Source organism: Scyliorhinus canicula, chromosome 2, assembly GCF_902713615.1.
Source record: "Scyliorhinus canicula chromosome 2, sScyCan1.1, whole genome shotgun sequence".
NCBI classification, from domain to species: domain Eukaryota; kingdom Metazoa; phylum Chordata; class Chondrichthyes; order Carcharhiniformes; family Scyliorhinidae; genus Scyliorhinus; species Scyliorhinus canicula.
The window spans coordinates 147,852,105-147,924,193 of NC_052147.1; the positions used below are offsets into that span (position 1 = coordinate 147,852,105).

Consider the following 72,089-nt stretch of genomic DNA (forward strand, 5'->3'; position numbering starts at 1 on the left):
GGAGTGGGGGCCGGTTAGGGCTGAGGTGAGGAGGAATGTATTTACTCAAAGGGTGGCGAATTTCTGGAATTCTGTACCCGAGGGCTGTGGAGACTCATTGAGTCTGTTTCAGACTGAGAGGCAAAGGTTTTTTTGTGTGACATATGCAAGAGAGAACAAGGGATAGGGTAAAATGGTGTTGATCTGATCGAATGGCGGGACAGCCTCGATGGGCTGAATGGCCTACTCCTATTTCTTATCGTTTGTTTGCCCTCCCACTCTCCACCTGACCGGCTCTTCTGGGAAGTTGCACTCCACGCAGGGAGCCAGAATGAAAGTGTAGGGACACACAGGGAGAGGCCGTCGTTCACACGGTTTCTCTCAGTCACCCCCCCCCCCCCACCCACAAACCTTCAAAGTTTCCCCTTCCCCCTCCCCCCTCCACTGCCAGATTCAAGGTGGACAATCCAGGAGTTTCCTCACAATAGTTAGCGTTGCACCTTGCTAACTGAATCGCCGTGGCTCCTCACAACTCAGTCAAAACACTTTCTAATCGTCTATTGTTTTTGTTTTAAACAAACCTGTCTGTCTTCAAACAGCAGGGACTGTTTATTTCTGTCAGTCCCGGCTAAATGTGGGCATCGCGTCCCCGCCAGAGTTGTAGTAATGTAGCCCGCGTGGAACGAGGGCTACCGGAGTCTATCCCAACAACTGGGAGACATGCATGTGGCGGCATTAAAGCCCCGATATCAAAATATAGGGGGAAATGAAACCTTTTGTTGGGGCAGGCTAGTCAGTATCGAAAATGCAACGTTCACTGTCCAGCACGGAGGGGAAAATATGAAGATTTAAACGAGTTGATGATTTCATAGATCTGTGGACAGGTTACCTGTGTGTGTGTGTGTGGGGGGGGGGGGGGGGGGTCGCCTTGTTATCTTGCAGAGGAACCCGGTTCCCACCCGTCTGGGAGTGTAACACACCCAATGTGGGAGGACCCTCTCATTTAAGGGAAATTTTGGGGCTGGTGATATAACATGTAGTAGGTATCTGGTCCTTTTTTTTGGGGGGGGGGGGGATCGATGATTTAATAAACCCCCTTTTACACTCTCTGTAAGGTGGGGCCAGGCGTCCTTGTTAATTTTGGGTTCTCTCATTCATTCTGGAACCTGTCCCACACTCAAAGCCACACGGAGAGTGGTCGGATGTCTGCCTTGTGACCTCTGCCCTCCAGATATCCCACTGGCACCGCGTGTGAATTAATTCGAAGTTCGAAGCGGTGCAAAGCGCAAACTCCCAAGTTGGGCATTACCTTTTTAAAAGCTGTGGTATCATCAGGCGGAGACATTTTAAATGCAGTGTTATTCAATTAGATATGACGGATTGAAACACATAGACTCGATATATTACTATGAAATGAGTCATGGGTCATTTAAAAAGTGAATGTAATCGCACAGTCATTAGACAAATAGTATACCAGACACTTTAGAAATTGTAAATCATTATCCCAAACGCATCAATATAGGAACTGGAGTCTTAATGATTTATGATAACATTAGAAAATGTTCAAGGAGAATATGCTTTTTTTCTCATCAAAAAATCTCTCCCAAAATATTTGCAATTTGCTGCATTCTTTGCAATGTCAGGCGTTCATAGTAATGCTAATGCATTTTAAATTGACAAAGTGTTTTGCCTCTTACTTGGCGTGTTAAACATTATTAGAAAGACGAGATGGCGACGATAAAATAGAATTACTTTTTTGATATACAAAACTGCCAGCCGTTTGGTGTCATTACGCTGCCGACCCCCTTGTCAATTAGAGACATTCTCATTTCTCCCCAGTTTAATTTGCCTGGCTCGTTTTGGAGTCCTTTTGTTAAAAATGGGCTCATTTCATCAGCTGGAGCGGGGGGTGAGGGGTGCAAACTTTGTGGAGAGGGGTCGTGGTGATTTCCCTGACCTCGGAGGCAGCAGTGGATGTGACTTAAATATCGAGTGACCATGTAGCTGTAGGAGGCGACGATCAGGGACATTGCCGCAAATTTTCAAAGCAGGATTAATTGTTTTTTAAACATCCCCTCTCAGACCCGACCTTGGCCTGAGGGACGTGCCCTTTGGCCCCTGTGTACCTTGTACCTGGGGGAGTCCGGTTTGTCACACCTGTATTTACCCAGACGCTCAGAATGGATAGAGACTGGCGATTGGAATTCTACCCCTGTAGCTTGTCTCCCACTGGCACGTTTTCTTTCACTGCAATCGGGACTCCTGGCCGTTAATATCTGAACTCCCACAGGGGTAACCTCACATTCCTGATCCGTGGCTGTGAGAGAAGGAGGAGGTAAAACCTTTCAGTGCCACTGCCCAGTCAAAACTTGGAGCTAATCTTTTCCTCTATGTCCATCACTTTAAAGTGGTATAAGCACATTTTATATATCGTGCACACATGCATTACATATCCAAATACCTATATTTTATATATCTATATAGCACATGCTATGTTGTCTTGTCAATTGGTGCTTTAAAGAGTGAAATTTGTTTTAATTAAGAGTTTCGATTAGGTTAAGTGCCATAGGTTTAAATGCAGAGCCTGATAACTTCAATGGGCCATTGAAATATGACAGGAATGAAGAAAATCTTTTTGTGTGTATGTGTAAAGGTTGTGAAAATTCTTTTAATCGCACTAAAGTGCATTATCTGTTTACACTCTTCTGCCTGCGCCTGTTTAAAAGGATCACCTGGAAGCAACTCGACATCCTGTAACTTCATCGCCCTCTGCAGGACTGGCAGTGCATGGCAAGGACGCCACGATAGGCAGCAACGTAGGCTAGTAGTCAGTGAGTGCCTTCATCTCAGTGAGCCCCGAGTTTGAAATCGGGCTTGCTCACTAACTTGAACCCTTGAATAAGATTGAATGCATTTAATACGACCGAATATTTCATAGCGAGTTATGGAAATGCTCAATCATTCATATATTAATAGAACCGTCATCAACTTCAAGTGGTGAAAAATAAAACAAGTATTTCCACTTGTCTGGAGGCAGGAGCACAGGGCTCTCACAGTCAATGTTGTGATCAATCAGCGGACACCTCACTTCAATTGCCCAGGCTTTACTTGTAAATCACTTCAGTCATACCGGTGGGAAAAAAACGACACGGATGGAAATCAGCAGAAAACGGTCAACAAAATGTCTTGTGGACCGCACTCAGAACCCCTATGGGCCGCATGTAATAATAATAATAATCTCTTATTGTCACAAGTAGTCACTGTGAAAAGCCCCTAGTCGCCACATTCTGGCACCTGCTCGGGGAGGCCGGTACAGGACTTGAACCCACGTTGCATGGCATTTTTCTGCATTACAAGCCAGCCATTTAGCCCACTGTGCCATAGATTATCGATATAGCTTGATCACTGGTGGACCCCGAATAGCTCATTGCAATATGACAACATTGTAATCAGACAGATTCTCCTTTTGGTTAGACAGAACAATGAAATATTAAACAGAAATTTGTTTAAATGTACAAGGAGACAAAATATATATTTTCCCCTTTATATTTACTAAGACAACACATGGTTAAAAATCTTACTGTGTTTGTGATCATGCAAAATGAAGTTCTACACTTATAATGTAAATCGGAAATTCATTTTAATACTGATGTTTTGACAGCTCTGAACCACATGCTACATACATGCACAGATATTGCTTACAGTACTCATACACCCAAACATGTAATTTGTCACGTTACATTCATGTTTGTTGAAGTGACAAATACTGAGATGAACATATTTCCCTCTTTCCACTTGAGTGACCACATCAAACCCTCCCATGCCAGCTACAGCGGGAGGGTTGAACACAACCTCCCTCTTAAATCAACTCAAATACACTGTAGCACTTTAACCTCAGCTGCAGGGAAAACATCCACTGTGATTTCTCCTTGACTGAATGGCCATCCTGCTACTGTCAATCCAGAGACCCAGGGGACAAAATGGGGTTCAAATCACACCACGGCAGATGGTGAAATTTGAATTCAATATCGGGATATAAATAAATTGCAATAAAAATCTGGAATTAAAGTTCTAATGATGGCTGTGAAACCATTGCTAATTCTTGTCGTAAGAACCAGATGGGCCTGTAGGGAAGGAAATCTACCAATTCTTACCTGGTCTGGCTTACATGTGACTCAGCGATGTGGTAGACTCTTAAATGCCGTCTGAAGTTGAGGCCAATTAAGGATGGGCAATAAATGCTGGCTCAGCCAGGGACACCTACATCTCGTGAATGAATTTTAAAAAGCCAAACTGTCCCGTAAGCCTGTCCTTGATGGCTACTCTGTATCTTAACTCCATTTACCTATCTTCCCTTGCTTTAATTTTTGTTCTGAATAGTTTCTCTCTATTAACAATATAAACTCCCTTAATCATCTTAAACATCTCAATTAGATCACCTCATAATCTAATATACAAGGGAAATACGAGGCTATTTATACAACTTGACTTCCTATTTTAACCCTTTTAGTCCCAATTTCAATGTTGGAGACTCCAGGTGGTCCTTTATATGTGTTGCGTTTGGTATGTTTTGCGCTGATGAGACGACGGGAGAAAGATTAATATACCAGGCTCTCTGGTTCCAGGAGTAGGTATCCCTGCAAACGTTTTGGAATTGGCAGCCTGGGGATGACGGTGTGGCACTGGGCTGCAAACAGCTTCCTGGCAGCGAAACGGCACAGGTGTTGCAGGGAGCGAGGACTGCAGGCCAAAGCAAAGAGGGATTCGTAGAATGGGCTGTGCAGCTAAGGACAGAGAAAAGAAACACCAGCAAAGTTAATATTTACTCTCAATTAATCAAAGGGCTTCTGGGGTGTTTTGGTCTGTTTCATTTTCTGGGACACGCTTTAAAAACCTCCTCCATTCCACCCCGAGTGATATTCAGGATATGGTGTGCACCAACAATAGATTTCACAATGGCAAAATCAGATTGCGTGGGAAGTGGAAACTTAGCACAATTGGTTATCACGCTGTCTTTTGATTTGCTGGACTTGAACTGGCTTCCAGTCCAGACTTGTGATTAAAAACTGCCCCTCCCTGTTGACTCTTAAGACCCTATGTGGGAATGTGGGATGAATGTAGGCAGTATTAACACAGTGTTTCAGTGGGTACCCCAAAACAACCCAGACCTCACATTGAGCAACCTACTCCTCTGGCCCGGCTGCCTGCCCCTCTTCCATGGCGACATTCACACCCAGTAGAGGGAGTGTGCAGTACCACTGGTACGCCTGAGGCCTTCCCTGGCCAGTGGGCAGTGCAGGGGCTGGAGTTCTTCATCAGCCCAGAAACATCATTTTAATTTAATTCTATAAATTTTCTTTACATTCTTGTCTTTCATTACATTGCCCCTTTAAGGGCTGTCCTTTTGTTTGATTAGTACATTTGTTAATTAGTCCACGTCACTTTATTGGTACTCCCAGGAGAGGAGAGAACAGCCTCCAATTCTGTTTCTAGCATCCATGCTCTTCAAGGTGGCTGCTTGGAGATTTTAAAATCCTGAAAGGGTTCGACGGGAGAAAAGGGAAAATAAATGCTTTCTGGTGTATCAGCCAAATCAAAATGGCTATGATTCCTCACAAAGGGAATTTAGGATGCTGCATGAGGAAGCAGTGGGGGAGGGAGAGAGAGGAGATTAGAGAGAGCAAGATCATAGAATCATAGACTCCCTACGGTGCAGAAGGAGGGTACTCAGCCCATCGAGTCTGCACTGACCCTCTGAAAGAGCACCCTACCTAGGCCCACTGCCCCTACCCTACCCTCATAATCCCTCCTAACTGTTGGCACTAAGGGGCAATTTAGCATTGCCAATCCACCTAACCTGCATTTCTTTCAACTGTGGGAGAAAACGGCAGGCACCCAGAGGAAACCAACGCAGACATCGGGGGAAAGTGCAAACTCCACGCAGATAGTCATCCAAGGTCGGATTTGAACCTGGACCCCTAGCGCTGTGAGGCAGCAGTGCTTACCACTGTGTGACCCAAGTGTAAGATGACCCAGTATTCTCTGCTGTTGACAGCAATGCAGGAGCAGATTGACATTGGCTTCCTTCTATGGGGGTACAGTACATGGAAGGAATGAAAGAGGGAAACCTCAATTAATTACATAATTCATTAAATGTCTATTGGAGCTAGAGCAATAAGGAGTCATGCCAGAGAGTTGGAGGGTTGCCAGTGTAACACCTCTGCTGAAAGAGGAAAAGAGAAGACTATTATAGATCACTCCATCTAACAGCACTGGCAGGTACTTTCCTGCAACCCACAATCTAGAATAAGATTAAAACTCTGCCAATAAAGCAACTTTCTTGAGAAGACCGAGAGATGAACTGATGGAGGTCTTTCAAATGAACATGGTAGATGTAATGAAGTAGTACATGGAAGATGTAGTATAAGGATCCACTTGTAGGAGAGTCTGAAACTAGAAACTGTAAATATCAGGACAATCACCAAAAAAACCAATAGGGAAGACAGGGGAAACCTCTTTACTCTGAGCATGGAGAGAATGTGGATCTCAAGGAGCAGTTAAGTTGAATAGCTTGCAAGGGGAAACTGGATAAATGCATTGAGGAGAAAGGAATAGAAGGAGATGCTGATGGGGTGCACAAAAGTAGGCCGGCAGGATGCTCATTAACATAACCACAGCCATTAGGTGAGGCCAAAGGGTCTGTTTCCGTGCTGTAAATTGTAACATGTTGTACATGTAACTAGCATAAAAGGTAAATTGGGCAGTTCCTTGAGAGAATCGGCACAGGAAAAATGGGCAGAATGGCCTCCTTCTGTGCTGTAAGATTCCGGGACTTTCTTTTCACCAGTCTAATAGGAGAGCTCTGCATGAGTTGTTACCTGTAATAACTCCTCTGGGACTGCCTCCATCCATTCCTCAGTCACGGGAATCTGTTGATATGAATTGAACAAGACTTCGATGGTCTTGGGCGAGCTGGCACAACTTCTCAGGACCTAGGAAGGAAACGACCTTTTGAAAGTGCTTTGCAATATTTAAAAGCTATTCTTGCCCAAATTCAGACATTATTCACACCCCACTACCCTGTGGAATGTAGGACACTGTGTACAGGAAGCAGAGATAATTTGCACTCCCTCCTTTTCTAAAGATACTTTATCACACCGGGTTCCATTGGTACCAACCACAGTTCACTTCCTTGCCCATTCAGTTAGTCTTTGTGTGTGAACTGAGCCAGTGAACCTTGGCTGATGATTTCAGTGTGACAGAAAATATCACAGTCTGATCTTTTTTTTAAATTTGGAGTACCCAATTCATTTTTTTTTTCCAATTAAGGGGCAATTTAGCGTGTTCAATCCACCTAACCTGCACATCTTTGGGTTGTGGGGGCGAAACCCACGCAAACACTGGGAGAATGTGCAAACTCCACACAGACAGTGCCCCAGAGCCGGGATCGAACCTGGGACCTCGGCGCCGTGAGGCAGCAGGGCTAACCCACTGCGCCACCGTGGTGCCTTGTCACAGTCTGATCTTGCCCAAAGGAGCCCTGGCTGAATGGGTTAACCCTCTTGCCTCTGAGTCGGAACGTTGGTGCTTCAAACCCCTTTCTAAATTTGCATAATCCAGGTTGACACTCCCAGTGCAGCACTGAGCGAGTGCTGTGCTGTTGGAGTTGCTATGGGGGTATTTCTGGGCCTGACGACACTGGGGGTCGGAGTGTGACGTGCTTCAGCATTTTCAGGGAGGTAATTATTCAGCCACCTCCGCTCGATTCATCCAATTGCATACGATGGCACAATCTGGAGGCGGCAGCTGGTAGCAGTGGGTTCCTTTTAAAGGGCATTTGAGCTGGAGAGTGTCAGCCCTGAGAGAGCAGGCTTTCATTACAATAACGGTAGTCTACTAAGCCAAACACCACAACCTCTTCAAATGGAGGCCTTCCTGTATAGACTGCTGATAACTGGGCCAAGGTATCTAGCTAGTTGGTGAAAAGTAAAGTTTGAGGTACGGAGAAGACATCAATGAGTGAAACATGTTTTGATTAATCTAAAATGCAAATAATAGAGACAAATACATTGAAAATAATCGTACTGGTGTCTGCACTTAACTCTCACCAAGTTCCAGTGATCCATCACCCCTGTGTATGCTGAACTACATTGACTTCTTGGCCTAGTTACATCTCAATTTTAAAATTCTCTTCCTTGTTTTCAAACACCTCAAGGCTTTGCCCTTCCCTGTCTGAGTAATCTTTTCCAAACCTGTAATCCTCCAAGGTTCCTGCGTTCCTCTAATTCTGGCCTTTTAAGCATCCCCCATTGTAATTGCTCCACCATTGGTGGCCATGCCTTCAAATGCCTGGGCCCTTAGGTATGGAATTCCACCCTTAACCTCTCTGTCTTTCCAACTAGCTTTCATCCCTTAAGACGTTCCTTAAGATCTACCTCTTTGTCCATGCGCTTGGTCACCTGACCTAATATCTCCTCATGCAGTTTGGTGACAAATTCTGTTCACTGTCTTATCTGCAAAGCACTTTGGGACATTTTACCACAGTAAAGGCGCTTTATAAATTTAAATTGTTGCAGTGAAGATGCCATGATGGGACAGTTATGTGACAGGCATTTGATAGACCAAATTAGCCATTGTGCTCCACCTAATTTAGATTTCTATATCATGGCCGCCCATCTCTGTGTAGGCTCCATTGTGTAGGCCTCAGGTGGACATGGCACCGACTGTTACCTTGGAAAAGGCAGCTGGCCACACTCTGCGGGACCCATAGTTGAGTAAGGTTTGGACGGTGCATTGAGGGTTAAGTTCTTCTTTGAAAGGCGCAGTCTGGATCACATTGGCGAGAGGCGAGCACCCGTTGTAGTCAATGGCGTTGACGTCTGCGTTGTGCCTCAGCAGCAGTTGGACCAGCTGGAGGCTTGCATTCCTGGAAGCTTTGTGCAGTGGACTCCGCTTCTCGTCGTCTACAGAGTTCACCTTGGCGCCGTGCGTGATAAGGACCTTGCACACTTGGAGATAGCCTTCCTGGTCCTCCAGCCGCCATGCACTCGCACAGGCACAGCCCAGCGGTGATTCCTGGTGGACGTTCAAGATGTTCACAGAGGCTCCGTATCTGAGATAGAGATGGATGTGATTGTGAAGACCCCGTCTGGCAACCACATGCAAGGGGCTCTCTTGAGTCTCCTCAGTCAACTGGTTGACATCTGCGCGATATTTCAGCAGTAGTTTCGCACACCTAGATGGAGGGTAGGAAACTGAGAATGGATTACTCCCATATTTCATTATTACCAAGCTTTGAAATTTTCGACCTAAAGTCCACCCCCACCCTTCCTTACTTCAAGATGCTTCTTAAAACTTACCTTGTTGACCAATCATTTGGTCACCTATCCTAATATTTTCTTTATTCTTTCATGAGATATAGACGCCACTGGCGAGGCCAGCATTTGTTGCCCATCCCTAATTGCCCTTGAACTGCCAGACCCTGCAGAGAGTAGTTAAAACTCACATGTAAGCCAACAAGTTTCCATTGAGGACATGAGCGAACCAGATGGGTTTTTACAATAGGAACCTCTCGGTCACCATTACTGAACTGAGTGTTATACCAGATTTTATTTGTTGAATGTCAGTCGCCATGGTGGGATTTAAATTTTTTAAAAAATGTAGAATACCCAATTCATTTTTTCTCATATAGGGCAATTTAGCATGGCCAATCTACCTACCTTGCTCATCTTTTTTGGGTTGTGGGGGCGAAATCCACGCAAACACGGGGAGAATGAGCAAACTCCACACGGATAGTGACCCAGAGCTGGGATCGAACCTGGGACCTTGGTGCTATGAGGCAGCAATGCTAACCACTGTGCCACCATGCTGCCGTGCCCTGGTGGGATTTGAACCCATGTCCCTGCAGTATTAGCCTGAGCTTTTAGATTGCGAGCACAGTGATATTATCACTATAACACCATCTCCCTTATGCAACTCAATATCACATTTATTCGTTAACAATCCAGTGAAGTATCTCAGGATATTAATGCTACAGAGATGTAAGTTGTTACCATTAATATGGTATAAAAACTCCAAATGCATCATATACTTCCATACTGAAGCAGGACCAATTTCAAAATTTGAAATAAATTTGGCCAGGCTCATTGGTTGTCAGAATGTGAGCAGTGGTATCCCACAAGGATCGGTGTTAAGGCCTCATCTATTCCCCGTATTTATATATGACTAGGTGACAGGACAGAGAGACACAGTGACATTATGAATGGTACTGATGGAAGCATGATATTGCAAAGATATACTGACAGGTGAGGTGAATGGGCAGAGCCGTGGCAAATTAGACTTCAGTCTACTGGACATTCTCCCCGTGTCTGCGTGGGTCTCAACCCCCATAACCCAAAGATGTGCAGGTTAGGTGGATTGGCCACGCTGAATTGCCCCTTAATTGGAAAAGAATAATCATTGGGTACTCTAAATTTATTTTTAAAAATGCTACTGGAACTTTCCTATATTTCAGGGAATTTGGAAGGGATGCTCCATGTCCCCCCTTCTGTTCGCATTGGTGGTTGAGTCTTTGGCCATTGCACTGAGGGGTTTGGACTTATGGAAGGGAATAGTGAGTGGAGGGGGGACATAGGGTGTCTCACTATGTGGAAAATCTGCTGCTGTACATCTCAGACCCGGGCTCCTTGGTGAGGGATATAATGGGGGTTGCTAAGGAAATTTGGGGCGTTTTCAGGGTATAAGTTAAATTTGGGGAAGAGTGAATATTTTGTGGTGTCTTCGCCAGGTGCAGGGGCATGGGTGGGAGGGTTGCCATTCCGGGTAATGACAACTCATTTGAGGTATTAGGGGGTGCAGGTGGCGTGGGACTGGGCACAACTGTGTAAGTTTAATTCCACAGGCCTGGCGGGGAGGGTGAAGGAGGACTTGGTGAGAGGGGACAGTCTCCCCTTGTCGCTGGCAGGTTGGATGCAGGCAATACAAATCAACATTCTGTCACGGTTCCTGATTCTGTTCCAGTGCCTGCTGGATTTTTGGCAAAATCATTCATTAGGGGGGGTGGAGAGGCTGGTCTCATCATTTGTGGGGGCAGGGAAGGTGGCCAGGATAAGGAAAGCTACCGAACGGTGGTGGGGCCGTTGCCAGACCCACAAGCCCGACCCTTTATAAGAACCCACCTCCATCCACACCAAAGGGGCTAGGAGTCGGGGTGGGGTTGGCCCTTCTGAATCTGTTACACTATTCCTGGAGGGAGAATGCGGAGAAGGTTTAGAGCTGGAGTAGAGAGACGGAGGCTTTGTGGGTGTGGATGGAGGTGGCTTCTTATAAAGGGTCGGGCTTGTGGCTCTGGCAACGGCCCCACCACCGTTCGCCCCAGGGAAGGACTTGGGTAGTATGTGGCGGTAGCCTCACGGAAAATTTGGAGGTAGTTTCAACAGCACTTGAGGGCAGGCTCCAGGGTGATGCTGATAAGAAAGAACCATGGGTTTGAGCCAGGGATGATGGATGCGAGGTTCCGGGGATGGGAGGAGAGAGGGGGGAGGAGATGAATGATTTGTTTTTGGAGGGGCGGTTTGCAAGCTTGGAGGAGTTGGGGGTGATGTTTTGGCTCCAGTGTGAGGAAGGCTTCAGATACAAGCAGGTGCAAAACTTCGCGAGCAAGGTCTTCCTGAATATTCCAGTGGCATCGTCCTCTTCGTTGTTGAAGGAGGTGCTGTCAGTGATGGGGCTGGAGGGTCGTTTCGGCGATTTACTGTAGGATGATGGAGGAGGATAAGGTGCCCATGGAAAAGATTAAGGCCAAATGGGAGGAGGCGCTGGGGATGGCGTTCGAGGAGGGATTATGGTGGAAAGTGCTGCGGAGGGTTAATGCCTCACCCTCGTGTGCGAAACTGGGATTGATTCAATTAAAAGTGGTGTATAGGGCGCACTGACTGAAGGTAAGGACAAGCTGGCTGTTTGAGGGGGTGGAGGATAGCCGCAAACAGTGCAAGAGGGGCCCTGCTTATCATGTTTATATGGTCTGCTCTTGCCCGAAGCCGGAGAAATGTTGGGAGTAATTTTCTTAGCAACATATCTGAGGTTCTACATGAGGATTTGGAGCCTGGCCCCCTGGAGACCATATTCGGAATGTCAGACTGGCCGGAGTTGCAGACAGGTGCGGGGACAGATGTCTTAGCCTTCACCTCGCTGATCGCTCACAGGGGTGTGTTTGGGTGGAGGTCAGCTCCCCCCCCTCAGAGGACTATGATGTCATGCTCCAGTTGCACAAAGTCCTAGTTGGGCCACAACCCCACACCACTTTCACCCCAGCACCACCCTCACCCCTACATCACCTCAACACTACCCCCACACCATCCTCACCCCCACCCTCACCTCCACACCACCCTCATCTCCACCTTCAACCCCATATAACCCCAACACCACCCCCACACCACCTTCACTCCCACAGTTTCCTCACCCCAACACCCACCCTCACCCTCTACCACCCCTGCCCTCGCCAACCCCATCCCCACCCACACGCTCATTCCCACTATCCCCACACACTCCCGGCCTACGGTCTAATCACGCGTCTTCTCTTGTATCTTATAGGACCTGCTGGTGATGAGGCGGGTCCATCTGGGGGCCCCACCCCCAGCCTGTGGCAATTCTGGCCCCTCCTCCCCCGCTGGTGGGCCGAGCAGCGACGAGCACAGCTCGGACACCAGCCCTCTGCCCGAGACTCAGGAGACCCCGAAGCTTGAGGTGGAGGATGACAGTGATTTCTCATCACAGCCGTCTCCAACACCCTCCACTATCCCAGAGACAGTCACCTCTCTTGGGCACTTTAGTGAAGAGGGTCCTGGAACACTCTCTGGTGCCCACCACACAGCGTGGAGCTTCAGGGGATAGCTCCGCTTGCATCCCCCATTCATTGGAGTAGCCCAGGGGTCATTGGGCACCCCGTAGGAGGAGGAGGTGATGGCGCCCATGCCAGTGACTCCCGCAGGGGAGGTGGCGGAACACCGTTGCACCTTCGACTTCCCTCCTCCTGTCCCTGAGCATCAGCGGCGGGACAGGGCAGCACCACACCACCTGAGACACCCGAGCAGCAGCTGGGCCCATCCACGCCCGGTCGCCCCAGATGACGCCCGCCAATGGGGACCCAGGTCGCAGGGTAGGAATTACAGCAGGCCGCCTCCACTCCTGCTGTACCGTCTGGGGAACCACCTAGATGTAGCATTAAGGCCTGTAAGGCCAGAATGTTAGACACCAGTTATGTTGGCAGGGGTGCAGGGCACAGTTTAGTTATACAGGCTAGGGCACAGATCTGTAAATATATGTTCACATTAAATACCTATTACCACTGTTAGAACCTGTTTAGGTGCTCCGTCAGATGGTAGTTGATGTGTTGGGTAAGCTGGGTCTGCGAGAACTGTGTTTACTGCAGTAATGAGAGAGACAGGCTTCCAACACTTGGAGAAATGCAACTCTATTTTATTGAACTCTTAACTATTAAACATACTTTAACTGTGGGTTGACACTATGCTGAGTTGACTGGAGACCTAAGGCTAACCTGACCAGACAATCTTACTACCACATGGTTGATGTTCGAGTTGTTGCTCACGGGCTCTGGCTGTCTCAGAGGCTGCATCCCAAGAGAGCGGGAAAACTAGTGCCCTCTGGCTTTATAGTGGCCGTGTCCTGTCTGGTGATTGGCTTCTGTGTTCTGTGTGTTCATTGGTCATCCTGTGTGTCAATCAATGTCTGTCTGTGCACCATCATATACTTGTGTGTATATTATGACAGTAGTGAGGTCTGGCTGGCCAGAAAAGGGGTGTGGAATGGGCGTCGTCGTGGGTGACCTGGACTCCCCACGTGCCCCGCCCCCCCCGACCGCCCCCACTACCATCCCCTCAGGGATTTGACGGGACCGTGTGATGAAACGGCCAGTTCGCATGCAGGGATCAGCCAGGTGGATGGTGAAAAGTGCTACAGTGGACAGGAGGCAGATGTTGTCAAACGATGCGGAGCACCAGAGCTCATCACAAAGCGGGTTGTCATCATCCTCCGTCCCATGAACCATAATTGGCCCACACCCTGCACCTCTTGATCACGTCCCTGGTTGCCGCATGGGCTTCGTTGTAGCGGGTCTTCCCATCAGTCTGTGGCCTCTCAATAGGTGTCATCAGCCACGACTGAAGTGGATCCCTGTCACCCAGGAGCCAACCTTCCAACCAGTGGGGCATCTCGAACATGTCAGCAATCGTCGAGTGTGCCAGGATAAAGGCATTGTGCACACTGCCCGGGTATCAGGCACAGACATGAATGATGCAAAGCTGATGGTCACAGACTAGCTGGATATTCATTGAGTGGAACTCCTTTTAGTTTGTGTAGAGGGATCTGTTATCCGGCAGTGCCGTAGGGTGAAATGCATCCCGTCGATCACCCCCTGGACGGGCCATCCCATCGATGACAGCGATCCCCACTGCCCAGGCAGCCTGGTGCGCTCAGTCCACATTGAAGTAGATGTATTGAGCTGCCTGAGCATATGGGGCCTCTGATGGCACGGATGCACCTGTACACCAAGGTCCGTGAGATCCCAGACAGGTCCCTACTCAGCGCCTGGAGGGACCCCGTTGAGTAAAAGTTCAGGGTGGCTTTGTCTAACACCTTGTCTAATGGGATGTTCGCGTGCCGGCTGCAGACTCAGACCTTGAATTGAACCGAGTGGCAGGTTGTTGAACCAATGTATTTGATTCACAGCTCCCCCTGTTAGTTTAGACAGGTGGCCTTTTGGAGACAGGTGCAATTAAAGCATCATAAACGTTTGGGCTAATGGACTTTTATTTATATTGAGAAGTTTCCCTCAGGAGTAGATATTTAGAAATATTGTGTTCAGCTTAGTAAGATGATGAAGGTGTTTTTTTAAGTTTTAGAATGCCCAATTCTTTTTTTCCAATTAAGGGGCAATTTGGCATGGCCAATCCACCTAGCTGCATATTTTTGGATTGTAAGATGATGGAGTTAATGGGAGGAGCTAGGGGCTGAAGCAGTCAGGTATTGGTGTTTTCAGTGTTAGTTTTTGGCTGGAAGGTGAGCTAAGAACGTTTTTCTGAAGAATACAGCCAGAGATTCTGCGATTTTCTGATGGTGTTGGGTCTCTCTCTTTTAAGCAGTCTCAAATGACCTCTTTTTCTCAAAGTGGCGTGTCCAAGCCACCTCTTTACAGCAAGTATTCCTGAGTCTGCTAACTGTATTGAAAAGTGGATTCGTGGGTTGGGACCTGAGATGGTTTTATTGTATGAGTGGGAATAAAGATAGCAGTTAAGGGTTATTGTGTCACTATATTGATTATCTTTGTTTAAGGGGTAATTGTAAGCTATTGTCCTGTGTGATGTTGAAGATATTTTAATACTGTGTTAGTAATAATGTTTGTTTTTATATCCATATCCCTATTTTGCGTGAAATCACTCCTGGAGCAGGGGCAGCATGGAGGCACAGGGGTTAGCCCTGCTGCCTACAGTGTGGGGACCTGGGTGCAATCTCGGCCCTGGGTCACTGTCCGTGTGGGGTTTGCATATTCTCCCCGTGTCTGCGTGGGTTTCACCCCCACAACCCAAAGATGTGCAGGCTAGGTGGATTGGCCATGCTAAATTACCCCTTAATTGGAAATAAATAATTGGATACTCTAAATTAAAAAATTTTTTAATCACTCCTGGAGCGAGCTATCCTTTCCTCACAGTCTTCCAAAATTAAAATAAAATATTGGGATTTATGTTCAGTATCCTAACCACTGTTGGGGTCTGGTCCGGGATCATTTAAATGTAAGAATTTTTTTCCTTTTAACCCTCTATGTGTCACCATGTTGCACTGCAGTGATTCAACATGCTCCAACCAACATCACTTACCGGAAAGACTGTGTGGTGTCGCAGAGGTGCAGCGGGGTCAGTCCCTCCTCGGTCAGCAATCTAGGGTTGGCCCCATACTCGAGTAGTAGTTCTGTGCAGTCCGCATGCGCTTTCACGCAGGCTACGTGGAGTGCGCTCTTGGTCCCCACAATCATATTGGGCCTGGCTCCCCGTTGGAGCAGGTACTGCAGGCATTCGGTGTAACCGTGGCTCACAGCGATGCACAATGGGCTGGTCAGCTCTTGCTTATACTCCAGGGACCAGATACCTGCAGCATAACAAGAGAGTGAGAGAGTTAATCCTTGTGAGAATGAGTAGCCCCCACCCCTACACCACCTCTGCCTTCACTTCTAGGATTGCTCACATCAAAAGATGTTAAAAGTTTATCCTTTCAGGGGATGGCACTGGCAACGTTGGCATTTATTGCCCATCCCTAATTGCCCTTGAACTGAGTGGCTTGCTCAGCCATTTCGGAGTCAACCACATTGCTGTGGGTCTGGAATTGCGCGTAGGCCAGACCGGGTAAGGGTGGCAGATTTCCTTCCCTGAAGAACCAGATGCTTTTTTTTAGAACAATCATGAGCACCGTCACTGAGACTAGCTTTTATATTCCAGATTTTATTAATGTAATTGAAGTTTCACCTGCTGCCATCATGGGATTTAAATTCATGGGGCGGGATTCTGCCTGGGCAGGATCCCCCACTTCGCCGGCAGCGCATCACGCCCGCGGATTTCCCGACGGCGTGGGAGTGACCACAATGGGAAACCCCATTGCCCAGCTGCCGGGATGGGTGTGGCGGGACAGAGAATCCCACCCCTGGTCTCTGGATTACTAGACCAGCGACATTACCACGCCACCGACACCCCATAATTGACTAACCCAAGTGCTTCCATGTGTGAGTTTGCGTGATGATTGATGTGTGATCGCCATTGTGACTGGTTCACTCATGCCTTGATTTTCAAAATCTGACCTTTGTGTTCAAATCTCTTCATGACTTCACCTGCTCCATTATCTCTGCCAATCTCCAAAATTCTCCAAGATCAGCACGGTAGCACTGTGGATAGCACAATTGCTTCACAGCTCTAGGGTCCCAGGTTCGATTCCGGCTTGGGTCACTGTCTGTGCGGAGTCTACACATCCTCCCCGTGTGTGCGTGGGTTTCCTCCGGGTGCTCCGGTTTCCTCCCACAGTCCTAAAATGTGCAGGTTAGGTGGATTGGCATGATTCATTTCCCTTGGAGTCCAAAATTGCCCTTAGTGTTGGGTGGGGTTTACTGGGTTATGGGGATGGGGGGAGGTGTTGACCTTGGGTAGGGTGCTCTTTCCAAGAGCTGGTGCAGACTCGATGGGCCGAATGGCCTCCTTCTGCACTGTAAATTCTATGATCTCTGCACTCTACCAAATGAGAGCAAAATTCATTTGAGTGTGAGCAGTCCAGCCCTAGTTGAATCAGTACACACTGGGAATCAATCCTGGAAGAGTGCATTGCAGTGGCCACTGGTAACACATCCAATCAGTACATAGGAACAGGAGTGGGCCAGCATGCGCCTCGAGCCTATTTCAGGGCAGCACGGTGGCTCAGTGATTAGCACGGCTGACTCACAGCGCCAGGGCCCGGGTTCAATTACCATCTCGGGTGATTGTGTAAAGTTTGTACATTCTCCCCGTGTGTGCATGGGTTTCCTCCGGGTGCTCCGGTTTCCTCCCACAGTCCAAAGATGAGCAGGTTAGGTGGATTAGCCTTCCTAAATTGCCCCATTGGGCGCAATCGACCAGCCACGCTGTGCTGGAAAAGCAGCTCGCTGCGGCACAGTGCGGCCGATTAAAGCCGGCAGAGCCTGCTCCCGATCTACCCGGCTCACAACGCCTCACGAGATTCAATGCAATCTCCTGGGGTGTTGCGCTTTGAATCCTGCCCACAATGGGCTGGATCACTTTTTAGCAAATCCGCATATTAGAGTGAGGCAGTAAGCCTTACTCTAATATGCAGATTTCAGAGGTAGCTGAGGCTTTGGGATTCACTTCCTTCGCCTCAGACACCTCGGGCCAGTGCCATTCAGCACCCATCTCCACAAACGGGGACCAGACGGATCGGTACTCTTGGGGGTCTACCAGAGGATCAGAGGCCCCAGCTGCCTGCCCTTTGGGCAAGGTGGTGCCTGGCATTGCCAAGGTGCCACCTGGAATGGGCACTGACTAGGTAACAGGTTGGCGCTGCCAAGGTGCCAAGCTGACATTTTATTTGTGTGATTGGGCTGGGGCTGCCCGGCTTGGGTGTTGGGGGGTTGGGCTATGGGGGGGAGTTTGGGGATTGTTTCAGGGACCTTGGAGATGGGGGTGCCATTTATAAATGGTGTCCCGATCTCTCGCTACAATGGGGAGTTCTGGTGAGCGGATCTCCCCAATGAACAATATGGGGCTATGTGCGGCCTCGGCTGCAAGTTCCCTATTCAGGCCCCTTTTCTAATGCAAGTCACGTTGAATAGCCATGTGTTTCTCGGAACTGCAAGTGCTGAGAAACGTGGCTAAACGCGCTCGCTTGGGGACTTTGTTCCCTTTTGGGAGAATCGAGCCATTAGTGCCCAGGTATGTGCAGGTTAGGTTACAGGTGTAGGGATGGGGAGTGCGCTCTTTCAGAGGGTAGGCGCAGACTCGATGAGCCGAATGGCCTCCTTCTGCACTGTAGGAATTCTATGGATTCACCATTCAGTAATGTTGTGGCACTTTGTGTATTTACTTCATTTACCTGCCTTAGTGCCGTAAACATTAATGCCCCTAACCCAACTAAAATCTGTAAGTCTGAGCTTTAAAATTTTCACTGAACCTAACATGCACCACACCCACCCCCTCCCGCTACAAACACCCCAACCTCAACAGCTTTTAGGGTAATGGTGGATAACCTGCGGCCCACCTGGGTTCTGAGTGCGACCCACGAGGGATTTTGTTGACCGTTGACCGCGCGCAGGGTCGCCACATTCCGCTGGTCTCCGACCATGTAGCTATTTTCCTACCAGTTTGACTGAAGTGATCAGACATAAAACCAGGATGAGTGAAGTGAGGTGCGTGCTGATCGCTCACAACATTGACTGTGAGAGCCGTGCGCTCCCTCTGCGCATTGTGCAAATATTTATTTTGTTTTTACCATTTTAAGTTGGCAATAGTCCCATTAATGATTCAGCATTTTCTATAACTCATTATGAAATATTCAGCATGTGTTAAATGTATTGAATCTTATTCATGGGGTCATGGGGAGTGAACAAGCCCAATTTCAATCATATGGCCCACTGAGATGAAGGAGGGTCACTCATGCGGCCCACTCACTAGCCTAGGTTGCCATCACTATTTTAGGGGGAAGAGAGTCCCCAGTTTCCTCTACCTTTTGCATGTACAACCAATAGCTGCTAATCTCACAGTTGCACAAGCTTTATGTTACCTTGACGTTCCCTCATAAAGTTTATTCATTTACAGTCAGCAGCCCCTATCGGATGCTGCACTTGGCTCAGTTAGTTTTGTGAATGGGAAGATTGGCTGTTTTTCACATAAAAACTGGGATAGTGAGCATTCATGGTAATTAAACACACCGGGATTAGTGTAAGCGTCTGCCTCAAATAATCCTCCAGCTCATTAGCATGAACACTGCTTAATTATTATAATACAGAGCCCTGGGGCACTCGCCAATTTTAAGTAAATTAATTACGTTGCAATTTAACACTACAACAGGCTCCGTGCTAGCAGCAAAGAGTGTTGTGGTGTGAGATGTAGGACAGATGTATTTTTACAATGGGAGATGTAAACAATCTCTATAATCAGCATTTACCTGGCATATCACAGAGTGACAATGATATGGCCACAGTGCAATGGTTTTCTTACTTTGACAATTCCTTCTCTCTTAAATCCCTTTTCCCCTCCAATTGGTCCTCCAATTCTCGCCTCTTGTGTGTCCCCAGCCTCGTTCACCCCACCATAGATGGCCCCACTTTCAACTGCCTGGACCTCAAGCTCTGGAAATTCTTCCTTCAGACTCTCTGCCTCTCTCTCCTCCTTAAACTCGACCTCTTTGACCAAAATTTTGGACACCTACCCTACCATTGCCTGTGTGTGGCTCATTGTCCAATGTCGTTTGACATTTATTCCTGTGAAGTGAATTGGGATGAACATTGTTTCATTGCCAGTTGTTCCTCCTGTTGTAAACACGAGAATCTTGCAATTTCGCTGAAAAATGTGAACTAAAATTCTGTTGGAATTCAGATTTAGCTTTGGAATCGTGTCTGAATAATGATTTCTGTTTAACAGGCATGGTACGGGAATTTTTAGCACTTGCCTGCACACTGTTTTTACACAGGAATGTGGCAGGGGTAGATAGGAGCTTCTAGCCTATTATGTTTTCGAGTGTGATTCCATCTGGATTGGGATTCTTCTCAGAGTGGGATCTTGTCTGCATCAGGAGTAGGCCACAGGTTTCGACCTGCCTCAGCTGTTGATCTAAGGGGCCAGGGCTGAGTGGAAATGGTTGGGCCAGGTCCCTTTGCCTGCTAACTTGGGTTTCAGTGGGGTTGCCAACTGTGATTAAATTTATTCCTGGAGGTTGACAGGACCCCACGCTGCAGCCACTAGTCAGCCATCCTTGTGATGCACAGTTTTACTACTGCCAATCGGAAAGCAACAAGACAGCACGGTAGCACAGTGGGCATCACGGTAGCACAGTGGGCAGCACAGTTGCACCACAACTCCAGGGTCCCAGATTCGATTCACGGCTTGGGTCACTGTCTGTGCGGAGTCTGCACGTTCTCCCTGTGTCTGCGTGGATTTTATCCTGGTGCTCTGGTTTCCTCCCATAGTCCAAAGATGTGCGGGTTAGGTGGATTGGCTGTGCTAAATGATTGGCCCTTAGTGTCCAAAAAGGTTCGGTGGGGTTGCTGGGTTATGGGGATAGGTCGAAAGTGTGGGCTTAAGTGGGGTGCTCTTTCCAAGAGCCGGTGCAGACTCGATGGGCCAAATGGCCTCCTTCTGCACTGTAAATTCGATGAAATAAGACTCGTTGTCCAATTGGATGATGCTTGACTGTCAGGCAAACAGCCTTTATTCCCCTATTTTCAACATTTTTCTTACCTGGTAAAGAGAAACGTTCAAAGAAAATGACAAACAAAGCCAATCTTTTTTAATGTCCTGATGATTTTTCTCAAGAGTTGCACAAAGGGAGATTGATCTTCAAATCCTGGAGATTCCAGGAGGGCTGTCAACCCTAAGGGCAGCACAGTAGCATAGTGGTTAGCACTCTGGCTTCACAACTCCAGAGTCCCAGGTTCGATTCCCTGCTGGGCCACTGTCTGTGCGGAGTCTGCACGTTCTCCCTGTGTCCGTGTGGGTTTCCTCCGGGTGCTCCGGTTTCCTCCCACAGTCCAAAGACGTGCAGGTTAGGTGGATTGGCCAGGATAAATTGCCCTTAGTGTCCAAAAAGGTTAGGAGGGGTTATTGGGTTACGGGGATAGGGTGGAAGTGAGGGTTTAAGTGGTTCGGTGCAGACCTGATGGGCCAAATGGCCTCCTTCTGCACTGTATGTTCTACGTCTAAAAGTCAGTGAAGCGTATGAATGAAGAAAGGAGTGAACTTACATTTCTATAGCAACTTATATGACCTCAGGATGTCCCAAAGCACTTTGCAGACAAAGAAGAACTTTCAAAGTTGTAATGTAGGGAATGTGGCAGCCAATTTGTGTAAATTAATAGTCCTGATAAAATGGGTTAAATAAATAATGGAAATGAATGAGAGGCAAGGCTCAGCGATGTGTGTACTGTAGCACACTACTGGACTCAGTTGAGAATAAAGGTAGATTTGTTAAATTAAGGACCTAGGAACAGGGTGAGGCCATTCAGCCCCTCAAGCCTGTCCCGCCATTCAATGAGACAATGGCTGATCTGTCATCCAATTCCATACACCTGCTTTTGGCCCATATCCCTTAATATCTATGCTGAATAAATTCCCATCTACCTCAGATTTAAAATGAACAACTGTTCCAGCATCAACTGCTGTTTGCGGGAGAGAGTTCCAAACCTCTACCACCCTTTGAGTGAAGACATTCTTCCCAACATCTCTCCTGAATGGTCTAGCCTACTTTTTAAACTATACCCCCTAGTTTTAGAATCTCCAACCAGTGGAAGTAGTTTATCTTTGCCTGTTAATATCTTGAATATTTCGGGGCAGCACGGTGGCGCAGTGGTAGCACTGCAGTCTCACGGCGCCGAAGTCCCAGGTTCAATCCCGGCTCTGGGTCACTGTCCGTGTGGCGTTTGCACATTCTCCTGTGTTTGCGTGGGTCTCACCCCCACAACCCAAAGATGTGCAAGGTAGGTGGGTTGAACATGCTAAATTGCCCCTTAATTGGAAAAAATGAATTGGGTACTCTAAATTTATAAAAACAAACAAACAAAAAAAAAATCTTGAATATTTTGATCAGATCACTCCTTAACCTAAATTCTAGCGAAAACAGACCTAATTTGTGTAATCTCTTCTCGTAACTCAACCCCTGTCGTCCAGATATCAATTTTGTAAACCTGCGTTGCGCTATCTCCAAGGACAAAATATCCTTCCTGAAGTGCGGTGCACAGATCTGCTCACAGTACTTCAAGTGGGGTCTAACCAGCGTTTTGTATAGCTGCAGCATAACTTCTGTGTCTACCCATTTATATCCTATTCAGCACTGATCTGCATTTCGACTCTTCCTAATGCTTGTGCTTCGAATGCCAACTTCATTCCTGTTTCATGCCTCCCTCTACAGTATTTCGGTGGAACTTCGATGGCTTTGATAAGGCCTCATGTTTGGGATCAGCATCAACACTTTGCTGGTTCCCCTCCTCATGGTGTTCCCGAACTCCCAGGATAGACAGCCAGATAATCGACATTCTATTTAGCATTTGAGGTGTATGGTGAGCATAATCCTGACAAAGGTACAGGGGGAAGACCTGCAAACACTGGAAACCTGAAATAAAAGAGAAAATTTAGCAGGTTTGAAAAGCGAGCAAATATACGGGGAGGTGGTGGCATTGTGGCATTGTCAGTGGACTGGAAATCAGAGACCCAGGGTTCAAATCCCACCATGGCAGATGGTGAAATTTGAATTCAATCAAAATCTGGAATGAAAAATCTAATGATGACCATGAAACCATTTCCGATTGTCGTAAAAAAAACCCATCTGGTTCACTAATGTCCTTTAGGGAAGGAGATCTGTTGTCCTTACCTGGCCTGGCCTACATGTGACTCCAGCCCTGCAGCAATGTGGCTGACTCTTAAATGGCCTTGAAAGCCACTCAATGCAAGGACAATTAGGGATGGGCGAAAAATGCTGGCCTAACCTGTGATGCCCACATCTCGTGAATACATTTAAAAACTTGCATGAAAGTACCTGAACTTTAATCAGTTTTTTAATTCCTGTAATCCAAATGCTCAGCTGGTTTGAGTGATGTGCTGTTCTGAACATAGGGTGGAATCTTCCTAGAATTTGGGTCAGGCTCAGACAGAAAGCTGGAATGTAACTCTCCAGTTGCACAGACCAGTTTTCTCACGGAATGGTGAGCCTCTTTGCCATAAAGAAATGAGTGGACGTGGTTAATGCCATCACTCTGGCGGGGCAGTGTCTCATAGAGCTGGCAACCGGCTTCACACTGATGGGGGCGCCATCTTTAGAGGATGCATTGACCTGTGCTGCAGCGGAATGGCCCCCAGCCCACACCATGGAGGACTTGGGGGCTCTACCCCTCCCCCCCCCCTCTGACATTCATCATCGGAAACGACCCTCCTCGTCATTCACCACTGGCAACCCTCCCACTCGCTCTCTGCTTTCCCCCTGGCCACCACACATCAACATAACCCCCATGGGGCTCCCACTTGGGATTTCTCCCAGCATTGCCCCCCCGGCACAGGTTGGCACAGACAGATTGGCACTGTCACACTGTTCCGAGACAGTGCCAGGGCACTGCTTGAGCATGTCCGTCTACGTGCTATGAGGACTGTACTTACCTCTGCTCTCCCACAGGGCTCCCCTCGACTGCCTCATGCCTGACCAAACCTGTTGTAAACCTCGATTTGGGTGGGTGGAGGGTGGGGGGTGGGGGGTGGGGGGGGGGGGGGGGGGGGGGGAGGTATCTTGCCATCTTCCCACCTCCACCCCGATTAAGTCTGATTAAGTCCGTGGATCAGTGGCACAGTGGTTAGCATTACTTCCTCACAGCACCAGGGACCTGGGTTCAATTCCAGCCTTGGGTCACTGTGTGGAGTTTGCATGTTCTACCCGTGTCTGCATAGGTTTTCTCCGGGTGCTCCAGTTCCTCCATCCTGTGCATCGATTAGCCATGCTAAAATTGCCCCTTAGTGTCCAAAGATGTGCAGGTTATGTGGGGTTACAGGGATAGGGTGGGGGGTGTGGGCCTAGGTAGGGTGCTCTTTTGGAGAGTTAGTGCTCAATGGGCCGAATGGCCTCCTTCAGCACTGTAGGGATTCTATGGATGCTATGGCAGGAAGGGCCAAGGATGAACGATGTAAGATATGTACTTCACCAAAACATTTTTATTTTTTTAAATAAATTTAGAGTACCCAATTATTTTTTTCCAATTAAAGTGCAATTTAGTGTGGCCAATCCACCTAACCTGCACATCTTTGGGTTGGGGGGTGAAACGCACGCAGACATAGGGAGAATATGCAAACTCCACACGGACAGTGACCAAAACATTTTAATGCTCTGATTTTCAGCTTTGATACTTATCCTGTTCAGTCCATATGCCCATAGGATGTATTATTGCGATGCCCCCCCCCCCCCGTCAGCCAAGCAGTGGCGAGAAGAGCAGCTCGGACGGCAGCCCGAGACACATAACACCCCGGAGCTCGAATCCGATGTTGACACTGACTCCCCATCACAGCTATCACCAACATCCTCCACCTTCCCAGAGACACTCACCTTGGTTGGGCACTTTAGTGAAGAGACTCCTGGGACACTCTCTGGTGTGCACCACACAGCTGATCAGTACAGCAGGTGGAGATAGGAACATCTGAGGGGGCGGACGGTTGGAGGGCAGGCCAACCCCGGGGACTAGCTGCCGTCCAGACGGAATGGACAGTCCCATCCATAGTGGAGATGCAGTTGCAGAGCCAAGGATTACATGAGGGGTTGTCGGCAAGTATCCTTTGCCTGCAGGTGCTGTTGGAGGAGTCCAATCGCATGTAGGAGCAGGAAGTGGTGCGCATCATGTGTGCCACCCAGGCCAACACCACACAGGTGGCATCCGCAGTGGAGGCCTTGGGGGCAAGGGGTGTGGCTATGGATCAGCATATCTAAAGTCTGGAGCATTCTGTGCAAGCGCTGGTCGAGGCCCAGGGCAGGGTTGCCGTCTCACAGGCAGCCATGTGCGAGAGTCACCTGAAAATCACAGCAGCGCTTCTGACCATGGCCCAATCATAGCGGCTCATCGCTGGGAATGTCGGCAGCATTGCCCAGGCGCTGGTAGATGTGGCGCAGATACAGAGGGAGGTGGCCCAGTCCCATAGGGAGATGGCGCAGTCACATGTGGTGATATGCACATATGAATATCTGTATATAATTGTACATAGTTGCACCAATGTATATATCTGTCCATAACAATACCTTGTGACCTCTTGCCAATAGGTGGCACATGCCACACATGGTGCCATATATCTATACCGGGGGATGGACGGGATGGAGCCACTTGGTAGCAGGGCGGACAAGACGGTTGTATCTCACCATAGCTCCACAGTAACTTAGAGATAATTGTCTGTACATAGAATTAATGGTTACTTACCCAACTGTTAAGAATAAGTACTTGTTACAACCACACACCCATGTTCTATGCATGTCTTCATGATCAGGGGAGCCATAGAACACAACAGCACAGACCCAGAAGGTGGTGGCACAGTCAATGGGCGCAGCCCCAGTCAGTGATGGTCCACTCCCTGTGCTCCATGGCCGCGAACGTGCAGACCCTGATCGAGACCAGAGCAGGCCTCCAGGCCTGGCAGCGCCAGTTGATGGGTGATCTTCAGGATCTAGCATTGCACGCACCCTCGTCCCATGTAGTAACCGGGGGCCAACGGGCACCCCGAGGGTGGAAGAGGTGATGGGGCTCATGCCGTTGAATCCTGCAGGGGAGGTGCCTGAACATCGCAGCATCTTGGGCTCCTCCCCTCCTGACCCGGGTGCATTTGGTGGGCAGCGGGCAGAACAGGGTAGCACCACGCCACCAGGCCCAGTCGCCCCAGAAGACGCCCGCCAACGGGGACCCAGGTCGCAGGTGGGAATCACAACAGGCCGCCTCTACTGCTGATGAACCATCTGGGGATCTACCTGGACATAGTGTTAGGGCCAGTAAGCAGAAAAGTAGACACCAGTTAAGTTGGCACGGGCTCAGGGCACAGTTTAGTGATTGGCGGTGGGGCACAAATCTGTATATTATGTTGTCGCATTACACACCAGTCACATTGTTGCAACCTGCCTTGGTGCCCTGTCAGATGGGTGCGGGATGTGGGCAGGTCTGGTCTGGCCAGAGAGGGGGTGCGGTGGGCTGGGGAGTGGGGGTGGAAATGAGCGGACCTTGTGGGTGGCTTGCCTCTGTCCCCCGACCGTCCCCACCACTGTTAGCCCAGGGATTTGACGGGACCGTGTGATAGAGTGGCCAGCTTGCATGCAGGGATCACCCAGGTAGAAAGTGCTACTGTGGGCAGGAGTCAGACATTGTCATACGATGCGGAGCACCAGAGCTCATCGCAGAGCAGGCTGTCATCATCCTCCGTCCCATGGATCAGACCCGCTGTTACTTACAACCCAGTCCCTGCACTTGTAGTGTGGCAGGGGGTTGCAGGCGGTAAGGGGGGTGGCCGGAAGGGGAAGGGGGGTGGTGCTCCTGGTCAGCGCATGGCCGTCGTTATAGCGGGTCTCCGCATCGGTTTATGGCCTTTGGATAGGTGTCATCAGCCACGGCCGCAGTGGACCCCTGCCTCCCAGGAGTTAACCCCCCCCCCAGTCTCGAACATGTCAGGAATTGGCAGGTGTGCCAGGATGAAGGCGTCGTGCACACTGCCCTGGTATCGGGTGCAGACGTGTATAATGTGCATCTGATGACTCATCGAGTGGAACCCCTTTCAATTGGTGTAGAGCAGCCTGTTATCTGCATCTCATCGATCATCCCCTGTACCCAGGGCATCCCGTTGTTGGCGGCGGACACTGCTTCCCAGGCATTCTGGTGGGCTCGGTCCACACTGAAATGGATGTATTGATCCGCCTAGGCATATAGGGCCTCCGTGATGGCACAGATGCACCGAGGTCTGTGAGATTCCGGACAAGCCTCCACTCTCGCATGGAAGGACCCTGTTGTGGAAAGGTTTAGGGTGACCGTCACCTTGACGGCTGCCGAGAGCGGGTGTCCTCCTCCATACGCCCGCTGTGCCAGTTGTGCCATGATCTGGTAGATATGTCTCCCTGCTCAGCCGAAGGGTGGTATTCTCAGCTCCCGATAAAAATCGGGATGGCCGTCGTGAAATCGGCCGAGGTACACGACGGCCTCGGGGCCCGCTCCCTGCATCTAATTCACCCCCACCCGGGGGGGCTAGGAGCGGGCACCTGTCGTTCCCGGCCGCGACCTTGTCGCTCCGGAAATGACGCGCAAAACGGCGCATTTGTGAGGTCATCCGCGCATGCACGGGTTGCCGGTTCCAATCCGCGCATGCGTGGGTGACTTCATCGCACAGACGGCACGAACCGCGCATGCGCGGTGGCTGTCTTTCTCCTCAGCCGCCCGGCAAGACGTGGCGGCTTGATCTTGCCGGGCGGCGGAGTGGAAAGAGTGCGTCCGTTTTGGACGCTGGCCCGACGATCGGTGGGCGCCGACCGCGGTCCTGTCCCCTACCGAGCACAGTTGCGGTGCTCCCGTGCCAATTGGGCCCCTAGATGCCCCAACCAGGCATCTGGCGCCCATTTCACGAATGCAGCGACCAGGTGTGGTTACTGCCGTGGTGAAACGGGCGTGAAGGGCCGGCCGCTCGGCCCATCGGGCTCAGAGAATCGCTGTTCGCTGTGAAAAACGGCGAGCGCCGATTTTTCCAAGCTGGGGGGGGGGGGGGGGGGGGGGGGGTGGGTGGGGTGGGGGGGAGAATCGCTGGGGGTGCCAGGGGGGCGCGAAAAATGTCAGGAGGCCCTCCCACGAATCTCCCATGCCACGTGGGGAGCGGAGAATTCCGCCCAAAGTCTTCGACGGCATGCCCGGTCCAGCAGGTCCTCAAATGACAGGCACTGCCAGTACACATGAGGCCTCATGCAGCGCATCCTACACAGTGGTTAGCACCGTTGCTTCACAGCACTGGGGTCCCATTTCCGATTCTCGCTTGGGTCACTGTCAGTGCGGAGTCTGCACGTTCTCCCCGTATCTGCGTGGGTTTCCTCCAGATGCTCCGGTTTCCTCCCACAAGTTCCGAAAGACGTGCTGTTCGGTAATTTGGAAATTCTGAATTCTCCCTCTGTGTACCCGAACAGGCGCTGGAGTGTGGCAACTAGGGGCTTTTCACAGTAACTTCATTGCAGTGTCAATGTAAGCCTACTTGTGACAATAACAAAAATTATTATTACCTCCTCCACCTCCTCGGCCTGTTGGACGGCCGGCTCTCCATCCTGGGTGGCTGCCGCCTGTTCCTCTGCAGCATCCTCTGCTGCTGCAGCTTTACCTCCTCCTTGAGCAACTCCAGCTCATACAGCGGCAAGGCATCCCCCAGGGCTGCAGCAATGATCAGGGAGGGCACCATTGCTGGTTGAATTCCAATATCCATTGTCGCTGACATGTTAGCATGGTGCATGCTGCTGTGCCCAACCATGTCCACCGGGCTACATGGTGGCCCTGATTGGCACTGTGGCTCTGCGCCCGCACGTTCCCTCCCCATCTCCACACCTCTGGCCACTTTGGTTCGCGGCATCGTGGGGGCCTCTGGCCCTGGCACCTCCCTCTGTTGCCAGGGGTACCATTGGCTGCCATTACCTTGCCAGCGGCACGCTCCAAGGCTCCACCTGGGCCCCCGTAGGCATTACAGTGTGCATTGCCCTTGGGTGGGCTGCCTGATGCCTGGCCGGCGGTCGGCAGCTGGGTGGGGGGGTGGTATGGTGAAGGTTGGGGTGCAGGGGACACCCATACGGCCAATGTCACTTTACAGAACCAGGGTCCAAGGTGGGTGGTCAGTGGGGTGTGCAGGAAGATGGCTGTTTTGATGGTTGCCAGGGCACCGTCCAGTCCTATGGGAGACACCCTGGCTCTACGGCCCGTTCCCCTGTAACCCCCCCCACCGGTCCTGACAGGGCCCCCCCCCCCCCCCCCCCCCCCCTAACCAGCTCAGCCAGTTTCCAGCCCGGCAGCCCATGGTCGCGCCTTTCTATGTCTTACCCCCTCTCTCTCCCTCATCAGCCACAACGCTGGGTTCATGATTTTTTTAAATTTATTTTTTTATATAATTTTTATTGGAATTTTTTACAGAAAATATAAAACATAACGACAAACAATGAAATGCAACAAAATAACCCATAATAACTGTGACACCCCCAGACCGTATCGGCGCATGTATCACATCCCCCCACCCCCCCAACCCTAATGAACAACAACAGAACTTAAAAAAATATTAAAATTAAATAAACAAACATAGTCATTGTCGGCCCCCCCCCCTTTTCCCTCCCCTTTTCCCTCCCCGGGTTGCTGCTGCTACTGTCCCAGTACCCTATCGTTGAGCCAGAAAGTCGAGAAAAGGCTGCCACCGCCTAAAGAACCCTTGTACCGACCCTCTCAGGGCGAATTTGACCTTCTCTAGTTTAATGAAACCCGCCATGTCATTGATCCAGGTCTCCACGCTTGGGGGCCTCGCATCCTTCCATTGTAGCAAGATCCTTCGCCGGGCTACTAGGGACGCAAAGGCCAGCACACCGGCCTCTTTCGCCTCCTGCACTCCCGGCTCCACCCCAACCCCAAAAATCGCAAGTCCCCATCCTGGCTTGACCCTGGATCCCACCACCCTCGACACCGTCCTCGCCACCCCCTTCCAGAACTCCTCCAGTGCCGGGCATGCCCAGAACATATGGGCATGGTTCGCTGGACTCCCCGAGCACCTGACACACCTGTCCTCACCCCCAAAGAACCTACTCATCCTCGTCCCAGTCATGTGGGCCCGGTGCAGCACCTTGAATTGGATGAGGCTAAGCCGCGCACACGAGGAGGAAGAATTAACCCTCTCCAGGGCATCAGCCCATGTCCCGTCTTCGATCTGTTCCCCCAGTTCCCCCTCCCACTTAGCTTTCAGCTCCTCTACTGACGCCTCCTCCGCCTCCTGCATAACCTTGTAGATATCAGATATCTTCCCCTCTCCGACCCAGACCCCCGAAAGCACCCAGTCGCTCACCCCCCTCGCGGGAAGCGAAGGGAATCCCTCCACCTGCCGCCTAGCAAATGCCTTTACCTGCAGATACCTGAACATGTTCCCCGGGGGGAGCCCAAATTTCTCCTCCAACTCCCCCAGGCTCGCAAACCTCCCATCAATAAACTGGTCCCTCAGCTGTCTGATGCCCGCTCTGTGCCAACCCTGAAATCCCCCATCAATGTTCCCCGGGACGAACCTATGGTTCCCCCTTAACGGAGCCTCCATCGAGCCCCCCACTTCTCCCCTATGTCGCCTCCACTGCCCCCAAATCTTGAGGGTAGCCGCCACCACCGGGCTCGTGGTATACCTCGTAGGAGGGAACGGCCACGGCGCCGTTACCAGGGCCCCCAGGCTTGTATCGCCACAGGACGCCCTCTCCATCCGTTTCCATGCTGCCCCCTCCCCCTCCATTACCCACTTGCGCACCATCGACACATTGGCCCCCCAATAATACCCCGAGAGATTGGGTAACGCCAGCCCCCCACCATCTCTACCCCGCTCCAAGAAGACCCTCTTCACCCTCGGGGTCCCATGCGCCCAAAAAAAGCTCATGATGCTGCTAGTCACCCTTCTAAAAAAGGCCCTAGGGATAAAGATGGGCAAACACTGAAAAAGGAACAAGAACCTCGGGAGAACCGTCATTTTGACGGACTGCACTCTACCCGCCAACGATAGCGGCACCATGTCCCACCTTTTAAATTCCTCTTCCATCTGCTCCACCAGCCTGGTAAAATTAAGCTTATGGAGAGTCCCCCAACTCCTGGCCACCTGCACCCCCAGGTATCTGAAACTCTTCACTGCCCTCTTAAATGGGAGTCTCCCAATTCCCTCCTCCTGATCACCCGGGTGTACTACAAATACCTCACTCTTGCCTAAATTTAACTTATAGCCCGAGAAGCCCCCAAATTCCGCTAACAGCTCCATCACCCCCGGCATTCCCCCTTCTGGATCCGCCACATACAACAGCAGGTCGTCCGCATACAGCGATACACGATGTTCCTCCCCACCCCGCACCAGACCCCTCCATCTCCCTGACTCCCTCAACGCCATAGCCAGAGGTTCAATCGCCAGTGCAAAGAGCAAGGGGGACAGGGGGCACCCCTGCCTGGTCCCACGGTAGAGCCTAAAGTACTCCGATCTCCTTCCATTGGTAACTACACTTGCCATCGGAGCCGCGTAGAGCAGCCTCACCCATTTGATGAATCCCTCCCCGAATCCGAACCGCTCCAGCACCTCCCACAGGTACCCCCACTCAACTCTATCAAATGCTTTCTCCGCATCCAGCGCCACCACTATCTCAGCCTCCACCTCCACTGCCGGCATCATAATAACATTTAGTAGTCTCCGCACATTCGTGTTGAGCTGCCGTCCCTTGACAAATCCTGTCTGATCCTCATGTATCACCCCTGGCACACAGTCCTCTATCCTGGTGGCCAGGATCTTTGCCAGCAACTTAGCGTCAACATTGAGGAGCGAGATAGGCCTGTATGATCCACACTGCAAGGGGTCCTTATCCCGCTTCAGGATCAGAGAGATCAGTGCCCGCGACATCGTCGGGGGCAAAGCCCCCCCCTCCCATGCCTCATTGAAGGCTCGCACCAACAGGGGGCCCACCAGATCCGCATACTTTTTATAAAATTCCACCGGGAACCCGTCCGGCCCCGGCGCCTTACCTGACTGCATTTGCCTGATCCCCCTGACTAGCTCCTCCAACTCTATCGGCGCCCCCAGCCCCTCTACCAGCTCCTCTTGAACCCTTGGGAAGCATAGCCTGTTCATGAAGCTCTCCATCCCCCCTCTCCCCATCGGAGGTTCTGACCGGTACAGTTCCTCGTAGAAGTCCCTAAAGACCCCATTTACTTCTGTCCCCTTCTGCATTACATTCCCACCCCTATCCGTCACTCCACCAATTTCCCTAGCCGCATCCCGCCTGCGGAGCTGATGCGCCAACATCCTGCTCGCCTTCTCCCCATACTCATATACCGCGCCCTGCGACCTCCTCCACTGTGTCTCTGCCTTTCTGGTGGTCAACAAGTCAAATTTGGCCTGCAAACTACGCCGTTCCCCCAGCAACCCCTCCTCCGGTGCCTCCGCGTATCTCCTGTCCACATCCAGGAGCTCCCTCACCAGTCTCTCCCTCTCCTTCCTCTCCCTCCTTTCCCCATGGGTCCGTATGGAGATCAGCTCCCCCCGGATCACTGCTTTCAGAGCCTCCCAGACCATCCCCACCCGGACCTCCCCAGTGTCGTTGGTATCAAGATACCCCTCAATACTTCCCCGGACCCTCCTACACACCTCCTCATCAGCCAGCAGCCCCACATCCAGGCGCCAGAGCGGGCGCTGGTCCCGCGCCTCCCCCATCTCCAGATCAACCAAGTGCGGAGCATGGTCTGAAATTGCTATGGCCGAAAACTCTGCATCCTGCACCTTCGGGATCAATCCCCTGCTCAGGATGAAAAAATCTATTCGGGAATAGACCCTATGGACATGGGAGAAAAAGGAATACTCCCGCGCTCTCGGCCTCCCAAACCTCCAGGGATCCACCCCTCCCATCTGGTCCATAAACCCCCTCAGTACTTTGGCCGCCGCCGGTCTCCTACCCGTCCTTGAACTGGACCGGTCCAGTGGGGGATCCAGCACTGTGTTAAAGTCTCCCCCCATGATCAGGCCCCCTGCCTCTAGGTCCGGAATGCGGCCCAACAAGCGCCTCATGAAGCCGGCATCATCCCAATTCGGGGCATATACATTAACCAGCACCACCTTCTCTCCCTGCAGCCTACCCTTCACCATAATATATCTGCCCTCCTTGTCCGACACCACCTCAGCCGCCTCGAACGCCACCCTCTTCCCCACCAGAATCGCCACCCCCGGGTTCTTCGCGTCCAATCCTGAGTGAAAAACCTGCCCCACCCACCCCTTCCTCAGACGAACCTGGTCCGCCACCTTCAAGTGGGTCTCCTGGAGCATAGCCACGTCCGCCTTCAGCCCCTTCAGATGAGAAATTACCCTAGTTCTCTTAACCGGCCCATTCAGCCCCCTCACGTTCCAGGTAATCAGACGGATCAGAGGGCAACCTGCCCCTCTCCCCCGCTGGCTAGCCATAGCTTATCGACTGCTCGCCTCAGGCCAGCTCGCCCCGCCTGATCCGTTCCCCATGGCGATAACGCCTCTCCTCTACCCCCCCGGCCCATGCCAGCTCCTTCCTGGCCATTCCAGCAGCAACCCGGTATCCCCCCCCACCCCCCCAGGCTAGGACCCCTCCTAGCCGCGACGCACCCTCCATGGTACTTCCGTGAGTCAGCTGACTTCTGCTGACCCGGCTGCTCCTGCCAAAACCCATCTCCTCCCGGCATGGGGTCATCCCCCTTTTGCCACACCTCCTTGGCACCGCTTCAGCGCGGGAAAGAAAACCAGTAGAGGCCACGCCCCCACCTCCAGCTCCGCCCCCCCGCCCCGCAGCGCGGACAACCAGAGGAAAGCCCGCGCTTTCACACTGCCACACCCCACCCTTCTGACGCAGCTCCTCAAAATCCAGTTTCACCCCAACCCCCAGCCCCGTACCGAAGAGAACATATAAAGCACATGCCCCCAACGTTCCCCACTTACCCCACACCCATACCCAACAGACAAACCCACCTGGAAACAGAGCAAAAAGAAAACCAGCATAAAAAAAACACGTGTCAAAATTGAAGAACAGCAACAGCAAAAACAGCAACGGCCATAGCGTGTCCCCAGACCCTAGTTCGAGTCCAGTTTCTCCACCTGTACAAAGGCCCACGTCTCCTCCGGGGACTCGAAGTAGTGGTGCCGGTCCTTATATGTCACCCACAGACGCGCAGGCTGCAGCATTCCAAATCTGACCTGCTTGGCATGCAGCACCGCCTTCGTCCGGTTGAACCCGGCCCGCCGCTTTGCCACCTCCGCACTCCAGTCCTGGTAGATTCGCACTATCGAATTCTCCCACTTGCTGCTCCTCTCTTTCTTGGCCCAGCGCAGCACACACTCCCGGTCACTAAACCGATGGAACCGCACCAGCACCGCCCGCGGGGGTTCATTTGCCTTAGGCCTCCTGGCCAGCACTCTGTGAGCTCCCTCCAGCTCCAGGGGCAAATGGAAGGACCCCGCTCCCATCAACGAGCTCAACATCGTGGTCACGTACGACGGGAGAGCCGACCCTTCCAGCCCCTCCGCCAGGCCCAGGATCCTCAAATTCTTTCGCCTCGTGCGAACGTCCAGCTCCTCCAAGCGGTCCTGCCACTTTTTGTGAAGTGCCTCGTGCATCTCCACTTTCCCCGCGAGGACCACGGCCTCCTCCTCCCTCTCAGCGGCCTGCTGCTGCAATTCCCGAATAGACACCTCCTGGGCCGCCTGGGTCCCAAGCAGCTTGTTGGTAGTCGCATTCAGGGAGTCCAGCAACTCAGCCTTCAGCTCCGCAAAACAGCGCAGAAGAGAGGCCTGCTGCTCCTGCGCCCACTTCCACCAGTCCTTGGGTGTTCCACCGGCCGCCATTTTGTCCTGCTTCCTCCGCTTTTCTTGGGGAGCTGCTGCAGCTTTTTCCTTTGCCCCACTCCGGGTGAGCACCATAAATTATGGGGAATGCGCCTCTAGACACCTTCCTCCACCGGGATTCGTTGAGACAGCACTGTTTGAGGCCCTCAAATCGGCCCAAAAGGCCTTAAGTAGCGGGAGCTGTGGTGCCGCACCTACAAAGCCGATTTTCTGACCGCTCCACTCCTAGTCCAGGCCATCCACCGGTGGAGAATCTGAGAAGGAGTGTTCCCCCACGGGGAAAAGCCCAAACAGCACCACTGCGAGCCCGTAAAAGAGCCCCAAAGTCCGAAAATAGTGGGAGCCACTGAACGTGCGGCTTAGCTCCGCATCACCGCTACCGGAAGTCCGTCTCCGCTTCTTTAATGGCCTTGGTGAGATCTTTTCACAGTTCTTCCCTCTGCTGCTGGAATTCAGCTTTCATAAAGGCCCTCAGGTCAGCTTGAGACCTATAAACTGGCCCTTCCCCCGCTAGCATGCTTGCTTTTGTTTGTTGCTGTTCAGACAAATCTTGCACTGTTTCTAAGGGTCTGATAACCAAGAAACATCCTATTCCTGGGGGAAAATACTCCTTGAACCTTCCCCCACGCCTTTTCATCGAAATTCCAACCCGTGCTGCCCAAAAAAGAGCTCTTTTCTCCAATCTTAGGCAGGAGCTGCCTCTGTGTGCACACTCACTCCATAATGCACCTGGGTTCATGATTTTTAAAAGCACAGGTGAACCTCGCTGCCGGGAACCCGGCCCCTCGGAGATGGAGAATCATGGAGACACCGAAGAATACCGGGTCGGGCCCGCTAATGATATGCAAACGATGGTTACTCTATGTGAATTCTGGACCACATTGACTCCGCTGTCGAGGTGACGGAGAATTCAGATCTGGTGTTAAATTGCCGTCCGCTGTGATTTCCGTATCGGATCCAATTCTCCACCCAATCGCGTTTCCCAATTTCAGCATCAGCCAACAGAAAATCCCACCCATAATGTTCAAGCTAATGAACAAACGCTGATGAAAGACATCGCAGTTAAAGCCTATTGGGGGTGGGGAGGTGGGGGTGGGGGCAATATTGTTATCATTTTGAACCATTTGATGCTAACTTGGAACTGCTACTGATTGAATAGCTTTTTGTTTTTTTGTGCAATGTGAATGCAGTAATGGAAGATTCAGAAAAATTGCAAGTCATAGTGCGTTGCCAAGCCCATTTCATATTTTGCAAGCACCTAATGAGCCACAAAACTAGAAGAAAAGATGGGAATGTGGTTGATATGTAATGAACACACAGTACTACAGTCACTTGGTGGAATCATAGCCAATCTTGTTGAGCTCCGCCATTGGATTATTACTAGGTGAGCATATGATAATAATAATCTTTAATATTGCCACAAGTGGGCTTACATTAACACTGCAATGAAGTTACTGTGAAAAGCCCCTAGTCGCCTCCGGCGCCTGTTCTGGTACACAGAGGGAGAATTCAGAATGTACAATTCACCTAACAAGCACACCTTTCGGGACTCGTGGAAGGAAACCGGAGCACCCGGAGGAAACCCACGCAGACACGGGGAGAACGTGCAGACTCCGCACAGACAGTGACCCAAGCGGGAATCGAACCTGGGACCCTGGCTCTGTACACTGTGCTGCTGTGCTGCCGGTCAGTGATGCCAGTCAATGATGCCCAGACCTTAATGTGGTTTCCAATGTCTTATGGGTCTAGTAGCCTCTGCTTCTCCTGGTCACTGCTGAAGTTGATGCACCTGTGTACATGATAAAATAGGCCTTTAGCTTTTACGTTAATGCAGCAGTGAATGACATGGGGCGGGATTCTCCGACCCCACGCAGGGTCGGAGAATTGGCGGGAAGCGGCGTGATTTCCGCTCCCGCAGGTCTCCTAATTCTCCCGCCGGTAAAAAACCGGCGTTGTGCAAATCCCGCCGGCAGCCTGTGAAAACAGCTGGCGCCGGCGGGATTTCATTTTTTTTAAACTCACCTTTAAATCTCCGGCCCGGATGGGCCGAAGTCCCGCCGCTGGGAGGCCTTCTCCCGCCGCCGAGGTGTACACCACCTCAGAAACGGCGGACTCAGCGGCGCGAGCGGGCCCCCGGGGTCCTGGGGGGGGGCGGGGGGCGATCGGACCCAGGGGGGTGCCCCCACGGAAGCCTGGCCCGCGATCAGGGCCCCCCGCTCACTCCGCGGGGCAGTGCCGTGGGGGCACTCTTTCTCCTTCCGCGCCGCCACGGCCTCCGCCATGGCGGACGCGGAGGAGAACCCCGCATCGCGCATGCGCCGGCAGTGAGGTCAGCGGCCAGCTGCCGCTGACGTCACTGCCGGCGCATGCGCCGACCGCCGAAAGCCTTTCGGCCAGCCCCGCTACCGACTGCGCCGGGTGTTTGCGCCAGTCTACCGGTGCAAACTGCTCCGGCGCGGGGCTGGCCCCCAAAGGTGGGGAGAATTCCCCACCTTTGGAGGAGGCGCGACCCCTGAGTGGTTGGCGCCACTCCCCTACGCCGGCACCCTCCGTCACGCCGGGTAGGGGAGAATCCCGCCCATGGTAACTGGTTGTAGTTATTACAGACTTTGGGAGGGATTTGGGAGGGATCCCACTTCCTGCCAGTGGGACCTTCCGGTTCTGCCAATGGCAACTCCCCCTCCACACCGTGGCAGAGGGTGTGAACGGGAAACCCCATTGACAGTGGTGGGCTTGGAGGATTGAATGGCGGGCTGCTTCCACCACCGCAAAACACGGTATGGGGGGGGATTGAAATGCCTGCCCTATGGTTATTTCCACGTTAGCCATCCATAGACTTGAGATACCCGTCCCTTAACTCGCAGTAAATTAGCACTGTTAGGGCAGCACGGTAGCATAGTGGTTAGCACTGTGGCTTCACAGCTCCAGCGTCCCAGGTTCGATTCCCTGCTGGGTCACTGTCTTTGTGGAGTCTGCACGTTCTCCCCGTGTCTGTGTGAGTTTCCTCTGGGTGCTCCGGTTTCCTCCCACAATCCAAAGACGTGTAGGTTAGGTGGATTGGCCATGATAAATTGCCCTTAATGTCCAAAAAGGTTAGGAGAGTTTATTGGGTTAGGGGATAGGGTTGAAGTGAGGGCTTAAGTGGGTCGGTGCAGACTCGATGGGCCGAATGGCCTCTTTCTGCACTGTATGTTCTATGTTCTATGTAAATCTGGAATCTCTGTGCTCCTTCAGTTCTGTTTGTTGTTTACATGTTCCTGATTTTCATCCCTCTACTATTGATGGAAGAACCTTCAGTCACCTAGACCTTAAGCTCTGGAATTCCAGCCTTAAACATCTCCACCTCACTATCTCTCTCTCATTTTTAAAAATGCTCCATAAAACCTGCCTCATCTGTCTTACTATCTGTATAAATGCAGGTTGATGTCAAAGTTACTTTGAAAGGCGCTCCTGTGAAGCACCTTGGGCTGTTTTACTGGGCCAAAGCTGAAAAATAAACACAAATTGTTATTTGGCGTCATTACTGATTTAGTAATAGGGCAGCACGGTAGCACAGTGGTTAGCACTGCTGCCTCATGAGGCGAAGGTCCCAGGTTCGATCCTGGCTCTGGGTCACTGTCCGTGTGGAGTTTGCACATTGTCCCTGTGTTTGCGTGGGTTTCACCCCCACAACCCAAAGATATGGAGGGTAAGTGGATTGGCCATGCTAAATTGCCCCTTAATTGGAAAAAATGAATTGGGGACTCTAAATTTATATTTAAAAAAATTACTGATTTAGTAATAACCAATCAGCACAAAACAAAACAATGGAATATCATTGCATAACTCGACATTGTGAATATTTAATGAAGTAATACTGGAGCTACCTCACCTGACAGAATATCTTTTCCAGGGCTCTTCACTTCTTTATTTACCCTGTAACATTTATCCATGATTTGGAGTTTTCGAGACGCAAGTGTAATTCGAAGAGCCTAATAACCTGCTCCTAAATGCTAGCTTGCTTTGCTTTCTGTGTCTTTATCTAAATAGTGAAAACTAGATCGATAGTTTTCAACTGATAGTATTCAATCGAAATTAGATCAATAGTATCATTGATAGTATTATTTTGTTTTAGCAGAGCTGTAGGATTTTGCGTAACATATATAATATAAATTAAAAACAGAAAATGCTGGAAAAACACAGCATTTGTGGAGGAGGAAAGAGAGTTTTAATTTGTTTTCCCAATTAAGGGGCAATTTAGCCTGACAAATTACCTACCCTGCACATCTTTGGGTTGTGGGGGTGAGACCCACACAGACACGGGGAGAATGCGCAAACTCCACACGGACAGTGACCTGGGGCCGGGATCGAACCCGGGCCTCGGCTCCCTAAGGTAGCAGTGCTAACCACTGCGCCACCATGCTGCACGAGAGAAACAGAGTGAACGCTTTAAGTTCTTCGGAGCTAAAGAGAGGGAGAAATGTGATGGATTTTATACTGTTTAAGACAGGGTGGAGCAGATGGAGCAAAATAGAAGGTCAGGAATAGGTGGGAGTTGGGAGAGATTTGACAAAGGTGCAATGGGAACAAAACAAAGGGAGTGTTAATGATAGTGTTAAAGACTAAAGAAGATGTCGATAGTGGTTGATAGTGCCGGTGGGGTTGGTTTAGCTCAGTGGGCTAGCTAGCTGGTTGTGATGCAGAACAAGGCCAGCAGCGCGGGCTCAATCCCGTACCAGCTGAGAATTCTGAATTCTCCCTCTGTGTACCCGAACAGACGCCGGAATTTGGTGACTAGGGGCTTTTCACAGTAACCTCATTGCGGTGTTAATGTAAGCCTACTTGTGACAATAAAGGTTATTTATTTAGTGGCAAAAATAATTTTACGTTTCTTTGTGGTCCGGACTGGAAGATTGTGAGTTTGATTTTTTTTTTCCTTTTAAAAAACTTTTTAGATTACCTAATTATTTTTTCCAATGAAGGGGCAATTTAGTGTGGCCTATCCACTTACCTGCACAACAATGGATTGTGGGGGTGAGACCCACGCAGACAGGGGAGAATGTGCAAATTCCACACGGACAGTGACCCGGGGCCGGGATCGAACCTGGGACCTCGGCACCGTGAGGCAGCAGTGCTAACCACTGTGCCACTGTGCTCTCCCCATGCCCCTTATCACCTTTAAAGTCGAGAAATCTATTTCCTGCTTAAATATGTTCAGTGATTTGACATCCACAGCCTTCTTTGGTCGAGAATTTCACAGGTTTGCCCCAGCCCTCTGAGTGAAGACATTTCTCCTAATCTCAATCCTAAAAGGCCTACCCAGTATCCTGAGACTGTGATACTTGTTCTACATTCCCCCCCCCCCCACCCCACCAGAGAAAACATCATCCCTGCATCCAGTCTGTTCAGCCCTGTCAGAACGTTCTACATTTCAACCAGATCCCCCATCATTCTTCTAAATTCCAGTGAATGCAGGCCCAGTCGACCAAATCTCTCCTCATATGACAATCCTGCTAGGAATCGGCCTGGTGAACCTTTGCTATGGAAAGTATATGTTCCTTAGATAAAGAAACCAAAACTCCACACACTACTCCAGGTGTGGTCTCACCAAGGTTCTGTACAGCTGCAGCAAAATATCCTTGCTCCTGTGCTCAAGTCCTCTTTGTAATGACGGCCAACATACCATTTGCCATCCTAACTGCTTGCTGCACCTGCATGCTTGCTCTCAATGACTGGTGTACCAGCAGCCCAAGCCCCATTTGTACATCAATGTTTTCCAGTTCATCAATTTTTAAAAATATAAATTTAGAGTGCCCAATATTTTTTCCAGTTAAGGGGAAATTTAAATGTGGCCAATTCACCTAACCTGCAGATCTTTGGGGTGTGGGGGTGAAACCCACCTAGACACGAGGAGAATGTGAAAACTCCATACAGACAGTGACTCGGGGTCAGGATTGAATCCGGGTCCCCAGCACTGTAAGCAGCAGTGCTGACCATTCCACCACCATCAATTAGTTTATCAATTTTTAAATTATACTCTGCCATTCTGTTTCTGCTTCTGAAGTGGATAACTTCACATTTATCCACTCACACTGCATCTGTCATGTCTTTACCCACTCACTCCTCAACTTGTCTAAATTACCTTGAAGCATCATAACATCCTCCTCACCACTTACATTCCCATCATGTTTTGGGTCATCAGCAAACTTGGAAATATAATCCTTAGTTCCCTCATCCAAATCATTGACGTGTATTGTGAATAGCTGGAGTCCAAACACTGATCCCTGTGGGACCCCACTAATCACCACCTTCTACACTGAAAAAGATCCATTTTCCCCTACTTTCTGTTTCCTGTCTGCTAAACAATTCTCAATCCTCACCAATATATTACCCCGAATCCCATTGGCTTTAATTTTGCACACTAACCTCTAATGGAGGAATTTATCAAAAGCTTTCTGTAAATCCAAAAACACCACATCCACTGGTTCATCCTCATCTATTCTGCTCGTTACATCATCAAAAAACTCCAGTAGGACTTCCGGTGGCGGCAATGAGGAGCTAAGCCGCACATTCGGCAGCTCCCGCTGAGAACGGACTTTGGGGCTCTTTTCAGGGCCCCCAACGGAGCTGTGGCGGCAAATCCCGACGTGGTAAGAGGTCAGGAGCCGACCCCAACGGTCCTATGGTCCGGACCAGGAGTGGGGTAAGGAGAAAACCGGAGAAAGCACCCTGAAAAAGCGGGGGAAGGAAGACAAAATGGCGGCCGGCGGAGGCCTTGAGGAGCTGAGGCAGTGGGCTCAGGAGCAGCAGGCAACTCTGCTGCGCTGCTTCCAGGAGCTTAAGTTGGAGCTGCTGGAGTCGCTGAAGGTAACCAACAGAGAGCTGATGGAGACCCAGACAGACCAGGGGGCTGCGATCCGGGAGCTGCAGGAGCAGGCCTCCAAAAGGGAGGATGAGGTCATGGACGTGGCGAGGAAGGTGGAGATGCACGAGGCGCTCCATAAAAGATGGCAGGAGCGGTTCGAGGAGCTGGACAACTGGTCGAGGAGGAAAAATTTGCAGATCCTGGGCCTCACGGAGGGGCTGGAGGGGTCGGCATGTTGCAGCCGGCGCGTCTGTGGGTCACCTATAAGGATCAGCACCATTATTTTGAGTCCCCGGAGGAGGCGTGGGCCTTTGTGCAGGCCGAGAAATTGGACTCAAACTGAGGGCCTAAGATGGGGAATGCTGTATAATACTGTATTTGTATTTGCTTGGTTTAATGTAAGATGTGGGTTGGCCTTAGGGTGGGTGGGGTGATGTCGATTTGTCTTTTCTATATGGGTTTTTCTGCAGGGGTCGGGTGGACGAGTTCGGGCAGAGGGGTAAACGGGGAGTTCGGGGAGCTGGTGGGGGGGGACTGACAATGGGAGTGGCCCTGGAGGAGGCGGGGCCGGGCAGGGCGAAAGCACGGGCTTTCTGCAGGTTTCCCGCGCTGTGAGATGGTGGGGGCGGGGTCGGGGCTGAGAAGCGCGGGTCATTGCTGGCAGTTTTCTTTTCCCGCGCAAGAGCGGGGGGAGGGGGGGGGGAGGACCTGCTGATGGGCACGATGGAGGAGGGGTAGTCCCATGTGGGGAGGAGTCGGAGGTAGGGCGGGAGTCGCCGGGGTCAGCAGAAGTTAGATGGCTCACGGGAGTGCTATGGAGGGAGGGGCGCGGCTAGGAGGGGTCCTAGCCTGGGGGGGGGAGGGGGGGGGGGGGGTACCGGGTTGCTGCTGAAACGGTCAGGAAGGAGCTAGAGGACGCAGGGGGTGCTGGAGGGGGGGGAGTTGCCGCCGTGGGAAACTGGCAGAGCGGGGGACGCTGGCCGGGGGTGGGCAAGGGATGGGGTATGGCTAATCGGCAGGGGAGGGGGGCAGGGAGCCCTCTGATCCGGCTGATAACCTGGAATGTCAGGGGGCTGAATGGGCCGGTCAAACGGGCCCGGGTATTTGCGCACCTGAAGGGGCTGAAGGCGGATGTGGCCATGCTCCAGGAGACACACCTGAAAGTGGCGGACCAGGTCCGGCTGAGGAAGGGATGGGTGGGCCAAGTATTTCACTCAGGGCTGGATGAGAAGAGTAGGGGGGTGGCGATCCTGGTGGGGAAGAAGGTGTCGTTTGAGGCGTTAAATGTGGTGGCTGACAGTGGCGGGAGGTACGTGATGGTGAGTGGTAAGCTGCAGGGGGAGCGGGTGGTGTTGGTGATTGTTTACGGCCCAAATTGGGACGATGCGGGGTTTATGCGGCGCATGTTGGGCTGCATTCCGGACCTGGAGGTGGGGGGCCTGATCATGGGGGGGGGGGACTTCAACACGGTGCTGGATCCCCCATTGGATCGATCCAAGTCCCGGACAGGTAGGAGGCCGGCGGCGGCTAAGGTGCTGAGGGGATTTATGGATCAGATGGGAGGGGTGGAACCCTGGAGGTTTGCGAGGCCAAAGGCCAGGGAGTACTCGTTTTTCTCCCACGTACATAAAACCTACTCGAGGATTGATTTTTTTTGTCCTGAGTAGGGGGTTGGTTTCGAGGGTGGAGGAAGTGGAATACTCCGCTATTGCCATTTCAGATCATGCCCCGCACTGGGTGGACCTCGGGCTGGGGGAAGAGAGGGACCAACGTCCGCTCTGGCGCATGGAGGTGGGGCTGCTGGCAGATGAGGAGGTGGCCGAGAGGGTTCGGGGGTGTATCGAGAGGTACCTTGAGGCCAATGACAACGGGGAGGTCCGAGTGGGGATAGTCTGGGAGGCATTGAAGGCGGTGATGAGGGGGGAATTGAAATGAGGGGAGAGGGGGGAGCAGAGGGAGAGGGAGAGACTGATAGGGGAGATGGTGCGGGTGGATAGGAGATATTCGGAGGCTCCAGAGGAGGGATTGCTGGGGGAGAGGCGTAGCCTTCAGGCCAGATTCGACCTATTGACTACCAGAAAGGCGGAAGCTCAGTGGAGGAAAGCACAGGGGGCGGTGTATGAGTACGGGGAGAAGGCGAGCAGGATGCTGGCACACCAGCTCCGAAAGCGGGACGCGGCCAGGGAGATTGGGGGAGTGACGGATAGAGCTGGGAAGGTGGTGTGGAGGGGGGTAGATGTTAATGGGGTCTTCAGAGACTTCTATGGGGAACTATACCGGTCGGAGCCCCCAGTGGAGGGGGGTGGAATGGGGCGCTTTTTGGACAAACTGCGATTCCCGAGGGTGGAGGAGGAGCAGGTGGAGGGACTGGGGGCACCGATCGAGCTGGAGGAGGTGGTCAAAGGAATAGGGAGCATGCAGTCGGGGAAGGCGCCAGGGCCGGACGGGTTTCCGGCTGAATTTTATAAAAGGTATTTGGACCTGTTGGGCCCCCTGTTTCTCCGGACCTTTAACGAGGCAAGGGGGGGGGGGGCTTTGCCCCCCAACTATGTCACGGGCGCTGATTTCCTTGATCCTGAAGCGGGACAAGGACCCTCTGCAGTGGGGGTCATATAGGCCGATTTCGCTGCTGAATGTGGACGCCAAGTTGCTGGCGAAGATCTTGGCCACTAGAATAGAGGACTGTGTGCCGGGGGTGATACATGAAGATCAGATGGGTTTTGTGAAGGGGAGGCAGTTGAACACGAACATGCGAAGGCTGCTAAATGTGATAATGATGCCGGCGGCAGAAGGAGAGGCAGAGATTGTGGTGGCATTGGATGCGGAGAAGGCCTTTGATAGGGTTGAGTGGGGGTACTTGTGGAAGGTGTTAGAGAGGTTCGGGTTTGGGATGGGGTTTATTAAATGGGTGAGGTTGCTGTACGAGGCCCCGATGGCGAGTGTAACGACAAATGGGAGGAGGTCCGAGTACATCAGGCTCCACCGTGGGACGAGGCAGGGGTGCCCCCCGTCCCCCTTGCTTTTTGCGTTGGCAATTGAGCCTCTTGCCATGGCTCTCAGGGAGTCAGGGGGGTGGAGGGGCCTGGTGCGGGGTGGGGAGGAGCATCGAGTGTCGCTGTATGCGGACGACATGTTGCTGTATGTGGCGGACCCGGTGGGGGGGATGCCGGAGGTGATGAGGATTCTTAGTGAATTCGGGGGTTTCTCGGGGTATAAGTTGAACCTAGGCAAGAGTGAGTTGTTTGTGGTGCATCCGAGGTATCAAGAGGAGGGGATTGGTAGGCTCCCACTGAAGCAGGCAGGGAAGAGCTTCAGGTACCTAGGGGTCCAGGTGGCTGGGAGCTGGGGGGGCCCTGCACAAGCTTAATTTTACTAGGTTGGTGGAGCAGATGGAGGAGGAATTTAAAAGGTGGGACATGCTGCTGTTGTCGTTGGCGGGTAGAGTACAGTCCGTTAAAATGACGGTGCTCCCGAGGTTTTTGTTTTTGTTTCAGTGCCTCCCCATTTTCATTCTGAGGGCCTTCTTTAGGAGGGTGAACAGCAGCATTCTGGGATTTGTTTGGGCGCATGGGACTCCGAGGGTGAAAAACGGATGAAGATGGCGTCCTGTGGAGGCACGAGCCTGAAGGCACTGGTAACGGCGCCATTGCCGCTCCCTCCAACGAGGTCTACCACGAGCCCGGTGGTGGCGGCTACCCTGAAAATTTGGGGGCAGTGGAGGCGACACAGGGTGAAGTGGGGGGCTCGGTGGAGGCCCCGCTGCGGGGGAACCACCGGTTTGTCCCAGGGAACATTGATGGCGGGTTCCTGGGGTGGCACAGGACGGGCATTAGGAAGTTGGGAGACCTGTTCATTGACGGGAGGTTTGCGAGCCTGGGTGAACTGGAGGAGAAGTTTGAGCTCCCCCCGGGGAATATGTTCAGGTACCTTCAGGTCAAGGTGTTTGCTAGGCGGCAGGTGGAGGGGTTCCCTTCGCTGACCCCGCGGGGGGGTAAGGGATAGGGTGCTTTCGGGGGTGTGGGTCGGGGATGGGAAGGTGTCTGACATCTACCAGGTGATGGAGGAAGTGGAGGAGGCATCGGTAGAGGAGCTGAAGGCTAAGTGGGAAGTGGAGCTGGGGGAGCAGATTGAGGAGGGGACATGGGCGGACGCCCTGGAGAGGGTTAACTCCTCCTCGTCATGTGCGAGGCTTAGCCTCATCCAGTTCAAGGTACTGCACAGGGCTCATATGTCCGGGACGAGGATGAGCAATTTTTTTGGGGGTGAGGACAGGTGCATTAAGTGTTCGGGGAGCCCAGCGAACCATGCCCATATGTTTTGGGCATGCCCGGCACTGGGGGAATTCTGGCGGGGGGTGGCGAGGACGGTGTCGAGGGTGGTAGGGTCCAGGGTCAAGCCAGGCTGGGGACTCGCGATATTTGGGGTTGGGGTGGAGCCGGGAGTGCAGGAGGCGAAAGAGGCCGATGTTTTGGCCTTTGCGTCCCTAGTAGCCCGGCGGAGGATCTTGCTGCAGTGGAAAGGTGCGAGACCTCCGAGCGTGGAGACCTGGATCAATCACATGGCGGGTTTTATTAAGCTGGAGAGGGTCAAATTCGCCCTGAGAGGGTCGGTACAAGGGTTCTTTAGGAGGTGGCAGCCTTTCCTTGACTTTCTGGCTCAACGATAAGGAACTAGGTCAGCAGCAGCAGCAACCCGGGGGGGGAGGGGGGGGGGGGAAGGAGGGGGGGGGGTGTCTCAGGGGGTATTGTTTAAGTTAATTTGCTTATTATTAATTTATTTTGTTTATTGGGTTTGGGGGGGTGATGGGGGGGTTCGTTACATGCGTTGTTACGGGTGCCGGGGAGTGTTTATTATTGTTATTATTATTATTGTTCTGTTGATATATATTTTTCAAAAAATTCCAATAAAAATTATTTTTAAAAAACAGAAAAACAAGGGTGGCACCAAGTCCAGAGGTGCCGATTGTCAGAGTGTCGGAAGACCGGGAATCCAGGAGGAGAAAGAGGCAGACGTTCTGGCCTTTGCTTCCCTGGTAGCCTGGAGACAGATACTATTAGCTTGGAGGAACTCATAGCCCCCGAAGTCGGAGACCTGGCTATCGGACATGGCTAGCTTTCTCTGTTTGGAGAAAATCAAGTTTGCCTTGAGAGGGTCAATGTTAGGGTTCACCCGGAGGTGGCAACCGTTCGTCAACTTCTTCACGGAAAATTAATCATCAGCAGAAGGGGGGGGGGGTTAATTAGCTTAGAGTAGGGGATTAATAAAGGTGGGACCTGTAAGGAATGGAGACGGCTTTTGCACCATGTACATTGTTTATTTTGTTGTTGTTGTAAAACCAAAAAATACCTCAATAAAATGTTTATTAAAAAAGAATCTCCTCTCCAAGGAGAACAGCCCAATCTCTCCAATCTATCCTCAGAACTGAAGTTTCTCATTCCTGGGACCATTCTTGTAAACCTTTTCTGCACCCTCTCCAATGTGTTCACAGCCTTCCTATACTTGAGTACGGGACTGTACACAATATTCCAGCTGAGGTGTAACTAGTGTCTTGTATAAGTGCAACATAACCTCCTTGCTCGTGTACTCTATGTCCCCATTAATAAAGCCCAGAATACTATTTGCTTTATTAACTGCTCTCTCCACATATCTATGCACATATATACCCTGGTCCCTCTGCTTCCGCACCCTTTAAGAATTTGACTCTTTATTTTATATTGTCTCTCCATGTTCTTCTCACCAAAATGCATCACTTCACACTTCTCCACACTGAACTTCACCTGTCACCTATCTGCCCACTCCACCAACTATGTCCTTCTGAAGTCCTACATTGTCCTCCTCGGTTTACATGCTGCCAAGTTTTTTTTTAAATGTATTATACGACTAACGTATATCAAAACAGGTTATAGTACATTAACATCCCGGGAAACATACTTCCCAACAATCAACTATACGGTCTGTACAATTTTTTCCCCTTTTTAACCCTGCCCCCGCGACAAACAATTCCTCAAACACGGTCACGAACATCCCCACCTTTTCTCAAACCCCTCTGTTGAGCCCCTTAACTCATACTCTCATCTTTTCCAACCATAGGAAATTGTACAGGTCACCCAACCAAGCCTGTGTAACTGCTATTTAAGTGCCGCTCGATGTTGTTAGGGCGGCCTGGTGAACGAGGTGAGGAGCCTGTGGGGCCTTGTCAAGTGGGCCAATTAATGTTGAATAGCATTGCCGGCCTCGCTAGAATGCTCGCGGCAGCTCCCGCTCGCTACCACACTAAGGGCGAAGTGTCATTTGGTAGCAGTGGGGAACACACCGGAAGAGCCGGCGGGAAACTGCCTGAAAAACTAGCCACAAACGAACGTAGAAATTGTTCCGTTGAATCGCACCCCTTGTGTTCCTGCAGGCCCTTAGTCAGTGTAAGCACGGCATTCAGCCAGAACACATTAGAACAATAGAAGGGCAAACATGGAGTCAGAGAGATAAAAGCAACCTCCAGGAGACAGTGGAAAAGATAGATAGTGCTAGCAGGGCGGATCCCTAATGCCGGGGACAAAGGCATCGGGTTAATATAAGCCTTCATGTTAACAAGATTGGAATTTGAGCAATGTGCTGTATGTGTGACTTAAACCTTATAAAGATAGTCAGAATCTGAAATCTGACAGAATGTTATTGTGGAGGTCTCTCTGAGATAGGACTGTCCCATCTAGTTGGAAGAATAAATTGACCGAAACCTGCACCCGTGTCGTCAGTGTTTAATTGGTGGAATCCATCACAACACTACCGTTACCCTGGTTGACTGAAGAGTGCAGGAGAATATGCCAGGGATAGTACCAAAGATACCTAAAAATGTGCTATCAATCTGGTGAAGCTAATTACTAAAGGGTTAGTAGCCCATAACATGTCGCCCATATTCTCCACTTTGATTTGTTTCTATCAAAGGATATGGGGAGAAAGTGGAAAAGGGTTACTGAGTTGGATGATATGCCACGATCATGACGAATGGTGGAGCAGGCTCGAAGGGCCGAATGGCCTTCTGCTCCTATTTTCTGTTTCTCAACAAAGGTGGCAACGTGCTACAATAGATAGGACAAAGCGACCTCACAACCCATGGATCAGATCAAAGCTCTGCAGACCTGCCACATCCAGTCATAAATGCTGGCAGACAATTAAACAACAGGAGGAGGAAGCTCCACAAACATCGCCAACCTCAACAAGTGAAGTGGGCACTCAGTAGCGTGCTTACCTTCACCACACTCTGTCAACACAACATTATTACATTGACCCAGCTCTTCCTTGAGGCTTTTTCCTGCCTGGTTGATGCTTTTAACTACAAAGCAGAAAAAGGAAATCTTTTTATTAAATGCTGCTGTCTCATCGAGGAAATCTCTAGCCAATCCACATCCAACAACCCGCTGCAAAAACTCTGCTCACACTTTTGACAGCTGAGATAAATTGCCACACAGCGGCTGACACAATCCACAACATTCCAAAATAGACAACATTCCAAATAAAATAACACACCACATTCTAAAACAAAAGGTCAATTCGCCATTCCAAGATCCAGACCTGCATATTTGTTAAAGTTAATCAGTTTTTCCTTGGGCTATACACTATTCATGTACCAAGTTTTGTAGACGTCCATCCAGTCATTTTGTGATGCATTGTTTACAGACAAGCAGATTAATAGAGGCAAAAGGATTACCTCTGCCTACGTTCAGTGGCAGAGGTAATGGTGTAGGGACCCATTATGTTAGTACAAAAGGCTGAAATATTACCGACCATCTTCAGCCAAAAATGTCATGTGGATGATCCTGAGGTCCCCAGTATATCACAGACCTCAGCCAATTCAATTCACTTCACATGATATCAAGAAATGGATGTCGGCACTGTTTACTGCAAAGGGTATTGGCCCTGACAACATCTTGGCAGTAGAACTGAAGATTTGAGTTCCAGCACTAGTCATGCCCATAACTCAGCTGACCCAAGTATAGCTACAAAGTTGGTATCTATCCAACAATGCTGAAGTTTTCCCAGGTATGTCCTGTCCACAGCAAGCAGGACATAGCCATTCTGAGCAATTACCGCCTCACCAGTCCACTCTCGATCATTACCAAAGTGATGGAAGGCGTTGTCAACAGTGCTATCAAGCGGCATTTACACAGTAATAACCTGACTGCTGTTGCTCAGTTTGAGTTCAGCCTGAGAATGCAGTTTCTGACCTCATTCCAGCCTCTGTCCAAACATAGAAAGAAGAGCTGAATTCCAGAGACGAGGCGATAGTGACTGCGTTTTTGAAAAATTAATTCATGGGATGTGGGCGTCGCTGGTTGGACCAGCATTTATTACCCATCTCTAATTGAACTGATTGGTTTGCTCGGTCATTTAAGAGGACATTTATGAGTCAACCACAATGCTGTGGGTCTGGAGTCACATGTAGGCCAAGCCAGGTAAAGGGAGCAGATTACCTTTCTCAAAGGTCAGTGAACCAGATGGGTTTTTACGACAGTCGACAATGGTTTCATGGTCATCATTAGACTTTTAATTCCAGATTTTTATTGAATTCAAATTTCACCATCTGCCATGTCTCCCCCAGAACTTGACATCAAGGCCGCATTTTATTGAGTGTGTCTTCAATGTGGTGGAGGCGGGAGCCATTGGCTAAATGGCTAGAGTGTAGTTCGGAATGACATAACAGCACAGTGTTGATTCCCATTCTAGCTGAGGTAGACTTGGGTCTTACGACCACACCTTATCCCTGAGAGTGGAAGGCAATGGCAAACTACCACAGATAAAAACTGTCAAGAAAATTGACTCAGGATGAAACACCAGCAGACAATGAGCCAATGACCTACCTTCAGGCAAAGCACTTATGAATGAGTGAGTAACTTCAATGGGCCCCAAGTAAAACGAGTCGATGGGTATCAGTGGAAAAGTTCTCCCCTGGTTGGAGTCATACCTGGCACAAAGGTTGTAGCTGTTGGAGGTCAATCATCTCAGTCCCAGGCTATTTCTGCAGGAGTTCCTCAGCGGGTAGTGTCTTCTGCCCAACCATCTTCAGTTGTTTATCAATGACCTCCCCTCTATCATAAGGTCAGAAGTGGAATTGTTCGCTGATGATTGGGCAATTTTCAGTACCATACACAACTCCTGAGACAGTGAATCCATTTCTATTTGCAGCAAGGCCTGGACAATGTTGAGGCTTAAACTGATCAGTAATAAAAATTGACATCTCCAACAAGACAGATTCTAACCATTTCCCCTTGGCATTTAATGCCATTATCATCGCTGAACATCCCACCATCAATAAGAGCAAGCCAGAGGCTGGGAATTTAGTAGCGAGTAACTCACCTCCTGACTCCCTAAAGCTTGTTCACCATCTTTAAAGAACAAGTCAGGAGTGTAATGGAATACTCTCCACTTGCCTGGATGAGTACAGCTCCAACAATACTTCAGAAGTTCAACACCATCCCGGACAAAGCAAACTGCTTGATTGGCACTTCACCCACAACCTTCAACATTCACACCTTCCACTACCAGCTCACAGTGGCTAGAGGTTTTGCCACTTACAAGATGCACTGTAGAACTAGGCATGCCTGCTTTGACAGCACCCTCCAAACCCACAACCTCCACATATAGAAGGACAAGGGCAGCAGATACATGGGAACACCATTTCCTGTAAGCTTCTCTCCAAGTCACTCACCATCCTGACTTGGAAATATATCATCATTCCGCCTTCACTGTCGCTGGGTCAAAATCCTTGAACTCCCTCTCAACAGCACTGTGCATGTACATACATCGCATGGACTGCAGCAGGTCAAGAAAACAGCTCACCACCACTTCCACAAGGGCAATTAGGGATGGGCAGTCCACAATGCCAATATTGCACCCAGGCAACAAATCAGATGCCTACCTCCTGTGTTGTGCATTAAACATTGAGAGCCAGCAACCAAGAGGGACACACACAGCGGGTACCTGAAATGCCCAGGGCCACCGGTTCCGCTTGCCACTCCATTTCCTTGCTACGGACTTCGAAGACCAAATTGACATCTTCATGATACTCGCTGACCATGATCTTGAGGAGCCTCAGGTCTCCATGTGACAGCACCTGGTGGAAGGCCTCTGGACCCCTACGCTTCATTGAATGAGAGGGCCCATTGCGCTGGTTCTGTTCGAAGTCCAGGAATATCTGCGATCGCTGCACAATGTTTCTGTCCATTGCCTGAAGAGCTTTGTGTCTGAAGTTTATTTTAACACTGGTTGCTTTATTATATACACAAGGACACGGGCTATTGTTGTTCTATAAATATTCCCATGTTGAGCAGTAAATGAGCTCACCATCCATTGTGCCTCTATAAATACTTCAAGCTTAAGCAACAATCTCATTATTGGCAGAGGTGGAGATGGTGCATGACTTATTTCATTGACTGATTTATAACTGCCACGTGGATTTTACTGAAGGTTGCTGGAAAGTTCTGTCTGCCGCGTGTTCATATGTTGACAGCTCCTCTGGTCAAATACTCTGACGGGATAATTGTGTTTTGACAGCTGTGCAGGCATTGGTCTTAAACCTGTCCAGCGAGACTGAGCTTTAGGGCCCTGACTGCTGTCTAGCCATTCTCTGCTGCTTTAAACTGGGTATGGATGTTGGCTGAGGAAACAATCTGGCTGCGATATAACATCTTCCCCATCCCACTTAGTAGTCACTCATTGTCCAGGTTTCCATGTAAGATGCAGCATATTAGGACATAGTCCTGGGATACAGGACCAGGATACTCCACAGATGCAGAAGCTGTGAGGGCAGCATGATAGCACAGTGGTTAGCACAGTTGCTTCACAACGCCTTTGGTCACTGTTTGTGCGGAGCTTGCATGTTCTCCCCATGTGTGCGTGGGTTTCCTCTGTGTGCTCCGGTTTCCTCCCACAGTCCAAAGATGTGCAGGTTAGATGGATTGGCCATGCTAAATTGCCCTTAGTGTACAAAAAGGTTAGATGGGGTTACTGGGTTATGGGGATAGGATGGAGGCGTGGGCTTAGATGGGGTGCTCTTTCCAAGGGCTGTGCAGACTCAATAGGCTGAATGGCCTCCTTCTGCACTGCAAATTCTATGAGTCTATGGTTCTATGAGCTGTCCATGTCCACATGAAGCATGAACCGGACAACGTTCAAGCTTGAGCTGACAAGTGGCAAGTAACATTTGCTTCACACTAATGCCAGCCAATGGCTTTATACAACAAGAGGGAATCTAACTATCTCCCCATGACATTGAATGGCATTACTACAATAACTTGCATGGGACATATCCAGCTGGGGATAATTGCTACCTGTGCTCATTGGCGCTGCAAGCTCCCCCACTATGGGCGGGGTAGCTTATTAGCTCTGATGTAAAAGTTCAGCCAGTGTGGGGCTGTCGAGAGAGGAGCCAGGACCCTGTGAGGTGTACCGGGCCTCCTGTATGTAATGTTATTTGTTGAATAAAAAGACTTTTACAAAATTCGTGAGACTCCCCTCGCTTTCCCAAACTGGCGACGAGGGTGAATTGTTGCTGTCGGCGTGTTTCTTGTTCAGCTGCATCCCATCCCCAAATTTATTGTTGTGTGGAATAAGGTATGGCATGCGTTGCTGTGCTTTTTCAGAGCCTGTACAGACATGGATGGTGAGCGCTGGGCCGAGGTTGTGCTGCCGGTTTGTGGAGCACATATGCTTAGTGAGGATCCGGCAATACCAGATGCAGCACCATTTGACCCGCTTCTGTGGAGGGTTGTGCACCTTTTCCATCCGTCTCTGTCTGCCGTTGCTACACAATGTGATTTGCTGCGGCAGAGTGGCTGACCGGTGTCCGTTTTGAGTTTAATGCTGCGATGTTGGAATGTCCTTTGGGTTGTGAATGTGGCGTCATGTTAGCTGGACTGTTCCGTCACCAGTTGGTCAGATGTTTGTGCTACACTGCTCCTGCCTGCAAGCTTCCGGTTGCCTGCAGCTGCTAATTGACCACTAAAGACACTGGTGGGATGTGCACTGCAGACACGGACCAAGCATGTGGATGAACATATTGAAGACTTTGTTGCGTTGAGTTGGCTGGGTGTTCTGTAAAAGACTGCAGTCCTGTGCAGCATGCGGGGAGCTCTGCTGTTTTTTATAAAATGTGCAATGCAGTGAGTGTGAGAAGGGCAGCATGGCGGCGCGTGGGTTAACCCTGCTGCCTCACGGTGCCGAGGTCCCAGGTTCGATCCCGGCTCTGGGTCATTGTCCGTGTGGAGTTTGCACATTCTCCCGTGTTTGCGTGGGTTTCGCCCCCACAACCCAAAGATGTGCAGGCTAGGTGGATTGGCCATGCTAAATTGCCCCTTAATTGGCATTTCGATGGGTACTGTAGTTCCTCCTTTTTCCATGCGGGTGCTGTGCAGGGCCTTCAGGGCATACAGGACATGGAGCGGACATTGTCTGTTGTCACCCCACCTGATTGCACTGTGGCTGGAAGGACCGCCATGGCAATTGGGCCTCGGTTTGAAGGGTCAGATGATGTGATGCGCGCTCTCCCTGGTTTTGGCTGTTGGCGGCGTCATCCCGTGTGACCAGTGGGGCTGTCACACTAGACATAAGGCTGAGTGGGTATGGGCCGGCCCATCCTGCTCACCATCCCCCCACCCTCCCCTTTATATGTGTTGCTGTCCCCTGCTGATTTGCTTTGGTTTCCGTGATCTTTTTCCCTTTGTTGTCTCCTCCTCGTTGTATTCCCTTCGGAGGGCCTTCGAACTTCAGGGGTGGGATGCAATAACTTGCATGGACACATCCAGCTGGGGATAATTATTTCCCTGTGCTTATTGGCGCTGCAAGCTCCCCCACTATGGACAGGGACCTTATTAGCTCTGATATAAAAGTTCAGCCAGTTTGGGGTTGACAAATAGTGAGAGGACCCAGTGAGGTGTATTGGGCCTCCTGCATGTAATATTGTTCGCTGAATAAAAAGACTTTTAAGAAACTTTTCAGACTCCCTCGCTTTATTAAAATTACCATCACTGAATCTCCCACTCTAAACATCCTGGGGGTTTACCATTGACCATAAACTGAACTGCATGGACTACATAAATGCAGTGACAGGTCAGAAGCTGGGAATTCTGCAGCAAGTTACCCACCTGCTTGTCATGATATGCAAACATGCAACCAATGAACACTCAGAATAGGACACAACCAATGGGCAGTCAGGATACTCAGAGGTGGCATCACCACAATGGGGCATGACATAAACATTATAAAAGGGATGAGGCACTCACATCCTGCCTCTTTTCACAGACAGCCATCTAGAGAGTTAGACAGGGTTGATCAGCCCCATCACACCCCAGCACGTGGCTTAGAGCAAGCTGGTATAGGTAGACTGAGTTACTACAGTTAGATTAGCAGAGAGTCAAACTCATTTGAGAACTGTGTTAATAGTTCAATAAACACGTTGAATTCATTTCAGAGTCTGGAGCCTCCTTTAGTTAAGGCCGCATCAAGTAGCAACCTGTGTTATCCGAGGCAGCATAACACAACACTGCTGACTCTCCAAAAGCTTTACACCATCTACAATACACAAGTCTTATGATGGAATATTCCCGAATTGCTGATGAGTGCAGCTGCAACAAGAAGCTCAACACCATCCAGGATAAGGCAGCCCCCTTGATCTGCACCCTATCCACCATCTTAAACATTCATTCCCTCCCCCACGGATACACAGTGGCAGACGTGTGTACCACACAAAAGATTAGCCCAGGCTCGCTCAATAACATCTTCCAAACTCCAACTTCAACTTTAACCACCTTAACAAAGACAGCAGATGCCACACACTATCCTGACTTGAAATATATCGCTGTTCCTTCACTGTCACTGGGTCAAAATCCTGGAACACCCACCACATGCACTGCAGCAGTTCAAGAATGCAGCTCACAACCACCTTCTCAGGGGCAATTAGGGATGGGCAACAAATTCTGACTGAGCCGGCAATGGCCCCGTGTCCATCGTTGAATGAACAAAAATGCACTACTGGGATACTGTACTGGATATAGGATTGGAATAGCATGCCAGGTGCAGTGCCCAGATCCAGGAGCAGGATACAATGCCAGCATTGGAATACTGCACTTCCGGTGACGGGATGTGCTGAGCAGACGCACAAAAAGTGGCTCTCCTCCTGGAAACTGGAAATCAACCCAAATAACCCATTAAACCTGGGAGATGCCCCACCCCCCCGACCATCATCACAATGAAAGAAACATGCCAAGCAACAGCAGCCAAAGAGACTGCAGAGGCAGTAAAAGCCTGGAGAGAAAGACTGACGCAATGGCAAACACACAGGATGACCAAGTCCTGGCCACACCTGAATGGGATGGACCACCAGAACATATGCCGGGCTATCTCCCGATGAACGAATGGAGGGAATTCCTAACTCAGGAACTCGAGGAGCTCAACGACGGCATCAAACTTGAAATGATGGTGATGGTGAAAGTGGGGGTCGCGGAGGCGCTGGTCACCCTGCAAGCAACGCTGGATAAGACAGAATGGCGTCTAGAGACGTAGCAGGTGACAATCAAAGAGCTGGAGAAGGCTGTGACTGACCAGAGCAATTGGATCGCCTCACTGGAGACAGGGATGGCAAGGTTGGTGGCAACACAAGGAACACTAAGGTGGAATGTCGAGGACTAAGAAAATTGATCGCACCGCCAGAACCTCTGCATTGTGGGTTTACCAGAGGGCACCGAGGACAGGAATCCTACGAAGTACGTGACCCAGATGCTGGGCAAACCAGTTGGAGGGGAAAGCTTCCCCAAACCCCCAGAAGTGGACAGAGCCTACAGGTCGCTCCGGCCAAAGCCTAAGGCCAGGGAGCAGCAATGGGCCATCAGTGCGAAATCGCACCAGTACCAAGACCGGGCAAAGTTCCTGAACAGCTCCTGTAAATGGGAAGGACACTCGATCTGGGTGTACCAGTATATTGGGGCAGATCTGGCCAAGCACCCAGCGAAATTTAACAAAGCCAAGGTGGCCCTTTATAAGAACAACGTGCGGTTCGGGAAACTGTATCCCACCAAGCTCTGGGTGACTTTCTAGGGGATGGAGTACTATTTCTTTTTTTAAAAAAATTTAGATTTAGATTAATTTAAATCTTTTTTTTTCTAATTAAGAGGCAATTTAGCGTGGCCAGTCCACCTACCCTGCACATTTGTAGGTCATGGGGGAAAAACCTATACAAACACGGGGAAAATGTGCAAACTCCACACTGATAGTGACCCAGAGCCGGGATCTAACCTGGGATCTCGGCGTCGTAATGCAGCAGTGCTAAACACTGTGCCACCGTGCTGCCCTATGAAGTACTATTTCACAACCCGGGATGCTGTGCCCCACCAAACACTGGGTGACTTTTCAGGGCATGGAGTATGATTTCACCGTACCGGCAGAAGCAGATGAATTTGTGCACAAGCACAAACTGGGAAGGCAACAAAACCATCAGTGACCAGACATTTACCCGTGTTGGTCAACAAAAAATGTTCAGACCATTTGCTGTAACGCCTCGTCTTCAAATCTGACAATGAGTCTAGAAAGGAGGGGGTAAGAGTATCAGAACGCAGGAGGGGGTGAGGAGGGGGGTGGGAAGAGGCGAGAAACGGCCGGTGGGAGGATTAGTTTCGCCCCGGGAGGAGGGGAAGGGGAGGACCACACCACCAGGTGAGTTAGTACAAGGAAGTACGATCGATGGGATGGCTGCGGCACATCTCCCGACGGGGAGAGGGTGCCTGGAGACAGGGAGAAAGAAAACTCTAGATCGGCGGAAAATTGGGGAGGTAAAGAGAAGAGGAAATGTGGGGGATGGGAGCTCTTGGGGACAGGTGAGGCGAGTGGCAGGCAGATCCAGGGGAAAGCTGAGGGATGGGGGGGAGGGGTAATGGGCTGGCTATGACAGATCGCACATGGCGGCAAGGAAAACAAAGGCACAGCAAACTACTTTGGAGGGCCCTCAAACAAAGGGAAACTCCGGAGTGCAGGGAGACATCCACTTGGCATACACAATGACGGTGGCCATCTTGGTTGGCCCCTGGATAAAAGGAAACCCCGGAGAGCATGGGCACAGCCACAAGGTGAGTATGGTTAAGCCCGTAGGAGGGGGGGTCAGAAACCCCCAGTCAGAATGGTCACCTGAAACGTCAGGATACTTAATGGTCCTTTGAAAAGATGCAGAGTCTTTGCCTATCTGAAAAGTCTGAGAGCTGACATAGTATTCCTCCAGGAGACCCACCTAAGGGAGAAGGACTGACTGCGGTTAAGAAAGACCTGGGTGGGACAAGGTACCATTCATGCTTTAAGACAGAGATAGATAGGTTCTTGATCAATAAGGGGATCAGGGGTTATGGGGAGAAGGCAGGAGAATGGGGATGAGAAAAATATCAGCCATGATTGAATGGCGGAGCAGACTCAATGGGCCGAGTGGCCTAATTCTGCTCCTATGTCTTATGGTCTTATGCTACAGGACAAGGCCATGGGGGGTGGCCATACTGCTCAATACTGCATACTGCAGCACGGTAGCATTGTGGATAGCACAATTGCTTCACAGCTCCAGGGTCCCAGGTTCGACTCCGGCTTCGGTCACTGTCTGTGCGGAGTCTGCACATCCTCCCCGTGTGTGCGTGGGTTTCCTCCGGGTGCTCCGGTTTCCTCCCACAGTCCAAAGATGTGCAGGTTAGGTACATTGGCCATGATAAATTGCCCTTAGTGTTGGGTGGGATTACTGGGTTATGGGGATAGGGTGGAGGTGTTGCCCTTGGGTAGGGTGCTCTTGCCAAGAGCTGGTGCAGACTTGATGGGCCGAATGGCCTCCTTCTGCACTGTGAATTCTATGATAAGAGAACAGCATTTACTGCAACGGGGATGGTTATGGACCAAGGGATATTGTACGCCATGGGGAAAAACATGGCAGAAATCCCCGACATAGACACACAACAACTCATCATTGTGGGGGAGGGGCTTTAACTACATATAGGACCCACAGACAGACAGATAAAACCCCAAGTCGGGGAAAAAGTCAAACACGACAAATGAACTGGGTATGTTCATGGAACATATGGGGGTAATGGACCCATGGAGGTTCACTCACCCAGGTTAGAAGAAGTTCTCCTTTTTAACCAGGTACAAAAGGTATATACCAGGATTGACTTCTTTGTAGTGGAGAAAACGGTGCTTCTAGGAGTAGTAAGGGCGGAGTACTCTGTAATTGTAATCTTTGAGCATGCTCCACATTATGTGGATGTGAGGTTAGAGTCAGGCCAGGCACAAAGCCCCCCCCATGGAAGCTGGGCACGGCTCTCCTGGCCGACGTGGCATTCTACAAACAGATATCACACACCATGGACTGGCATATAATTAAATTTAAAGCACCTAATTCATTTTCTTTCCAATTAAGGGGCAATGTAACGTGGCCAATCCACTTACCCTGCTCATCTTTGGGTTGTGGGGGTGAAACCCACGCAGACACGGGGAGAATGTGCAAACTCCACACAGACAGTGATCAAATCCGGGTCCTCGACGCTGTGAGGCAGCAGTGCTAACCATTGTGCCACCGTGCTGGCCCCGAGATGAGTATGTTACCATCAACCAGAATGGGGAGATCTGAAGGCAGCGATAAGGAGGGAAATTCAAGGCACGCAAAGATAGGAAGGAGAAGGCGGCGAGACAGGAGTTGACTGATGCTGTACTGGAGGAGGATCGGCAAGACTCCTCGGCTCCGACCGTAGAGCTACTGGCAGGGAGGAAAAAGCTACAGATGAACTTTGACCTGCTCTCCGTTGGGAGAGCGGTGCACCAGCTCCGCCAGACACAGGGGATCTTTTACAAACATGGGAACAAAGCAAGCTGCATGCTGGCCCACCAGCTGAGAATGCAGGAAGCCATGAGGGAACTAGCCCAGGTTAGGGAAAGCAGTGGTAAGCTGGTTGCTACGACAGAAAGAGTCAACCAGGCCTTTGCAGCCTTTTATGTGGGCTGTACATCTCTGAGCCACCTCGATGGACTGGGCATGCCGGTTGTGGGGGAAGAGAAGAGACAGGGCCTGGAAGCACCATTCGAACTGGAAAGGTCAAGGAGAGTATCAACTCCATGGAGGTGGGGAAAGCGCTGTGGCCAGATGGATTCCTGGCGGATCTCTACAAATAATTTACACCAGCATTGGCTCCGTACCTGTGGGAGATGTTCGCAGGCTCGCGGGTTAGGGGCACTCTGCCACCGGCACTGGCACAAGTCTCAATATTGCTGATACCCAAAAAAGGACAAAGACCTGACCGAATGCGGGTTTACAGGCCCATCTCACTGCTCATCGCAGACGCAAAGATCCTGGCAAAGGCCCTAGCAAAGCGGCTGGAGAGTTGCGTGCCAGAGATTGTCGTGGAAAATCAAACGTGCAGGCAGTTGACAGCGAACATCAGACACCTGCTGAACGTGATAATGACCCCATTTGGGGAAAGAGCACCAGAGGTAATCATCTCCCTGGATACAGAAATGGCCTGCAATATATTCTAGTGGATGTATCTCATACTGGAACAGTTTGAATTCGGACCAAGGTTCACCTCCTGGGTGAAATTACTGTACAGCGTTCCCATGACGAATGTACAGACAAACACCAGCAGCTTTGAATACTTCCAGCTGCACAGAGGCACGAGGCAGGGATGCCCACTGTCCCCAGAGGGGCAAAGGGGTAGAGAGGATAGAGAATCATAGAATCACTACAGTGCAAAGGAGGCCATTCAGTCCAGTGTGTTAGTACTGACCCTCTGAAAAAGCACCCTACCTTGGTCCACTCCCTCACCCTGTAATCCCACCTAACCTTTGGGCACTAAGGAGCAATTTAGCGTGGCCAATCCACCTCACCTGCACATTTTGTGACTGTAGAAGGAAACTGGAGCACCCAGAGGAAATCCACGGGGAGAACGTGTAAACTCCACACAGACATCACCCAAGGTCAGAATCGAACCCAGCCCCTGGCACTGTGAGGCAGCAGTGCTAATCACTGTGCCACTGTGCTGCCTCATCCTGGTACTGGCATACAGTACTGGGATTTAGTACTGCAGCCAATGCAAAATGGCCAATTGCAAAGGACCATGGGAATTGTGGTCAATTTGGGACACAGACAGGTACACAGCCTCTGTATTGCGCAAAGAAACCAGACTTGGCTGAAACTTGTACCCATTAAGACTTGATCACCTTTTTCCCCCAGGACAAAAGAGTTTGAATCAAGGAATTAAAACAGTAGCAGACTAACCGGCGCCAGCCTCCCTTATTTGGAAAGGCCTACGTGCCTGGGACAATGATAGCAGGGACCCGTCCAGCTATCGATGTTTCCACCTCCTAATTGGCTGAGATCGATGAGGGTGATTGAGAACCCTAGCGATCCATTGGACCTGGAGTAAGGACTGCCCAAAAGGGCGCAAAAAAGACAAAGGATAAAAAGCCTTGCGCACTAGAGATCTGTCTCTTTTGGGACCGGCCTGTGCGTGACCAATTGCAGCAGAACAACCAAGTTCAAGGACCCGTGATCATTCCTGAAAGACGAGCCCAGCTGAGACGAATCCAACAACTTCCAAACCGACCATGTGGACCCGGATAAAGGCCTTACCTCGCACAGTGCCAGTCACTCGAAGTTAAGTAAAGATCATCTTAGTCATTAGGTACAGTTTAGTACGGAGCCGCATGTGTTATTGCTTAGAGATACAAGTCTTGTGTTATTAATAAACGGTGTTTTTGAGCTAACATATTGGTTGTGTGGTCATTTGGTCGATATAAGAAACAGCTTGGGGTTCACCCCAAAGTAAAGAAGGCAACAGTACTGGGATACAGTACTGGGATACAGCAATGGAATATTGTACTAGGAAACAGTACTGGAATAGTGTACTGTGATACAGTTCGAGGATACAGTTCTGGGATGCTATTCTGGGATACAGTGCTAGGACATAGTACCTGGATACACCCCAGGGATACAGTACTGTTATAGAATTTACCGTGCAGAAGGAGGCCATTCGGCCTGTCGAGTCTGCATTGGCCCTCGGTAAGAGCATCCTACTCAAGCCCACGCCTCCACCCTATCCCTATAACCCAGTAACCCCACTTAATCTTTTTGAACACTAAGGGCAATTTAGCATGGCTAATCCACCTAAGCCACACATCTTTGGACTGTGGGAGGAAACTGAAGCACCCGGAGGAAACCCACGCAGACATGGGGAGACAAGTCAGGAATCGACCCTGGGACCCTGGAGCTGCGAAGCAACTGTGCTAACCACTGTGCTGCCCATGGTATATAGTACTGAGATACAGCACTGGGGTAAAGTACTGGGGTACAGTGCTGTTATTCAGTGCTGGAGTACCGTCCAGAGATGCAGTACTGGGATACAGAACTGGAATAACGTAAAGGGTTGCAGTACTGGGATACTGTACTGGTATATCAGACTGGGGTACCGTACTGGAGTACAGTATTGGGGTACAATACTGGGCTGCAAAACTGTGATACCGTACTGGGCTGTGCTACTGGGATACTGTGGGTACAGTACTGGGGTACAGTACTGGGAACATGTACTGGGGTACATTACTGGGATATAGTACTGGTATACAGTACTGGGATACAGTACTGGGCTGCAGTACTGGGACACTGTGCGCACAGTACTGGGGTACTGTACTGGAACATGTACTGGGGTACAGTAATGGATATAGTACGGGTGTACAGTACTGGGATACGGTACTGGGATACATTACTGGGATATGGTATAGGGATACATTCCTGGGATATGGTACTGGGATACCATACTGGGGTACATTATTGGGATACATTACTGGGATATGGTACTGGGATACCATACTGGGATACAGTACTGGGGTACATTATTGGGATACATTACTGGGATACAGTACTGGGATACCATACTGGGATATATTACTGGGACACATTACTGCTGTACAGTCCTGGGATACGGTACTGGCATACGATAATGAGGTACACTACTGGGATACAGTACTGGGATACAGTACTGGGATACAGTACTGGGATACAGGACTGGTATACTTTACGGGGATACGATACTGAGGTAAAGTACTGGGACACAGCATTGGGATACAGTACTGGAATACATTACTGGGGTATGCTACTGGAGGATTGGTACAGGAATATAATTACTAGAGTACAATACTGGGGTACATTATTGAGATACAGTACTGGGATACAGTACTGGAATATGGTACTGCGATATGATACTGGGGTCCAGTGCTGGGATACATTACTGGGGTACAGTACTGGAATACGGTAGTGTGATATGATACTGGGGTCCAGTACTGGGATACATTACTGGGGTACAGTACTGGGATACATTACTGGGGTAGAGTACTGAGACACAGTACTGGGATACAGTACTGGGATACAGCAGTGGGATACATTACGAGGATACATTACTGGGGTACAGTACTGGGATACGGTACTGCGATATGATACTGGGTCCAGTACTGGGATACATTACTGGGGTACAGTACTGGAATACGGTACTGCGATATGATACTGGGGTCCAGTACTGGGATACATTACTGGGGTACAGTACTGGAATACGGTACGGCGATATGATACTGGGGTCCAGTACTGGGATACAATACTTGGATACGGTACTGGATACAGTACTGGGATACGGTACTGGGATACATTACGAGGATACATTACTGGGGTACAGTACTGGAATACGGTACTGCGATATGATACTGGGGTCCAGTACTGGGATACAATACTTGGATACGGTACTGGATACAGTACTGGGATACGGTACTGGGATACATTACGAGGATACATTACTGGGGTACAGTACTGGAATACGGTACTGCGATATGATACTGGGTCCAGTACTGGGATACATTTCTGGGGTACAGTACTGGAATACGGTACGGCGATATGATACTGGGTCCAGTACTGGGATACATTACTGGGGTACAGTACTGGAATACGGTACGGCGATATGATACTGGGTCCAGTACTGGGATACATTACTGGGGTACAGTACTGGAATACGGTACGGCGATATGATACTGGGTCCAGTACTGGGATACATTACTGGGGTAGAGTACTGAGACACAGTACTGGGATACAGTACTGGGATACAGCAGTGGGATACATTACGAGGATACATTACTGGGGTACAGTACTTGAATACGGTACTGCGATATGATACTGGGTCCAGTACTGGGATACATTACTGGGGTACAGTACTGGAATACGGTACGGCGATATGATACTGGGGTCCAGTACTGGGATACATTACTGGGGTAGAGTACTGAGACACAGTACTGGGATACAGTACTGGGATACAGCAGTGGGATACATTACGAGGATACATTACTGGGGTACAGTACTGGAATACGGTACGGCGATATGATACTGGGTCCAGTACTGGGATACATTTCTGGGGTACAGTACTGGAATACGGTACGGCGATATGATACTGGGTCCAGTACTGGGATACATTACTGGAGTACAGTACTGGAATACGGTACGGCGATATGATACTGGGTCCAGTACTGGGATACATTACTGGGATTCAGTACTGGGATACGGTACGGCGATATGATACTGGGTCCAGTACTGGGATACATTACTGGGGTACAGTACTGGAATACGGTACTGCGATATGATACTGGGGTCCAGTACTGGGATACATTACTGGGGTAGAGTACTGGAATACGGTACTGCGATATGATACTGGAGTCCAGTACTGGGATACATTACTGGGATTCAGTACTGGGATACGGTACTGGGATTACTAGGATACATTACTGGGGTACAGTACTGGGTACATTAGTGGAGTACAATACTGGGGTACAATACTTGGATACGGTACTGGATACAGTACTGGGATACGGTACTGGGATACATTACGAGGATACATTACTGGGGTACAGTACTGGGTACATTATTGGAGTACAATACTGGGGTACAATACTTGGATACGGTACTGGATACAGTACTGGGATACGGTGCTGGGATACATTACGAGGATACATTACTGGTATTCAGTACTGGGATACGGTACTGGGATACATTACGAGGATACATTACTGGGGTACAGTACTGGGTACATTATTGGAGTACAATACTGGGGTACAATACTTGGATACGGTACTGGATACAGTACTGGGATACGGTGCTGGGATACATTACGAGGATACATTACTGGGGTACAGTACTGGAATACGGTACTGCAAAAAGATACTGGGGTACAGTACTGGGATACATTACTGGGATACATTAATGGGGTATTGTACTGGGTACATTACTGAAGTACAATACTGGGGTACAGTACTGGGATACCATACTGGGATACGGTACTGGAATCCGCTACTGTGGTACCATATAAATAATAATAAAATAATAATCACTTATTGTCACAAGTAGGCTTCAATTAAGTTACTGTGGCCTTGCTCTGCATTACAAGCCAGCTGTTTAGCCCACTGTGCTAACCAGCTCCTCTTGGGATACTCCACTGGGTTACTGCACTGGGATGCAGTACTAGGATACCATACTGGGATACCATACTGCTGTACAGCACTGGGATACAGTACTGGGATACCGTACTGGGATACCATACAGGGATACCATGCTGGGATATAGTACTGGGATACCGTACTGGGATAGCGTACTGGGATACCATACAGGGATACCATGCTGGGATATAGTACTGGGATACCGTACTGGGATAGCGTACTGGGATACCATACAGGGATACCATGCTGGGATATAGTACTGGGATACCGTACTGGGATAGCGTACTGGGATACCATACAGGGATACCATGCTGGGATATAGTACTGGGATACCGTACTGGGATAGCGTACTGGGATACTGTACTGGGATACCATACTGAGGTGCAGGACTAGGATACCGCACTGGGATACCATACTGGGATACCATACTAGGACATCGTATTGGGATACTGTACTGGGATACCATATTCTGATACCACACTGGGATACCATACTGGAATACCGTAATGGGATACCGTACTGGGATACAATACTGGGATAGCACACTGGGATACTGTACTGAGATACATTACTGGGATACCCTGGGATTCGGTACTGAGATACCGTACTGGATACAGTACTGGGATACCGTACTGGGATACAGTACTGGGATACTGTACTGGGATGCTGTACTGGGATACCGGACTGGGATACAGTACTGTGATACAGTACTGGGATACCATCCTTTGATACAGTACCTGGATACCATACTGGGATACCGTACTGGGATACAGTACTGGGATACTGTACTGGGATGCTGTACTGGGATACCGGACTGGGATACAGTACTGTGATACAGTACTGGGATACCATCCTTTGATACAGTACCTGGATACCATACTGGGATACCGTACTGGGATACTGTACTGGGATGCCGTACTGGGATGCAGTAAGAAGTCTTACAACACCAGGTTAAAGCACAACAGGTTTGTTTTAAACACTAGCTTTCGGAGCACTGCTCCTTCCTCAGGTGAATACCGTACTCGGGTACAGTTCTGGGATACAGTGCTGGGATATAGTACTGGGATACCGTACTGGGATAGCGTACTGGGATACCATACAGGGATACCATGCTGGGATATAGTACTGGGATACCGTACTGGGATAGCGTACTGGGATACTGTACTGGGATACCATACTGAGGTGCAGGACTAGGATACCGCACTGGGATACCATACTGGGATACCATACTAGGACATCGTATTGGGATACTGTACTGGGATACCATATTCTGATACCACACTGGGATACCATACTGGAATACCGTAATGGGATACCGTACTGGGATACAATACTGGGATAGCACACTGGGATACTGTACTGAGATACATTACTGGGATACCCTGGGATTCGGTACTGAGATACCGTACTGGATACAGTACTGGGATACCGTACTGGGATACAGTACTGGGATACTGTACTGGGATGCTGTACTGGGATACCGGACTGGGATACAGTACTGTGATACAGTACTGGGATACCATCCTTTGATACAGTACCTGGATACCATACTGGGATACCGTACTGGGATACAGTACTGGGATACTGTACTGGGATGCTGTACTGGGATACCGGACTGGGATACAGTACTGTGATACAGTACTGGGATACCATCCTTTGATACAGTACCTGGATACCATACTGGGATACCGTACTGGGATACTGTACTGGGATGCCGTACTGGGATGCAGTAAGAAGTCTTACAACACCAGGTTAAAGCACAACAGGTTTGTTTTAAACACTAGCTTTCGGAGCACTGCTCCTTCCTCAGGTGAATACCGTACTCGGGTACAGTTCTGGGGTACAGTGCTGGGATACAGTACTACTATAGCGTACTGGGATACATTACTGGGATACCGTACTGGGATACAGTTCTGGGATACAGTGCTGGGATACAGTACTGGGATACATTACGGATACCGTACTGCGATACCATACTGGAATACAATGCTGGGATACAGTGCTAGGATACAGTACTGGGATACCATACTGGGATACAGTACTCGATGCAGTATTGGGATACAGTACTTGAATACAGTACTGGGATACAGTACTGGGATACAGTTCTGGGATACAGTATTGGGATATTGTACTGGGATACCATACTGGGATACAGTATTGGGATATTGTACTGGGATACATTACTGGGATACCGTACTGGGATACCATACTGGAATACAATACTGGGATACAGTGCTGGGATACAGTACTGGGATACCATACTGGAATACAATACTGGGATACAGTACTGGGATACCGTACTGGGATACCATACTGGAATACAATACTGGGATACAGTGCTGGAATACAGTACTGGGATACCATACTGGGATACAGTATTGGGATATTGTACTGGGATACATTACTGGGATACCGTACTGGGATACCATACTGGAATACAGTACTGGGATATAGTACTAGGATATAGTACTAGGATACAATACTAGGATGCAGTACTCAATGCAGTTCTTGAATGCAGTACATGAATACAGTACTGGGATACAGTACTTGAATGTGTACTGGGATACAGTACTAGGATACAATGCGAGGATACAATACTAGGATACAGTACTTGATGCATACTGGGATACAGTACTGGGTAACCGTACTGGGATATATTACTGGGATACAGTACTGGGATCAAGTACTAGGATACAGTACTCGATGCAGTACCTGGATCATCTCAGGGTTACAGTTTGGGATGCAGTACTGGATATGGTAATTGGATACAGTTCTGTGATACAGTTCTGGGATATAGTACTGGAATATAATATGGGGATAAAGTACGAGGATATAGTACTTGAATACAGCTCAGGGACACATTACTGGGATGCAGTATCAGGTTAGAGCACTGGGAAGTGCTGGGATACAGTTCAGAAATACCAGCTGCAGCTGATGAATGACTTTTAATCTGCCCCACAGGGGGCGGTATCTGCCCCATCATACCACCAGCGGTACCTACTTCAATATCTGTGTCATATTAACTCCTCTGTATAAAGCTCGGCTTATCCGTGGCTCATTTATGGGTTGAACTGATCATTTGGGAGTAGTGAGATGATGCTGTAGCGTAATCACTAATTCCAGAGAAACTTTGAAATAGACATTTGGTGTCCTTTTGTCAACACACAATTACAGTAGAGCTTGCTTTATAATAATAATTACACAGACTTCATCAGGAACACAAAGGTTATTTATTAATAAGGAAAAGCTGTGCAGAAGCCAGCAGGCCCCGGGTGCCCTGGGACTGGCCCAGTCCCTACATGTCTTTGATTTGCCTTCTGCCTAAGAGATGGCTCCACCCCCGGGATGATTATGCTCTCACTGCCAACTGGTCCGTCAAGCCAGATACTGCCCTTAAAGCAGTGTTCTTCAAACTTTTTTTCCGGGGACCCATTTTTACCAACCGGCCAACCTTCGGGACCCAACCTGGCTGACCTTCGCGACCCACACCTGCCGACCTGCAGGACCCACCATTTTCTTTTACCTTGTTTGCTGCTGACAAAAATGGAGGAAATGGTTTTGGGCCCTTTGACCCTCGTACACGCTCCTCCAATGGAACCTGTTGGATGAAGGTGAAGCCTTCCTGTGTCGGAAAGTATGGAGTCTCCATCTGTCCAAAGTTCTGCATATTTTTCCTGTAAATTGTTATCAAATAACTGCCCCCCTGAACTTGTAAAAAAAAATAAAATGAGTAAATTAAAAAAAAGAATAAAACCTCCCTGAACTTGTAAAAAAAATAAAATGAATAAAATAAATGAAAAAAATAAAAGTTAAATGAATAAAATAAATGAATAAAAACCATTACAGAACTTGTAAACCAAAAAGTTGCAACCGTTTAAAAAAATAGCGGCCGCACTGCGCATGCGTGCCCGATTATCGGCGTGCATGTGCATTCTGCGAACATGTTTTTAAAAAATCGGCCGCATTGCGCATGCGCGCATGATGATCGGGCACGTATGGGATCCCAATACGGTATCCCAGTACTGTATCCCGGTCATCGTGTGCGCATGCGCAATGCGGCCAACTTTTTTTTAAACATGTTCGCGGGCCCCTTGCAGCAGGCGTTATGAAATGCCGGCTGATGTGCGAGGATTTGCGCGATCGGGAGCGCCGTGGACTACGGCTCCGCGACCCTCCCGACACCCGCCAGTGACTCACCTGCGGGTCGCACCCCCGACTTTGAAGAACACTGCATTAAAGGGACAAACACCACAATCATCACAGTCACTGTTAAAATCTTGTTAAAAGTCCTCTTGTTGTGGGTGGCATCTCTGAGGAACTGAGTTCGATCCCGGCTCTGGATCACTGTCCGTGTGGAGTTTGCACATTCTCCCCGTGCCTGCATGGGTTTCGCCCCCACAACCCAAAGATGCACAGGTTAGGTGGATTGGCCACGTTAAATTGCCCCTTAATTGGAAAAATATATAATTGGGTACTCTAAATTTTAGAAAAAGAAAGAAAAAATAACTCTTCTTGTTGAACAGCTCGTTGTTAAACTGTGATTGAGGAGCATTCCTTTTTTTAAAAAGTATTATTAATCGACAGACTTTCGCTATACAAAAACAACTTCAACAATACAAAAACAATCCCAACCAAACAAAATAAAAACCCAACCCCCCTCAACAATCAGCAGTAACCAGCTCCCGAAAGTGCTTGATGGACAAATCCCAACAATTGTAGAACCCCTCCTTCACCCCCCTTCAGCTCAAACTTCACATTCTCCGGGGTCAAAAAACCCCAGTAGGTTCCCCCACCACGCCGAGGCACAGGGTAGAGAAGCTGACCTCCACCCCAACAGAACCCACCTACGAGCGATTAGCGAGGTGAAGGCTAAGGCATCCCCTCCCTCACCCGCCTGCAAATCGGGCCGGTCCTACACCCCGAATATGGCTGCTAGGTGACCGGGGTCCACATCCACATGTAAAACGCCCGAGATTGTACTGAACATCGTCCTCCAAACCTTTTCCAGTTTTAGGCAGGACCAAAACATATGAACATGGTTTGCAGGGTCCCTCTCACATCGCTCACAGACATCCTCCGCCCCTCGAACAGCCAGCTCATCGTTGATTTTGTGAGGTCTGCCCTATGTACGGCTTTCAGCTGTATCAGCCCCAGCCTCACGCACGAGTACGAGGTAGTCACCCTCCGTAGCACCGCACACCACAGTCCCTCTTCCAGCGGCTCCCTCCCAGCTCCTCCTTCCACTTTGCCTTAATTCCCTCCATGGACACCTTGTCCTCCTCCAGGATCCTCCCAAAGATCGCCGAAACGACCCCCCCCCCTCCCCACTGCTGACAGCACCGCCTTCAACAACGAGGAGGGCGGCACTACCGGGAAGGTAGGGAAAACCTTTCTTGCAAATTCCCACACCTACAGGTACCTAAACTCTTCTCCCTGCGCTTACCCATATTTCTCTCCCAACTCTTCGAGGCTCGTGAATCACGCCTCAAGGAACAAATACTTCATTTCCTTAAACCCCCTCTCGTCCCATCCCTGAAACCTTGCATCCATCCTCCCCGCTTGAACCCATGATACCCTCAATCGGTATCCCCTCTGATCCGACCCAGCTTAAAGTGCTGTCTAAACTGCCTCCAAATCTTCAATGTGGCCCCACCACTGGACTCACCGAGTACTTTCCTCGGGCCATCGGGAGAGACGCTGTTCCCAGCGCCCACAACCCCAATCCCCTACAAGAGCCCGCCTCCATCTTTACCCATAGAGCACCCCCACTCCTTGCTCCATCCCCACACCTTCTTCGCATTCGCCGTCCAATAATAGTACAGTACATTGGGGAGGTCTAAACCCCCCATCTATCGTCCCTTCTGCAGATCCACCCTCCTAATCCTGGCACCTTCCTCCACCCCCCCCCCTCCCACATGAATGAAGCCTACTTGTGACAATAAAGTTTATTATTATTATCTAGAATGAAAGTTCACAGTAACTTCATTACAGTGTTAATGTAAGCCTACTTGTCCACCCCCCCGAAGAAGGACTTAGGTAAAAAAGACCGTCAGACATTGAAATAAAACAGAAATCATAGCAAAACATTCATATTAACTGCCTGCACCCGGCCCGCCAATGCCAAAGGAAGATTGTCACACCTCAGCAAATCTGCCTTCACCCTCCCCACCAAGCTAATAAAATTAAACTTCCGTAGCCCTGCCTAGTCTCGGGCCACGTGCACCTCCAAATACCTAAAGTGGGTTGCCGCAAAGCTAAATGGCAACCCCCCCCCTCCCCCCCCCCCCCAACCCCACCATCCCCACTCCTGGTGGGGAGACCATAAAATGCTCGCTCTTTCCTTAATCCAATTTATACCCCAAAAACGTCCCAAATCCTTGGAGCAGCTCCATTATACTCCCCACCAACGTGCTCAGTTCCAACATATACAACAGCAGATCATCGGTGAATAGGGACACCCTATGTTCCACCCTCCCCACTCACTATCCCCTTCCACAACCCCGAGCTCCTTACCGCAAGGGCATGCTCCAAAATCACGATTGCTGAGTTCTCCGACCTCCTAACCCCAACCAATAACACCCTTCCCATTATGAAATGGTCAATTCTCGAATGCACCTTGTGTACTGGTACATTTGCGTGAAAAATGTAACTAGTGGGGTGTCACAGGGTTCGGTTTTTGGGCTTCAACTTTTTACCGAATTTGCAGATGACATTAAAATAGATGGGAAAGTGAAAAATAAAACATTTACAAATGGATGTAAATAGGTCAGGTGAGTGGATGAATCGCCGAAAACTGGTATGCAGGTACATCAGGTAATAAGGAAGCCAATGGAATTTTGGCCTTTATAGCTAAAGCAATAGAATCTAAAAGTAGGGAAGTGTTGCTGCAACTGTACAAGGCA

At 50.1% G+C, this 72,089-nt stretch overlaps 1 protein-coding gene across 1 annotated transcript; it reads right to left on the reverse strand.

Moving 5' to 3' along the window:
- Window positions 1-3,644: 3,644 nt before the first annotated feature.
- Window positions 3,645-51,893, reverse strand: LOC119962413 (ankyrin repeat and SOCS box protein 18-like). The gene is made up of 5 exons (XM_038790371.1): window positions 51,640-51,893; window positions 15,870-16,137; window positions 8,710-9,214; window positions 6,858-6,971; window positions 3,645-4,763 (listed from the first exon to the last, which is right to left on the reverse strand). The coding sequence occupies exons 1-5, from the start codon at window positions 51,881-51,883 to the stop codon at window positions 4,578-4,580; spliced, it is 1,317 nt and encodes a 438-aa protein (XP_038646299.1). The 5' UTR covers window positions 51,884-51,893; the 3' UTR covers window positions 3,645-4,577.
- Between the last annotated feature and the right edge of the window lie 20,196 nt (window positions 51,894-72,089).

What these genes read in the sequence shown, in the direction of transcription:
- LOC119962413 (XM_038790371.1), bottom strand. Translation starts at nt 51,883, where the DNA reads ATGGACAGAAACATTGTGCAGCGATCGCAGATATTCCTGGACTTCGAA. An exon ending in GACACCACACAGTCTTTCCG is followed by an intron (nt 9,215 to 15,869) that starts GTAAGTGATGTT and finishes CCCTCCATCTAG; the next exon opens with GTGTGCGAAACTACTGCTGA. An exon ending in TCCCAGAGGAGTTATTACAG is followed by an intron (nt 4,764 to 6,857) that starts GTAACAACTCAT and finishes CTCTGTCCTTAG; the next exon opens with CTGCACAGCCCATTCTACGA.